Source organism: Lytechinus pictus, chromosome 5, assembly GCF_037042905.1.
Source record: "Lytechinus pictus isolate F3 Inbred chromosome 5, Lp3.0, whole genome shotgun sequence".
Taxonomy (NCBI): domain Eukaryota; kingdom Metazoa; phylum Echinodermata; class Echinoidea; order Temnopleuroida; family Toxopneustidae; genus Lytechinus; species Lytechinus pictus.
Window position 1 is genome coordinate 45337371 of NC_087249.1, and position 72089 is coordinate 45409459.

At 37.5% G+C, this 72089-nt stretch overlaps 2 protein-coding genes across 2 annotated transcripts; both read right to left on the reverse strand.

Moving 5' to 3' along the window:
- Positions 1–233: 233 nt before the first annotated feature.
- Positions 234–22444, reverse strand: LOC129261422 (uncharacterized). The gene is made up of 7 exons (XM_054899488.2): positions 20476–22444; positions 11015–11210; positions 9087–9307; positions 6642–6794; positions 5639–5802; positions 4941–5221; positions 234–4529 (listed from the first exon to the last, which is right to left on the reverse strand). The coding sequence occupies exons 1-7, from the start codon at positions 20599–20601 to the stop codon at positions 4078–4080; spliced, it is 1593 nt and encodes a 530-aa protein (XP_054755463.2). The 5' UTR covers positions 20602–22444; the 3' UTR covers positions 234–4077.
- Positions 22445–28581: 6137 nt separating this feature from the next.
- Positions 28582–46170, reverse strand: LOC129261419 (uncharacterized). The gene is made up of 4 exons (XM_054899485.2): positions 45998–46170; positions 34893–35119; positions 33941–34230; positions 28582–33188 (listed from the first exon to the last, which is right to left on the reverse strand). Exons 1-4 carry the CDS (start codon positions 46140–46142, stop codon positions 33098–33100), a joined length of 753 nt encoding a protein of 250 aa, XP_054755460.2. The 5' UTR covers positions 46143–46170; the 3' UTR covers positions 28582–33097.
- Positions 46171–72089: the final 25919 nt, after the last annotated feature.

Sequence of the window (72089 nt, forward strand, 5' to 3'; positions counted from 1 at the left end):
GCACAAAAAGGGTAAAGGTTGTGCTTACTAAGTGTTGAAATTTCAATTTGGGTGGCAAAATTGTTACAAAATGCTTGAATGTATCCGTTTTATTATTGACTAAAGTGCAAGGGAAATGTATGAGAAATGTTTCGCAGGGTAAGTTTGATTTCGCCCTTTCCCTTTGACACAGCGTGAAAACGAGCATTTCTGCGCAAACAGATTTCGGCGAGCTTTACAAAAATGGACAGTGCTCACTCAGGTGTATCATTCTGTCAAAACTTTTACTTTCATTGGATAGATGAGACCCAAACCCAAGATTATATGTGAAAAAAATACCCACATGTTGTATATTTTTAATTCCCAGGGCTTTTTCAAAGTGTAAACTTTTTTTGATACGCACTGTATATCTAGGGTGATGTCACATGTGAACAACTTTTCTGTATATTTCATATAAACCATGTAAACTGCCTCTTTTATCTCATCTATCAGTAGATCATGTATTCTTTCTATAGGAGGGCATGTAATGCAGATTTTCAAAAATATTACGGTCAAGTCCACCCCAGAAAAATGTTGATTTGAATAAATAGAAAAAAATCAAACTAGCATAACACGGACAATTTTATCAAAATCGGATGTAAAATAAGAAAGTTATGGTATTTTTTAAAGTTTCGCTATTTTTCACAAAACAGTGATATGCACAACTCAGTGACATGCAAATGACAGAGTCGATGATGTCCATCACTCACAATTTCTTTTGTTTTTTATTGTTTGAATTATACAATATTTCATTTTTTTTAGATTTGACAATGAGGAGAAACTTGACTGAACCATATAGGATTAAAACAATGCTAATTTCACATGTTCAGGGAGGAATTAATCATTGTTTCACTTGACAATGAGGAGAAAATTAGAATATTTCATATATCATATAGTGAAATACAAAAGAAATAGTGAGTGGATGACGTCATCAGTCTCCTCATTTGCATACCCACCAGGATGTGCATATAACTGTTTTGTGAAATTAGGCGAAACTTTAAAATGTCATAACTTTCTTATTTTAGATCCGATTTTGATAAAATTTTCAGTGTTGTGCTTGTTGGATTTTTCTCTTTTAATTCAAACCAACTTTTTGTTTGGGTGGACTTGTCCTTTAAGAAAGAGCAAAATTTCTCGGGGTATTTTATAGTCCATCAATGGAAAAGTTGTTTACATGTGACATCACAAATATTTGTTCCATTGCTAATGGGAGGATCTCCATATAGCATTAGTAATCGCAATATTCAAATGCTCATAACTTTCTTATTATTTGTCCGATTTTCCTCAAACTTGCTTTGATCTTATTCTTTAATTTTTCTGTTTTTACAAAAGCCAACTTGTTCCAAAGGATTCATTCCCCTAACTTAAGGACGTTCCACAGTTATGTTTGTGCGCATTATGATCTGCGCATATTTAACACTCCGTGCGCTGACGTCACAATGGATGAACAGGTGATTAATTAGCTGTGGGTATGAGCTGATTTTTCTCATCATCTGCATCCTAACTGCACATCCGATGCGTTATTTTATGAAGCTAAAAAAATGGAATTATTCCATGGACCATTTAAAAAAATATCTCTACAATTTCAAAATACTTTACTCTGCAGTACTGCCAAGAATCACGAATATGACCCCGAGTTTGAATAAATGGTAGAGTGGTTTTGATTTTTCTTCACATAGATACAAAGCATTTGGCGCATTTTTGGTGTTTTAAAAAGCACGTTTGCACATATAAAAATGCTAATAGTTTGAAAACAAGCACATGAACCCCTATTTTTTAATGTTTGTACCTCTTAAGTATAGATCCCTCTACAACTTTGCAAATTTAGGTGAAAATGACATGGATTTTGAATAAAGTGCAGCATTTATTGTACTTTTGTAGTCTGTTATTGAAATTTCACATTTTTGAGATTGGGTTTTTGTTATCTTTTACGCCATTTTTAAGAACTGACTGTGCTGTTAGACTTAAAGTTGCAAAAAAATAGCACAATAATTAGATTCTCTATTCTAACGATACAATTATTAACTCTCTTGCGAAATTTGAAGACTTTTTCATGTATTTTGACTGAGTAATAGAGGTTTAAACTCATTGTAGTATTCTTGCGAGGTCTAAAAATGCCAAATTCTTTTGAATGCGCAATTCTTAAGAACATCAATTTGGGTGAACTTTGAAGCTCTATAGCAAAAAATTAAGCACATGGACCTATGTTAATTTTTGCATATTTCGAATATTAAGGTTCTAAAGTATCTAAGTGCAAAGTTTGGTGAAAATGACATGGATTTCACTTTAACTGTGGAACGTCCTTAAGAGGCAGTAAAATTCATGATTCAAACTCAAAATATTTTTTTTTTAACTAGTGTAGTCATGCATGGTTGGAGTAAAAAAAAAATGCAAATCTTTAGATCGGGCAAGAATCCGCTGGGCTCTATAGATTATTACAACGACCGTTCATAATCGTAATTATAAAGAAATTTAAGATAGAAAGCATACTAGCATGATAAAGTACTATTGTGCAAGCACAGCCCCTTGGTTTTCGTAATTCGCATAGTGCATCATGCAGAGTCTGAAGTAGTGAGACTATAGATTCACTATATGTACTGTGGCTTGCTCTTGACACAGAGTCTTTGGCGTCTAGTCTTCACTCTAGACCTGTTATTGCTCAAAGTGTCAAATATAAGCCTGTGCTTGTCATTTTTCACGTTAAAATACATAATTCAAATTCCAACATATCTTGAACAAAAAATAAAGAAAAAAACAAACAAACAAAAAACGGAATATCGCCTTCCCTCTCCCCGAAATCGTCAAATTCACCTTTTCAAAGTACATCAGATCCTTAAATTTGAATGAATTCATATTCCAAATACAACAAAGTAACAAGTCTGTAATCAACAAACCTGTTTCGCTCCCTACTTCTATAAGTACATGGACATAATTATCAGTGACGTACAGATTTGGGAAGGGGGGCATTAAAAAAAAATCACGAAAAAAAAAACAGAGAAAAGGAAAACAAGGACAGAGAGAAGGGTGAAATATCTACTTATATCTTCGGAATATTTCTATTGTCAAAATCTATCACAAAATTTGATTTTTTGTTTTAAAAATATCGAAAAATTTGCGCAATGCGCCATATCTAGCCCCCTCAAAATTTTGGCTCATTGAGCCACTGATTATTATGTGCGATATTATACAAAACTTATTCTGTTTGCCCCGATGAAACAAAAAGAATCATGCGTATATCCTTGTTACAATGAATTATTCTCGAAATAATATTCAAACAATATCAGAAGTATTATATGAATGAACAAACGTATATAATGAATGGATGAATAAAAGAAAGAATGAAAGAAAAAAAAGAAGAATGAAAAAAGAAAAAAGAAAAAAAAAGAAAGAAAGAGTTAATTCATTGATCGATTAATAATATTAATGGGGTGAATGCCCGGGGGTAATGAATGACCAGGCGAATGAAAAAAAAAGAACGAGTTAATAAATGTATTTATCGCCACCCAATAAAATCAACAGTAAATGTATTTTTAAAGGGGTTAAGAAATAGCATAAATGTCAACGGGGGATAAAATATTACTTTATTCAATATCATTCAATGTTGATCAATAATGATCAACAGTAGTCTGGGGCTGTGTGTCACTTACAACGAATATGTAGTTATGCGAAATTACATTAAAAACGAAAACCAACAAAAAATAATTGCAGTATTACAACAATCATGCAGCAGCCTATATTAAAGGTATCATACAAATTAACAGTCTAGTTTCCACGTCTCACAAAAATAAACAATACTATGAAATATAATAACTATGCAGCAATGTTCATTGAATGGATTTACAAAGATGCCTGCATTTAGTTCCTCAAGAATACCATTCGTTTTGCTTGTTTTCGCGTCCACTCTCGTAAAAGTCACCTTTTCGAACATTCTCGAAATGTCAATGTCTGCAACAGCTCACAAATAGTTTTCAAATTACCATGAACTTCATAATGTGATTTGGAGGTCCAGCTTTTAGCATAAATCGGTTCTTGGCCGCAGAGTGATTTTCAGGTCCTACTTTAATCATCATCATCCATTGGTACCGACCCACTTCCAACTTCTCCTAGTTCGGTTACGACCTCATCCTCATCATCCTCTAAACCAACGCGTCCAAGAAACCGCCCTCGACGATGTGCATACGAGTCCTGACGCGTCGTCGTCGTCGTCGCCGACGTCGCCGTCTCGGTTGTGTCATTAACCGATGTCGTGTCCTCGGGATCCTGTCCGATGCGAATTCCTCGCCTGGATGATTCCTCAAAGACAGTACTTCCTCTGGAGGCACTTGTATGGTTGTATGATCTTGATCCAATTGTCCTTGTTTCATGCTGCACCTGATGTTGGTATTGACGTCCACCGGCGTATCTTTGTTCTGGAGCAACTGGAACTCGAACCAAAGGGTCGTATGGGTCGGGGTCCTCTGTCAAAATTTCGTCAGTGGACGAAGACGATGATGAACCTCTTTCAGTTGTGCCTGATAAAGAGAGAGAGAGAGAGAGCAAGAACGATTATGAATCGTTTCGACCTATTCAATAAAGATTATACACCATGTAATTCGCCATAGGCCTTCTCAATAAGCAGTGGCGAATTGGGTGGAAAATTTTAAGGGGATAGAACTTGAGGTATGTGAGAAATTTTCTAAATAATTACGAAAGCGAATCTAGCGATCAAAATAAGATTTCTTAAAGATTTTAAATGTATAATCTATTTACCCTTTTCTCTTTTACTTCTTCCTTTTTTTTTCTTGGTCGTGAAACCTTTTTTTCGAGGGGCAACTTTCCGTAATCCCCTATCTGTGCGTCAATGTTAATGAAATATGGTTTATCCCATTAATGCTCCCAATCTCCACAAAATGTATAAAGTATATAAACCCTCATATTAATACCTTCATCTTCTTCTTCGTCATTATCGTCGCCTTCTTCTAGAATTAGAGGTGTGACGATGGTTGTTGTTTCGGCAGACGTGAGAGGCGGCGTCATTCCTGAAGCATATTCGTTGGTTGGTTCTTCGTTGGTCTGGGTCTCGACGGGTACGGGAACCTCGTTGTTGATCTTGTACATCCGAGCCCAGACGGTAGGTGGCGCTCTTTCTTCACACCTGCAACTAGCGATTGAGAAACCCCAGTGTCGTCTGCATTTCGGTTTCTCGCAGCCATGCCCAACACAGCTATTGAGTGATTAAACGATATGTTTGTGTTAAAACGATTACAATTTTCAGTAAACATAACCATCTTTCAATATTGCTTGTACTCAAACCAAGCTATCATTAGAGAGAAAAATAAAACACTACACTGACAATTAATGAAATGATAATAAGATTGGTAATTAGAAGGTCATGGGTTCGAATCCAGGCCTCTCTTGATGATTTAAGAAAGACATGTCCTTTCATAAAATGTAAGTTAATTAGTGTATTAGTCAGAGTGTCAGACAGTAAGTTATTGTCATGATTGTGGTCATCAACACCTGCTGGCAGTCAAAGAAAAAACTATTACTTAAATACAGAAGGAAAGAGAAATCATTATCGTTCGCGGGACACCCCCCCCCCCCCCCGGTGATAGTCATTACAAGAAATGTCATTACTCACAGGCAATCAGCCGCAGGTAACGCTCTTTTCCCTCGCATGACTTTAAGACATTGCTTGTCTCCAGGTCGACAGTCGCATTGACAAGTGTCTGGATCCTGGATGTAAGGGCCCGGACAATCCTTGAGACACTTGCACCCACAGGTAGCCACACTAAAGCCTTGGTTCTACAAAGAAAATAATTAATAGCATGTAAATGTAATCAAGAGGAGCCTAGAATAGGGGGTGGGGAGGAGGGGATAGGTGAGATGAAAGGAAAGATATAAAAGAGATAGAGACAGAGGGGGGGGGGGGGGTGGAGGGGAAGGGGCGGTAAGGGGGAGTCACGATTCAGATACTCATCTCTATTAATATAGAATTAAATGTATTCACGCTGTGTTACAACATGAAAATACAACACAAAATATATAGTTTTTAAACCCATAGTTGTTAGAAAATATAAATAATAACAATAATCATAATAATGATAATAATAATAATGATGATAATATTAATAATAATAATAGTAATCATAATAATAATATGAAATAAATAAATAGATAGATAAATAAATAAATAGATAAATAAATAAATAAAATAAATAAATAAATAAAAAATAAATAAATGAATAAATAAATGCATAAATAAATGAATAAATGAATAACTAAATAAATAAATAAATAAATAAATAAATAGACCGGAATAGCATTTTCTTTGATACCTTCTCCTGTATCACGGAATATATCAAACAGGTGCATCATGAACGGTGATCTCCCGATATAGATGATGACGTGGGGAGAACAGGGAAGGAAGAGAAGAAGAGGAAGTTGCAGAGGAAGACGGAAAGAAGAAGGAGGAGGGGGAGAAGAAAAAGAAAAAGAAGGAGAAGAAGAAGAAGAAGAGGAAGAAGAAGACGAAGAAGAAGAAGAAGAAGAAGAAGGAGAAAGAAAGAAGGCAAACGAGAACGGAGGTAGGGGTGGAGGAGAGGAAGAAGACGATGAAAACCTCAATTATGTCGGCTACTTACCGATGGGCAAGTGACGTGTGAGCATGGGAGTTCCCCTTCAGGCCGGTTTTTACAAGCACAGGCCGTGTCTTCATAGAGGGTATAATTCAGAAATTGACTTTCGGTAGTAACTTGTAATCCTTCATCAAAACCATTTTCTGCTATCATTACAAACTGTAGAAAGAAAACAAAAACTTAGCAACCTGACAGACAAAGGAGTGTAACTACATATAGGTCAAGTCTACTCAACAAAAAGTTATTTTTTTTTATTATTATTTTGCAAGTTATTTTATTTCGTGGTGTATACAAGTACATCGTATAAACAGTTCGTATATGTTGGCACCGAATCGGTTCGGTGTACTCGCCAACGGTCCATCTATCGGACATGGTGGCTCAGTGGTAGAGCGTCCGCCTCATGAACTCGTGGTCGTGGGTTCGACCACCGGCAGAGTCATACCCAAATAATTTAAAATGGGACCTTCTGCCTCCGTGCCAGGCGCTCGACGTTTAAAAATAGAGAAGGGTATTAATAACATTGGGACCACTGGGAGACCAGTTCGTGAACAGCTGAAGTGGCTGCCTTAGGGAAAAGGTAAATAAGAATTATCATTCTCATTATTACAAAAGGAAGTGCTTAATATGAGCAAATTGCTCAAATTTTTCTTCCAAAATAAATCACAGAGTCAGGTTTCCGTGCTTCCCGTGCATGGGAAAGGAAATTTTGTTTAAAGATTGCATCATCCCTTTCACATTTTGAGTTCCTTGTTCTTCGTAATCGAGTTATATAATCTAAGAAATATCCAAATTAGAGCAGGTTAATTTCAGAGAAATTTCGAAATTTCGTGGGAAGGAATATCATATGTTCTCTGTTTTGCGAGTGTACTGGCTAAATCCTTTACTCTCAAATCTGATCTGAGCAAGGAAGGCATTTTATACAACCTCTGTTTTAAATTTTCATTAAAAATATTTAGCTTCCACGCTTCGGGCGGAAAGGGGAATAAATTCCTTAATCTTATCCCATATTTAAAGGGGAATCCAACCCAAATAAAAACTTGTTTTTATAAGAAAGAGAAAAATCAGACGAGTTGATAGGTGAAAGTTTGAACAATATTGGACAAATAACAAGAAAGTTATGAATTTTTAAAAGTTGTAAATATTGGTAATCACTATACCCATGGAGACTTCAAATTGGCCGCATATGGGATGTCATAGTGATGTAAGGCAAGGACTACTTTTCTATGTACTCCAATACATATTATGGCTAAAATGTCATTTTTCCCAACAGTTTTATTTCAAATTATATTTTTCTTTCATGAGGACATAAAACAATATTCTACCTGGGTTATATTTAGATTACTGCCCCAGGGGAATGGGTACTTAGGAGAAAACCACACATCCCTGATAATAAAGTACATGGCCTATGGGAAAGTTGTCCTTGCCCCTTGTCATAATTTACTTACCCAGTTGCCAATTTGAAATCTACATACTATTAGTGATCTCAATTTTAAAGCAGCCATAACTTTTTTATTGCTTGTCCGATTTCTGTCAAACTTTCACAATTCTGTTTAATTTATTTTTCTCCTTCCCAACACAACATTTTATGGCCAAGGCTGGATTCCCCTTTAAGGTGCTCATAAATTCTTTCAAAAACATTTTTTTCAAATTTCAGCACTCCAATTAAATTCGGGTCATAGAGACACAATAGACGTCTTCTTTTCATTTGAATTTGATGAGACATCGAAAACTTCGCGCTTCGCGCGAGAGGGGGTGAGGACTTCCCCTCCCTGCACCCTCGCCTCTAGGGAGCGCGCTTCGAGCGCTTTATAAAGCCTATCTCACACTTTGCGATTCGTTGCGATCCGAATTTCGAAGAAATTGTTAAAACATTTGATATGGACATTCCAACTAATAAAATCTTCCGGATCAGACTTCAGAATAGTGGTAGGACTACTGAAATCGAAATTCAGTCCAGTTCGAGCCTCCCTGAATGAATAAAAACAAATTCAATTCCAAATCGTAATGACGTCATCATCGGCTGCGACTTGAGGCCGATTTGGACCACAGGGCTTGCCGCAAAGTAAAAATATGATTTCAGTATTCCTAACATCATGCCAAACTTTAAATAAAATAATTTTGCTTCTTGGAACTTTTATATATAATGCAAAATGTGATTTCTTTAAAAATCGCGTCACATCGGATCGCATAGTGTAGTCGGGCTTTAGTATTGGCACGCTTCGCATGCACTTACCGCCCCTCCAAAAATAAATCCTGGCTACGCGGTGGGGGGGGGGGTCTCTTTTAAAGGTAATTTTTGTTATGTTCGGATAGTTCCGTAAGCTCCTTTCACAAGAATTGGTGGTGCGGCTTCTTACAACCATTGCGATTGTGTGCAACATGATTATGATCATACTAGTAAACGATTCCACGAATAATTTTTGTGAAAGCTCCTGCAGAACACGTTCTTACCGGCTTTGTTACGTTGGTTCTCGTCCCGGGAACGCTTGCGCACTCCTGTAAATCGCTGGTACAGCACCCGCTACCTCCACAACGTCTCACCCAGGTACAGCTCGGGTAGATGTACGTCCCTATTCCGCGAGATATTCCAAGTTCTTCAAACATGTCCAACATCTGAGGCTGAGGCTCGAAACAACCTACCGAATCACCGTGCCTTATCCAAGCTTCCATGGCTAGTAGGAAAAAAAATAATGACAAGCAAAAACACGATGTTTTGTAATCATACAGTCTCAGATTAGTTTTAATCAACCCCAAAGTTGGTTAAAATATGAAACACTATCTGTCGGTTTAAAAAAATCCCAATTCATCTTGCATGCGATTTCTTTTAATCAACCGATGGTATAGGTTCATTATTAGAAAAAAAACTTCAGATCATATTATTATACATGAATTATGATCATCCATGATAACAAAGTCAAAGTAGGCCGACAGCAGTTTTAAAAGCATTTTTAAAGATCAAGTCCACCCCAGGAAAATGCTGACTTAAATAAATAGAGAAAAATCAAACTAGCATAGTGCTGAAAATTTCATCAAAATCGGATGTAAAATAAGAAAGTTATGACATTTTAAAATTTCGCTTATTTTTCACAAAACAGTGATATGCACAACTAAGTGAGTGAGTCATCACTCACTATTTCTTCTGTTTGTTATTGTTTGAATTATACAATATTGCCCTTTTTTATAGACTTGACAATAAGGACCAACTTGACTAAACCATATATTATTACAAAATGCTAATTCCACATGTTCAGGGAGGAATTAATGGTTGTATATCACTTGACAATGATGAGAAAATTATAATATTTTATATTTCATATAATAAAATACAAAAGAAATAGTGATTGGATGACGTCATAGTCTCCTCATTTGCATACCAGCCAGGATGTGCATATAACTGTTTTGTGAAATTAAGCGAAACTTTAAAATGTCATAACTTTCTTATTTTACATCTAATTTTGTTGAAATTTTCAGTGTTATGCATGTTGGATTTTTCTCCTTTTATTCAAATCAACTTTTTGTTGGGGTGGACTTGTCCGTTAAGTTTCAGAGCTGACGAAAAATGGCAGACAAAAACATGTCCTTTGTCCATAATCAAGGAGCAAAATGCTGTTTTGTTTCACTAATTTTCGACAAAGACTTATTCGTTGTACTTTTTGTAATTTGACAGCCATTTCATTTTGAAAAAGTTTTTTACTCTACTCTGTTCATGAACTGAGCGAAAACTGCAATTGTCTTTTGCCAGGATAGCGGACAGGCAGTACTGGCAAAAAGGTGCTTGCGCATGCTCTGTGGTTTGCAGCGGTAACTCCTGAACACAAATAAGACTATGATAAGGCCTACGTCGCATTCTACTGATGAGCATGCAAATCGAAAAGTTCCTATTTTGATACTATCACTCAGACTAGTCTTTCTTGAAACAAACGGTAAGTGATTTTCACTGACTAATTTGCTCTCAGCCAATCATATTTGCAAGGATTTCGGTAGCTTATTACGGACTATCTATTCCATGAAATGCTCCCCTGATTCGACCCCCTCGGCCCTCGACAGAATTCTGAAGTAAGGTGTAACTTAGACCATGGTTTAACTCTTTGCTAAAATTATGGGAAGCCAAAAGTGTCAATAATTTAATTAAGTTGTATGTTTCTTATGTTTACTGTGTTCTTTCCTGATTCATCGATGGTGAAGACAATCATCTATTTATACTTCCTAGACAATTATGAACATGATGAATGATTTGAGAGCCAAATGAGCTGAAACTGGTATCTCTACTGTTAGTGATTTATGTAACAATTGGCTATCCAAACTTAATTAAATCACAACTTTAAACCTGAGTTTAAGTTAAACCCGACTTCAGAATACGGGCCCCTCCCTATAATTACCTTGATTGCTGATTTCTTCATTAAAATGGATAGCAACGCCTTGCGCGAAGAACCTTCCTTTCTTCTTCTTCTGAACCGTCTTGTTGACCATGGAAACGAACGTCGGCTCGATCTCGTTGTTGGCCACGAAGATGCGGAGGAAGTCCCGGCTCGATTCAATTGTCGTTAGTTTCCGCGCGACCTGCATCCGGTACTCCTGACAAAAAAAGAGAAAGATAATTTCAAAAAAGAAGGAAAACAATAAAAACAGGGACAGGCCTGTCTGGAGGTAAATTTGAAATGTTATTACACTGTTGCATTCTGGGTAAAGAAACGGGGACGGTTCTCTACGGTCGACGGTCCAGGTGGGTGTTTCATAAAGCTCTTCGTAAGTTAAGAGCGAATTTAAGAACGACTGGTGATCCTTTCTTGTGGTAAATGATAGATTCATTGGCGATGGTTTAGCGCGTAAGAAAGGATCACCAATCGTTCTTAAAGTCGCTCTTAACTTACAAACAGCTTTATGAAACGCCCCCCTGTGAACCTCATCTTACACAGAGTTATAATTAAAACCATCATTTGATTGTGGCAAATTAATAGATTTAAATCAAACTCAAATTACGATAGATCTGAATTTCATGTATTTTAACCACATTTTTATCCAGTTCAATCGTGATTTGAGCTTGATTTGAATCGATTGTATCTCTTAAGTGAGACGGGTCCAGAAAATACAATAAAAGTACAATAGAACCATAAAAACAGAGAATACAATAAAAACATCCTTAAACAAGTGAGACGGGTTCAGGAATATGCTACTCAATGTGGCTATACGTAACCTTTTGCCTTCAAAGCCATTTTTTCTGCTTGTCAATTTTTTCCTCGAGAAATGTGCCCCCCCCCCCTTTAAAAAAACTCTGCATCCGCCCCTGGTGTTGACTGTGGGAAATTTGGCATTATTAATTTGGTTCATGAAACGAAATATTTGTATCGTGTTTCAAGCCATTTTTTTTTTCTTATAGGTTTTTATTATTTGTTACTGATTCTTTTTCATTGTCATTATCGTCATTACTACTACTATCATCATCAAAGTTTTTTCTGGGGGGGGGGGTCGGGTGTGGTATAGGGGGCGGTAGCAAACGATAATGACATCAACTCTGCTTGAAAGTCACATGAATGTCAGCCTCACTTGATGCCAATAAAAAAAAATCAACAATTCGTTTCCAAAGCGGCGTCGAAAATGACCTTTATATATAATCAAAGTTGTAATAGATCCATCTTATTTAAACATCATTGCTGTGGATATAGGAAGTTTGATTGTAAACAGATCATCATTCCTTCCGAAACATCGCAATCGACATTGATAATGCTTCCCAGGCATGAATTTCCCTTTTATGAATATGAATTTATCAAAGATGACTTTATTCCCCCCTCTCTCCTTCTCTTTTATGCTACAAAAATTTTGAATATGCACCTTCATTAAAGGGTTTATGCACAAATTTGATTATTTGGGCTTCTCAGTTCAAATTATTCTAAATGCACAGGACAACACCGATAGATATGAATATTTAAGCATTTAAGATGTTAGCAAGATTTTCGGGTGTAAAGTTCTGTAACCCATAACGAAAACCATTTTCATTTAGGGTGCAAAATTACACCCCGCAAGGTGCTGCCATCGTGTCATTTAGGGTGCAAACTTGAACTCCTAAAGCCTATCTTTAGCTTTTGTAATAATGATAATACAAAAATCTCCAAAGTGCATGTTAGTATTCCATAATTATTACTAGAACATATTAATGCATGGAATAGGCTTTGAACTCCAAGAAAGTAGCTTTCCAAGTCACTGGCGGATCTAGGGGGGGGGGGGGGGCAAAGCCGGCCCGTGCCCCCCTTTGAGAGGCACAATTAAAATTCGTAATGTAAAAATGCCGTTTAAAAAGAAGTGTACCGTCCCCCCCCCCCCCCTTTGAAAGTAAAAAACTTTTTTTTTTGCTTTTTAAGTTTTTTCGTTGACGAAATGTCCTTTTTTCGGTTGAAAACCTTCTTTTTTTTTTTTTTTGCTTGTCAAATTATTCCTCGGGAAAATGTGCTCCCCCTTTGGAAAATCCTGGATCTGCCCCTGTTCTAAGTGCTCAAACACCAATTTTGATTAAAAATAAAAATGCCGAGAGAGGGCGCTAAATCCTAAAGGGCCGAAAATGGCCATTTCAAATTCTATGAGCAAAAATTACATTCAATGACTATTAGCTTTTGTGACATTGCAATGCTCGATGATGCTCGATTATAGTTCTCATTTCTGATCCTTTAACCAAACATTAAGACAGGCTTTATGTACCTACACACTAAGAAATTTTCGAACACTAAATGGAACACTTGTACTAACCTTTTGGGGTGTATTCTTGTACCCTAAGTGTAAGAAGGTGCAAAAATGCACATATTTAAAAACATTTTTGCACCAATAAACGCTCGTTTGCACCCTTAAAGATGCATCTTTTTCACCTTTTAAGGTTCATAATACTTGACGTTTCAAATTTCAAAATTACACCTTTTTGGCTTTGTTACATGGTTCAACTTTGCACCTATAACGGTGCTTAATATAGCTATACTACACCAAATGTGCACAAAAGAGAACATTGCACATTGTATGGTCTTGTACCAACCCTAGAGTTCAAATTTGAGCCCCTATTTCTTAATGTGTATCAAAATAATAATAGTAATTTCCAGCAAATATCCTTTGCGTGTCAAAATAGTACGCAATTTCTAAAACGACTCCCTCAAAACTTCTGTCATATTATGAATAATGGTCAAAGACACACCCCCTATGTAATTCGACCATGATAAAATATGTGAATTCACAACGACCAATAATGAGAGCGATATGCCTACCGCGTACTATACATGTATATCATTCAATCAAGAAAGATAAAAACCCATTATAATTATGGTATCACTGAACGACTATTACTAAAAACTGCTACATAGTTTTTTTTTTCGCGTGCACATTCTGAGCTGGCATAATGCATAATTATTTAGCAAAGATAAAGCATTATCAGACAAACACATCACTGACAAATTCATCCAAATCTGACAGGAAATTACAAAGTTATGACATTTTAAAAGTTTGTATTATTTCGGTGGAACAGGGTATATAATATTATATAGTATCGCTATTGTGCCATGTATGTGTTAACGAATACGCGATACATGCATGCACTTACTATTTCGAATTTTATAAATGATATCAATTCACATTATGTCCACTAAAACTGAAAAAAAAATCACTACAAGGGTAACATATTACTTGTATAAAAATATGAAATAATTGTGATTTCATGTACCGCACCTATTGCAGATCCATGACGGCAGGTATTGCTAAACTTTAAAATTCAATGTCATCAGACCTTGATGAAATGTTCAGCGATTTGCTCGATGAATTTTACTCTAGTAATTAACGATACTCCTTTAGCCTATTATAAAATAAGGGAATTTTGCATAATACAAGTAACTAACTGTTACTCCTAAGAGACAAATATCTTAAAGAACTGTGCAAATTCTAACATTCAAAAGTCAATATCTAGAATACTTATGAGGACTACATCAGAATAGATTTGAATATGTATATGCAGAAAAGTTAAACAAACTATGTATTCATTTCTGGTAAAAATACACATTGCCGTAAACATGGTAAAGTTACAACCTTGAAGTTTTGAAAAAAGCCCTCGTTTCGATCACCCGGGTGGGGGGGGGGGTGGGCAAGCAGGATTATTTCTCAAGTTATATTCTAATAAGAAATGCTTCGCTGCATTAAGCGATGTTCATCTATAAATTGTCCTTCGGTGGTTTGGGTGGTCGTGGTGTACAAAAAGGCTTTCTAAGAACAGAGACAATATTGAAATATGACTATTTGGGAGGCGTATCGGTACATTCGATATGCCTCCCAAAATATATAGTCATATTCAATCGAATACTATTACCGACCGCTTGATTTGAAAATCAACTTATGTGATTTCCAGGCCTTAATCGGTAGTCTATCAACTCATCAAAGAATTTTTCTTTTATTTCTAGTGTCCGCTTGTCCCTTACTCCAATTTTAATTATACTTTTTTTACTGTTACATTGTTATTCACTTAAAAAAAATAATACTTCTGGACAGACTTGCTATTTAATTTCTAATAAGTGTATTTTTACATTTCTATTGCTTTGTTTCTTACCAGCAAAACGCTGTCCTGCCAAGTTCCTACGGGAGTTACCATTAACAGAAACAGAAACAAATTTATACATTTAGTAGCCACACCTAAAACATTATCAACCCAATTTACTTTATTTCAATTTCAATCTACGTTATTTATTTGTATAATGTTTAATAAACATAATACATTATATATGATTCATTAGCTCTATGTATTTTGTGTAGGAAATTTCTAAGTTATCTCGTGCGAACAAAGTGAATCGTCATATGCATCAAGGACGACAAGAGTAAAAATTGGAGTCTCTCCGACTCCGAATATTGAGCTAAACTCTCATCGACACATTTTTTTTCTACACTCTAAAAATATGGGGTAAAAGTGTTCCATGAGGGTAATTATGTGTCCAACCAACATTGGTCATTTCTTTTGGGCATTTTTATTCATCCAGTGTGATGAAAATTTTGCCCATTATGTAAGTAATTGCTGCTTATTTTTAACCTTACTGGACAATATGCTTCCCGCATTGGGTAAAATACTGCCCCAAATTGGTTAGACACATAATTACCCTCGTGCTGGTCAAAATTTTACCCCAATTTTTTTACAGTGTATTGCAGCAATGTCCATCTTGACACACAAAATCCAACCTCCAATTTTCCTTCCTCTCGCGTTCTATCTTTCTCTTTCTCTCTCTCTCTCTCTTTCCGTAATAATGAACATAATTCTGAAATCAATTCGATGTCACACATGCACTTTTGTAAATGTTCCATATAATTTCCTTCCCGTTGTTCTCATATTCCTACAAAAAAAGAAGAAAATAATAAATCACTTCCGATATTGGAGAGGGATGTAGAAAATTTATAAAAATGAATGTGTTTTCATTCATAGACATCTGGTGTATATTTCAAATCATTCGTCTAATAATTTATCGGTTAGAGTGCGACTGCGACATGAAGGTTCTCTTTTGTCTTTTTTTATTCGCATTATCGAGTAATACATGCAGACATCATTTAAGAAAAATTTGATGTGAATATATACCGTCGCGGAGAATATCAATATTTTCACTAATGTATCCGCTTTCGTTTCGATTGTTAATATTGTGTAATCATTGATGTTAATCACGATAAGACATAAAGATATCAATTCATATTTGACCCAAAACACTTTGGCATAAATCCTCAAGTTTCTGTAAAACTATATACTTGGACAGTCCAACTAACGACTGCAATTAATTTCTATACTATAAAAAAAACACCAGCAGGCTTATATCACCACCTCAGGTTCTCAACCAATCAAATCTGGTCAGGACCCTTACCCATAATGCACCATTCTGAGCAGTATAGTCTTGTAATAAATAGGCCCACCTGACTAATTCATGCCTCAATACAACAATAATCATGGTAACTATCTTATCAAGTCGCAAAACGTGTTTTTTTTTCCTGTCAAAATATGAAGGTTTCTCTATACAGATGAAATTATACATACTCGGTATAATGTTATAGTTAAATCTCAAAGGGTATATGTTAAGACTAGCTCCCTATAACACACATTCATCGAGAGACCACAAGCAGTGCTGGTCTGTTCGCCCCACCCCCTTTGAAAATTCACATAATGAAAAGCATCTTCATTAAATAAAACATTTACTGGGTCAAAAAATATGAAAATGAATATTTAATTTCCAACATAAATGGGGCACGACTTGACCATGAGAAAATCAATATTCGTTAACTCGACAATTCCAGCAATACCAAAAAAGCTGGTTAAAATTGTTCCAACGATGGTGCACGGTGACCATGGTAGAGAGGTGGTTTCACAATCTGGTGATCCGGGCTAGATTCCAAGTCGGTGAACCCTCTGGCAAGGCAATAATCATCGTTACCGGGTCCATCAGAGGTGACCTTTATCTCTAAATACAAAAGAGCTTATCTAGTCCCTAATCTTACTCCTCTTGGAGTAATGTTATAGGGACCAATCCCTTTGAAGTGAAAAGTTAATCAGTATAGAGTGCATGATAAAGCTCCTTCTTGAGTGAAATGTGCAACCTTTTTTAAAGACACCTTCACGCCAAAAAAAAAGAGTTAAAATCTCTAAAAAGAATGCAGATCTAACTCCAAAAGGACTGGTCCCTCGTTTCAATCCGAGAGGGGTACATTCTGGAGAAAATTAATCTTTTGCATTTATAATGTATTAAGCTGTCGGTCCTCGTGAAACTTACTTAAACCGGAAGTTCACCCTGTAAAGGGTTGTTGTAAAAATTAATTTAAAAAAATTTGGTGAAGGTTTGAGTAAGGAAAATCCATCAACGATTAAGAAAGATATTAGAATTTAAAGTTTTGGATTTGTGACGTCATAAACGAGCAGCTGCCCCATATGTTATGTAATATAAAATGCATAAATTTCAATTGTTAATGGTTCGTGATGACTTATTCTTATTTTCTTTTAAGGAACGGGTGTGAAATAATTTGCCTATTGATATACTGAAGGTACAGTAAAAAAAAAGTTTTCAATTTTCCGAGAAAATGACATTTCATTGATTTCTTTTTACCGAACGATATGTAGGAAAGGTTCTCGCATATTACATCACAAATCAAATAAATAAAATTCTAATAACTTTTTATACTTAGATGGATTTTCTCAAACCTTCGGCAATATTTTTTTTAAAGATATTTTTACAATATTAACTTTTTGCCAGGGTGAACTTCCCCTTTAAAAGAATTCATGCTTTCTCATCAATCAGGAAAAATTAAATCATTGTCACCCATCCACCCAAAACACATCAACAGCAAACCGTCTATTCATCCAATTCAACCACATTCTATTCCAATTAGCCATGAACTATTAGCCATTACTCCATGCTATCTTTTTTGTTTGTTTTCATCTCGCCATAGGTTAACCATCAGTCCTGTTTGATTTGTATATACTCTGATCTATATCCTTTCAACTTAATACGGGAACTTCCGTAGTTATAGCACGCAATTACCTCTTCCGTCAATTTTTTTTAAAGGCAAATCCCTCCAATGTGATATTGACCCATGTCGTTCATGCAATAAAAGCATATCTTATTACTCGCACATTAATGCGATATGTTATTTCTTACTGCTACCTGAAATAATTGTGTGATAGGCCTTACTTATAGAGTAAAGATTTGATATTTTATCAAATTACAATTTCATCGAAATCGGATGAGAAAAAAAGATGTAATCACAGCACCAGAAATCAGAGATAGAAGTTAATTTGTTTTCCTTTCCTCGCTCGCTTCACTCTGTCTCAACATTTAAAAGAGTTCTTTTTTTATATAGTGTCGTATACGGAGAACCCCTTCTGCTGGCCAAAATACCAAAGGACAATATACCACCAGCCCCTCAAACCCCCGCTGGCCCCTTCGGACTACAACCGAGACCCCAAGGTAACAGTCCCTTAGGCATGTTAGGAGAATCACCTTCTATCAATCTTGGACAAGAACCCAAGGGCAAGTCCTTTGGCAAGTGCAAGCAACATCCTAGGCTTACTTTCCTCAGGGAAAATACCCCGGACAACTACTACTTAATGATAACAATAATGCTAACAAAATTTAATAATACTAATGATAATTGTAACTTAAGTTAGCTGAGGTGTGATAATTAATCGTGGAGGGGTTGACAGGGGCTGTACAGACGTGTTCAGGGGTATTTTTTCATAGAGGGTTTAGGGTTTTAGGATTTTAGGATTTTTCAGGGAGTTGAAATACTATGAAAACCAGAAATATTAGGCCTAGTTCTTTGGGTCAAAGTTCGATCCCTGTATTATTCTCAACATGAGGGAAGACGCGCAAAATTTGTGTTGATTTGTTCTTTTGAAATTCATCTACATCCATTTTGTAAATTTCAACTGTTTAAGTATTACTTCAGAATATGAAATTCATGTTTGGAATCCATAATAAATAAAAATCCTCGCAATATATTTCATGTCAATTAGTTTTTAGTTATGAAGGAGAACGTTACGATGATTGTTTGTTATTGATTAAATCAATTGATTTTATAGATACCATTATATCCCCACATAAGATAACACCTAATACCTGTTCTCAATATAGAATATGCAATCCTTTATAATCTCGCTCGGGGAAACCCCCTTTCGAAGTAACCTTTTTTCAGTCTGGACCGATTGGTTTAAAGGGCAAGATTACTCTGACATCAAAATTTTTGTTTTAGATAAAAACAGAAAAACTGAGAAGTGTTTAAGGTTTGACAAACATTAATTAAATAACAACAGAGCTATGGAATTTGAAAGTTTGTGTATTTCATTTAAATGTGTTTTCTTGGTGACGTCACATGAGAACTGCTACCCAATATGCCATGCCATATAATGAATTCTATAAATCCAATTTTTGTTATGGTTTTTGATGACTAAAATCTGTTTCTTATTGAAGAATGTAAGAAACAATGTTTTTGATAACGAATTGAATCATTTTTTTAAGGATGAATTGAATCTTTTTCAAATTTCTGAGCAATGAACATTTCATAGAATATAATCACATGGCAACCGGTAGCTCCCAACATGTGACGTCACCAAATTGACATAATTAAAATAAAATCCGTAAGTCTGTCATTCTTTGATGGAATTTTGCCAATTATCATGATTATTCTTCAATATGGTTTTCTTATTTTCCTGCTCTTATTAAAACACACATGGCATCAAGATGAACTTCCCCTTTAAGAGAATGGGAAAAACATGTGCATAGCACAATCCGATCGTGAGGTACATGATGGCCCATGAAGTTCATCGACTTATACGTATTAATTCGAAAGCAGTAACATGTGGATCTTCCTTTGACTTAAATTGACCCAGGCCCGAGCTACATGAAGCCATCATTTGTTTTCGTAAAAGTTGAATGAATCATACGACCATATGGTTTCTTACAATAGGGGTATAGTGTTGTGACAAAAAAGAGTTGAAAAAAATATTGGCGTAATATAACATTATAATAATGATCCGTTATCACCGATAACGTGCAGTCGGTACGATTATAGTTTAACAGACCTCAATAAATTCGGCGGTCATAATGACCCGTATTCTGAACACTCAAATCATTTTTAATTGAGTGATAATAATAACTAAAATATTTTTTTACCAGTAAAATATGATGAAATAACACATTCATCATGAGAAATATACAATGTAAACAATATTTCAACACTTTTGGCTTCCCATAATTTAAGCACAGAGTTAGACCGTGGCCTAATTAGTAAGATTTGGCTTTGGAATACAGATCTATGACTCTGTATGGCGTACAACATAACGACGTTGCGATGGTAGACTTACCTGAAGCAAGGTTTCTTCCACTCGGGTCAAAGTCCTTTTGCTGTTGAACACAGCTCCTACACACCACAAGCGGTATAACAGGATCACAATGAAAGTAACAGAATACGTTATGGCGAAGCAAGCCATGTTGGTTACAGCTTCTGCACCAATCGAACAACTCCACAGCCCCAAAACGAAAACGAGAGCAGTAACTGGAAGATGAAAAGAACTAAGAAAATATCCTTTTTAAGGATGAAACTCTCCTTTGTAAGCAGTACAATACATTAAGCATCTTTGCAAAGAGGTAGTGGTGTTGAAGGTGCGCGTTAACTCAAGACAATGGGAGCAGACCCGAGTGTCGTCGAATGAAAGATGAGGAGTCTTTTCAAGCAGCTATAAACGGAGATGAAATACTCATCCTCCTCCACCATTAGTATAATATTCTTTCGTATGTCCAAACTCCAAGGTACGCGCTATATTCCAACCTCTTAAGATGATTATCTCCACGATTACATCCAAGATGAAACAATGTTTCAAAGTCGTGCTGTCATCCTCAAGTGATGGGAATATTTCTTGTCAATGAGCAATGAAAACAGAGATAAGACTGTAAGATGGCACCCTCCTTGGTTCTGTCTCCTACCCCTGTACGGGGGTGATAAACTTTGGCCCGGACTCGGCAGGAACGGACCAGACCTTATCAGTAGGACACTGGCGTCAAGGCTACAAATGTGAAATTATATCAATATCTGTCTGCATATTAAATCAACGAATTGAGCTCGCATTCCACCCTCGGCAAGCGATCGTCCTAGTTTAGTTCACTTCAAAAAGAAACTTTCCCATGCCGAATGGATGCGATGCAATATCTTTGTTGTTGCGGGCACTTCAGATGGAGTTTGAGTGATGGTCGAGCGTAAAAAAGATGAGCCGATTGATGATAATACGGCTTCTTGGTGTGAGTGATGATCATAGATATTGACGTTTGGTTAAGCCTCCACCTACGCAGGACGGGGTAGAAACTGGCTACGTTAACAATCATAGAGCCAGCGCATGACGATGTTGTGTCAATGCATGCAAGAAGATCGAATTCTTGCTTGCAAAAGTCGACAATATTGCTTTGTAGAAAAGGCAAAAGCATTCCGATAAGAAAAGGTGATGCGAACAAAGAAATAGTTGAGGTTTTAAATCCACGTTTTCAAATCTGAAGATTGAATTGCCGAACGGTTAACAATACAAGTATACTACCGAACTGGCGAGGTTTCTTCTGATCCAATCGACCGTATCAATTCATACATTACTCACTGTTAAATAATGATGATACTTAGCCATATGAGATCATTGTAAACATATTTATAAAAGTAGGAAAAACGAAGAAAACGAGGTATCTTCCTCGGCAAATTGCGCGGGAGAGTTCTGATCGGTGCTTCTTTCAAACTCTTCCTCTCATCAAGTTGACGGATCGATCACAATCTGTCACTGCAGTACATGACTCCAACATTCATTCGTCGACAGCTTCAACTATTTTGGGAATTTCGGGGTTGTCGGAAATTATAAACCCTGTTTGCTATCTCTTTTTCGCAGTAACAACAAACACTGCTGCTTCCAGACTGCTTCCCAGTATTTGCGCCATGTTTGGCACCATCACAATAGACAAAAAAAAAATCCTTTACATTCTCTTCTATTCGTTGACTGAACTTGTGTTGTGAGTTGAGCGAGCCCGATCCGGCTTGGTTCAACTGCTGCAAGTCAGGAAAGCGACTGTTTTTTTTTGTATGATTCCAGGGGAATATCTTTTTTTTTCTTTTTTTTTTGCTCGAGTCATCAGCTGGTAGGAACCCATTCAAGATCAGCAGGTCAATCAATTTGATTAGCTGATTTTATACGGTGTCAGCCGACCTTCTTCCCTAATTCATCGACCTTCCGGGTATTCCGTTTCCCGTCAAGTTCAAGTTCGACAGGCCCTCAACAACGTGGCCTTTGTACTCTTCCGAAAGGGAGAAAAAGGCGAAGAAAAGGTTCAGGGGGAAGGAGGGGGAAGGGGGGGGGGCAGGGGATAATCGAGCCCCAGAGGGAGCAACCTAAGCGATACGTACCCTTCTTCAGTGCAGCCCAAAAATGCAATCGTAAAAAATGGGGACAGTTTTTAACATTAGTTTTGTACTCTTGGAGAAAGAAAAGACAAAGAATTGCAGAGGGTGGGGGGAGGCCATAGGCGTACTCAAGTGCCAGCCCCTGTTTTTTTTTTGGGGGGGTGTACCTTAGGCCCTACCCCTAGCGAGCGCAAAAAGCAAATGTACAAATAAATGGGAACATTTTTTAACATGACCTTTGTTCGCTTGGAACGAGAGAAAAGGCAAAGAAAAAGTTACGGAGGAGAGGGGGGATGGGCGTAATCGAGGACCGGAGGTGTACCCTAGGCGACACTTCCAGCGAGCGTATAAGGGCAAACGTAAAAAAAGGGAACGACATTTTTGTTGTTTAAATTTATGCTGATATATGACTGATGAAGTCATTGGTGCCACTACAAAATTGTAAGGGGCGAATTCTTAGTGAAACCCCCATGGATGCAGTGTCGGATTTCGTGAGGGGTGTATTGGGGTGCTTGGTGTGATAATTTGGGGGAGGGAACGGTGCTGCAGATTATTAGCAAGTTGGCGTCCAATCGGGGGAAAGTTATTAAATTTGGCAGGAATTGGATCATCCACATTGAATGTAATGCAGTATTTGACAATCTCTTACAATTTGAATTCTTATGATAAAGGGATGTTGGAATACAGATGGGAGAAACATGGAGAAGGGGAGGGAAAATTTGAACGAAAATGATTAGTGAAATATAAATCTGTCAATATTTCTCTATCTATCTATCTATCTATCTATCTATCTATCTATCTATCTATCTATCTATCTGTCTGTCTGTCTGTCTGTCTGTCTGTCTATCTATCTATCTATCTGTCTGTCTGTCTGTCTGTCTGTCTGTCTGTCTGTCTGTCTGCATGTCTGTCTATCTATATATCTATCTATCTTGTTGTATCCATTCATTACATTCTATTCTTTACATTTGGAAAATATATGTTTGTGGTGGGGGAGTATTTGAGGATGTTATTCAAGCGGGATAGACTAATCACATCGGAATAAAAACATGGGTAGCCCAGATATATCATTTCCATTTTTAATTTTCTGAAGTTGAATAATCATTGAAAGGCAAGTAAGGAATCTATTGGGGTGATCGTGCCATTGAAACGATTGATCGAGTCCATCTGACTGAGTATCCCGTTGACAGTTTCTGAGGAAACATAATAGGAATTAGTATTACTCATGGGGATTTCTCGAAACATCATGGCCTTTAGGATGTTCATGACATCATCCACACGACCCAGTAGCAGAATAGGATGGTGTAGGGTCGTTGCCCTTCTTGCAAAATGTTTCATCATCATCAGCGTTCACTGTGTCGTATAGTCATGAGCAGAATACACTGAGTATATTATGTGCCCCCAAATCACATGGAAACAACAAAAATAATAAAATAAAATAATAATAAAAATAGTGAGATTTCACTGCATATTCTTCCATTATGATAAATATGTTTTTCCAACATATTCTTGCATTTTAATTCATAATTAGACCATAACTTGCGATAAACCGTTCGCCACCCCCTCCTATCTTTAGCCCCCTTTCCCACTTCTCACAACACTTTTCCTTTTTTTTAAGCCCGCCTATTCCTCTCCTTTTTTCATAACCAGAATAAAATAGGCCATATGTCTATATCTCTCCATTATACTCTTATGTGCACACGTTTGCTTACAATAAATAAAAACCGTTTTAACATCTTCGTCTACTGTTGACGTTTCAAAATGACCCCCACATTTTCGTTGGTATTTGTTTTATTCAACGCAACTGGTGTCGATATTGTCAAAGTCCTTAAAACACTCGGCCACAATGGTCTCGGTCCTTGCCACATTTAGTATATATTATGTATATATATATATATATATATATAAAACATAATGCATAATGCATAATGTTTTTTTTTTCACGTCGAATCTGTGCAAGTGTTATCAGACTGCTGTGACACACACGATGTAGACATTAAATGTTGGCAATGTTTCAATTATCTATCTAATAAGAGGGCTGGAAATTTAATTAACAGCATGACTATTAGTAGACGGGGGAGATGTCTTCCTATTCACATCATTCACCCCCATTCTGTTTAATGGTACAGTCAGATCAACGAAACTTATATACTTATTTATTTAGCGCTTAATACATCGGAACAACGTCTCTAAGCGCTTTACAGACATATTATTACCCCGGTCATCGGATCCTTGCCTGCCCGGATACAATGTATGCACCTTCTCCACTCCCTGGGGAGCATAAGAGTTCCAAGACTCAATTGCTAAGCATACTACATATAGGCTTTCACATCCTACCGGGTACCCATTTAACACCTGGGTGGAGAGTGGCAAAGTGTGGATTAACGCCTTGTCAAAGGACGCTAGGCCATGGTGGGATTCGAACACACGACCCTCTGATTACAAGGCGAGAGTCAGAACCGCTACACCACGACGCTTCCACATAGAGTTACGATTGATTGGATCAATCGTAACTCTTTGTATAAGACGGGGCCCAGACCGTACAAAGCTATTACCGTTTACTCGAATGACATACTATCGGCATGATCGGTCGGTTTGGAGTCGGTTTAGTCAGTGCGACTGTAGCACCATATATTGAATACAGCAGCATGCCTCTCAGAGTTTCTTGGAAAGAAACGACTTCAAAAATCACTTTGCAGTAAGTTTACATTCAACATATTAACATGTTCTGAGACAAAATTTGCTTCCTTCCAGTTTCATTCAGGAGCGTCACCAGTGTATTTTGAAAGAAGATGGGGGGGGGGGGCGAAAACACATTTTTTTCAAAAGATTTACAGGGGTTACATAGAGGTGTTGTGTCTCAGTGGACAAGTCTCCGGACTTTGAACCACAAGGTCCTGGGTTCGAATCCCACCATGGCATTCGCGTCTTTTCGCAAGGCGTTTAATAGAGAAGTGCATATTTTGCCTCTCACCACTCAGGTGTACTTAACGAGTACCTTGTGGGAAGGAATTCCTTGAATTCTCGAGCCTCTGATCAGGGTAGCCGGGTTAAGAGTATACAACACTTAGAAACATAGTATTAAGAGCTGAATTGTTGCTTAAAATTTTGATATTTTAAATGGCATGTTAAGGCTTCCTCGGAGTCCACTGGGAATCAAGTCAATCTTACGATATCTACGTAAAATCGTGTAGGCAAGGTACTGCAATCAGGCAAAAAATGTTCGAGGCTGAGTTCTGGATATGTTATACTATTACTTAAATGTGCGATCGAGCAAGCGAGCGAGCTCAGAAATGCGGTTCCATCCCAATGCCAGAGAAAATGACATGTGCATTACATAATGTAGTATCTTGTGCCCCATTTCTTCGTATGGCGCAGTGCCCTAAGTCTATGCGAAGTGGCCCTTGTCTGCGCAAACGCGTATAGATTAAAAAAATACCCCCCCCCAAAAAAAAAATGATAATAATAATAAATATATCTCCAATCGACAGATATTTGATTTTAAAAGTCCAAGCCAAAATGATGAATAATACTGAATTTCAGGCTTGTCAGATACATGGCCCTGGAAAGAGGGTGTGCTGGGAGGCTAAAGCAACCCCAAAAAAAATTTCCATAGGGGTGCTGTGTGTTTAATTCTCCTTAGGCAGCACCCCCAGGTATTCTGGTAAAATGTTTTAAAAATGTAACCAAAATGACCTTCGTTTAGTAGTGAAATCCTTTTTGTTAACTTTTTTTTTGCTCTTCATATTTACATCAACACCTCCAGCAAAATATGATCGTTCCCAGGGCCCTGGTCAGATAGCTCTAACAACGGCCTCAAAAAGCAAACTGTCTCATCGAAATACCCGAATCTTATATTATAAAATGAAAGGATGCACAGACAAGGGGCACCATTATTGTTGTTGTTGTTTTTAATCTTAAAACGACTGGCCACGGGGGTGGGGAGAGAAAAAGTCGCTCAATTTTGACACAAAATATTAAAGAAATTCACTTTAATCTGGATATCAATTTTTAGGTGTGCATACGTGCCCCTCCCCTCTTCATACAAACTTCACCTCGTTGGTATCGTGCATTTTGAATGGCCGAAAGGAAAATAATGTCCGATATTGCTCAAATTCTGTTTACGTGCTCTTTACAAATTCCATAAACAACTCCATCAAAAAAACGATAGCATCTTCGCTCTATTCATTCCATCAATAGACTGGTCACCCATTAAAAGTTTGCAAGAATAATTAACAATAAAGTCAAGGGCAAATGTCTGGCGGATTCATCATTTTTGTATTTATTTTACACGAATTGTGGACACACGCTTTTTACGATAATAAAACGGATATAATGGGTCAAATCAAAGCCGGCCACCTAAGGCTAGATATACCAGAGGCCTATATATTTATCTAGGTTACAATTATTGCTATCGAATACTGTTCGAAAATACAGGGGCGGAAATCTTTCCCAAAAGGTAGGGGGACAAGGGGCTGGAAAATTTAACAAGCAACAATAAAAAAAAAGGTTATCATCCCAAATGCAAGGTCATTTCGACCAAAATAAATTTGACAAGCAAAAAAAAAAAAGGTTATCACCCAAAAAGTAAGGTCATCTCGTCCAAAATACATGTTTTATTTCGATTTTGAATGGTGTATTTCTTTCCATCATAAAAGACCAAAAATAGTAGGGGGACATTTTATATTGTGTCCCCCCTACTATTTTCAGTAGGGGGACGCGTCCCCCCCTGTCCCCCTGGGATTTCCGCCCATGCGAAAATGGTACAGATTGAAACCTTTACTGGTCTTACATTTTGAAACGTTTGCTTGTCCCATATTTTGGGAACTCAATAGGGAGAACCGATATTTATTAAGACTACTAAGTCTACAAGGTCACTGGTATATTCCCGATTGGTCGACCCCAGCTTCGTGGGCTTTCTGTTTAATACTATGATCTAATCCTACTTCACCTACAACATTGCAATTCTTCAACTAACATGTGGTATAATTGCCATTTGGCGTAATTACAATTTTGTATAATATCTACTTGGTCTATCACCTCTCATGATAAGATCACCTTTTTATGAATCAAATTTTCATTTGACAAAGTGAATATGATAAGTAGAGGTTAACATGGTTAAGGAAATCATACAAGTTGAGCAAAACTTTAACCAATACTGCACGGGTAACATACTGTCCACATAATACGTGAAAACCTGCCCAACTATTGATATTTGTGTGCGTGTGTGAGGGTGTGAGGGTGTGTGTGTGTGTGCGTCTGTTCGTGTTGGGTGAAAACTAAACATTGTTAGTTTAAAACTAGCCAGATTTGGATAAAGTTTTAAGCATTTTTTGTGTGGACAGTATGATGCCCAATATTTTTAATCGTGTACCGACTGGGCAGTATGATAAAAGGGACCCCGGAAAGGACCAAGTGTGTTGGAGAACCCTAACGCTAACCCTTGCGGAGGTGCCGTGGCCGAGTGCTCTATAAGGCGCCTGAGTATACATAGAAAGTCCAGGGTTCGACCCCCGGCCGCGGCACCTAACCCTTGCCCAGATTCGTGCTTATACGTTATATCATTCTATACACACCCTCGTCTTTTCATCAGACTCCGCTCCAGTTCACACCCCCCCCCCTCTCTCTCTCTACTCCCCAAACTTCTCTTCTCCCCTTTCTATCATGTTCTATCTATATACACCTCTCTCCATTTATCCCCTCTTGTTTGATTCATGTTTATTACATCTTATTAATGTTTTCTAATTTTATTACTATCTCTCAATCTTTCTCTCCACCCCTTCCCTCTTTCACCTCCTTCTCCCCCTCCCCCTCTCTCACAGAATCGTGCTTTCCTGATGTCTCGAGGTAACCTTTCACATATTCTACTTTAAAATAATTCAGATTTCATACCATACGCTCAAAATGTCTGAAAGAAGAAACATGAGGTGCATTGATTCTGAATTATTTTAAAGTAAAATGCGAGAAAAGTCACATTATTGTATCAACATCTACAGGGAAACCGAAGTTCCAAACAAAACAAACATCCTGAAAAACAGTATACTGACTTAAAATATTTAATTTTACCACGAAGCGCACCTTTGGACTGTGACATTCAATAATTATTGTTTACACGCAATGCATGATGGGATCATTAAGGAATACAGACCAGCATATATTTTAATGATTTTATAATGAATGAACGATGAAATAAGACTACGGGACATAACCCCAATAAAATCCTTTTTAAAACAAACGTTTGATATGAATTTTGGATTGTTATCACAGGTACGCATAAGCTGGGACACCTTACCTACCATAAATCATTTATTTTTCGCAGCCTGGGTCTATATGCACTGAGAGGACTAACACAATACATCCTTTTCCAATTAAATACACGATTAGATATGAGATCAACATCATTTTATGATGTTTTGTAATGAACATACTTGACATAAGAATACACTAAAACAATCTACATATTGAATAAACATGCAAACAGTACTGATAATCGGTTTACTTTACGCATCGGAAGATAAAAAGTTGACCTACAATCACGATTTCAAAATTAGTAAGGACACTCCTTCCTTGAAAAAAAATATTTCCCACATTTTCACAGTGGCAGGACACTAAAACAATGACACGGTTACCTATATAATTAAAAAATGATCACATAATCGTATTTTGAGGGAAATATTTTCGGGTGCAAGTAAACGTTTGACCGATTTGGGGCCTAGAAATAAAAAAATACAAAATTTATCAATCAATTTCCATTGCCTGTGTCTGATTCACGCATGTATTAACAAATGCAGCATAAGCATTTCGCGTTTCGGATGAAATATGATTGTATCCAAACGTTTCAACTGTGTTTATTTAGATGGAAATATAAATATGATGGTGATATTGATAGCACATTTCACGAGAAAATGTTTAACTACCAACAAAAAAAGGAAAAGGAAAGAGAGAAGGGTAAAATATGATAATATTGTCTGAATATTATGTTAAATCTATCACAAAATTGGATTCCTGTATTAAAAATGTCAAAATGTTTGCTCACGCGCAACTTTTTTACGACACGACATGTCTAGCCCCTCAACATTTTTCCTCATTACACCACTGTATAGGAGGTGTAATGGCCCATCTAATAGTCTTGAGACTAGATATACAATGTGATAAAGATTCAAGTTGTTCGTTTATGGGCAATTTTCTTGTGGAAGGATTGGCAGTTGGTGTAAACCAACTTTGTCCAATGTTTGTTCGGTTTCATCCACTTGGTCTAATCTTATTACCTCAATATTAAACCATGCAGTTCATCTATTTTATCTGCTACCCACATCTTTTTATCATTTCGAATAATTCCCATTTACGCATTCAATATGATTTCCAATTGGCCTTATGTAATGTCTTAACACCCTTATGTAATGTCTATCTCATTAGACCAAATGGCCATTAGGCAAAACTGGAAATATGATAGAGGAAATTGCAATTATAATTCGATTATTAGACAAAATGACAATTGCTTAAAGTGGGTTTTAGACCAATAGGATGAGATCAAATAGCGTTAGGCTTTCTTGGAATAAAGCCATCAGGGGTTCACAAAAGCAAAGTAGTAGCAAGTCACAGAAAAACTTATATTGACCAATCAAAATCGTTGTTGCATTGGGAATTCATTCAAAAGACTGACCAGTAACCAATCAGAAATAGTGTTTCAAATGAGCGCAAACGTTTGCGTTACGAAGCCCTGGACTGCTCTTATCCGTTTTATTGCCACTCGCTACTGAGAGTGGTATCTTACTTTAGGAATGTTGGGAATTTAGGTGAAGGAGTGTAAGTATCTGCGAGGTGCTTTTGAAATATTAAAATAATATTGATGTCGGATCGCTTTGATGACCAAAGAAAAGGCTCCGACATGAATAGACATCCGAAATGATCGGAGTCGAAGAATAGATTCAAACCTTCTTGGTTAAATTGCTTTAAGAAATAAGCGCTATTAGAATAAAGATGAAGAAAGAAATATGACCAGTCATTGTTCATTGACAGACGATGCTCGTACGCGGCACAACTGCTGAGATTTACCCACTATAATTATAACCACATGCTTGACAGCGCATGGTTTGAAATGGATACAAATAAATCTTTCTTATGAATCTGAATATCAGAAGGGTCCTTTAAATTATCACAAGTTCTCTAATCTGATATTACATGGTTAATTACGTAATCGTGTAAAGTACTCTGCTGATATTCTCATTCTCAGAACCCCGACGAAACAGAAAGTAGTAAAATGTACTTGATATTAATCTAGAACAACAGGGGATTATAAGCATACAAAAATAAAATGGCTATTTCGATACAGGTGCAGTTTTCAAAGTACTAAATACAATCTCGTTCATCATACACAATTTATATTCAAAAGACCAATATGCATAGTGATTACTGATAATATACGCACAAATACGTTATGAATATTCAGATCATAATATCCATAAAGATGTTTTTTATTTTGAACATCAATAAATTCATGCACTAATAATAATAGTCTGCAGCATTTTAATGCCAACAGTACTCTTACAGTATGCTGATATTTTTTATTATTTATCTAGTTAAAACTTTGTAAATTTAATGAATATAGTAAATGCTCGTCGATGCATCTATTATTATCTTCTATACGAAGCACTTTTAAATCATCGTTTTTAATATCTAAAGCAATGCCCGGGCATGGCCAATTGTGAGTTTTCTTCAAACCGTTCAAATTATTGCAAACAAACACTCCACAAAGGTGTTCTAGAATTTCTATAGTTGTGATTTTTCTATTATTTAATAGCATATAAATCAACCTTCGACTGAATCAATTTCTTCATCTATTTCATATTTCACATTTATGTATCGGCTATAGAATGTAGATAAAAACGAAAATATCATAAATAGACCCATAATATACATGATAAGGATAAAACTGGTAGTGTTTATATACATATTATATAGCACCCATAATTTAGACACGATTATCAATCAAGTTTTGGTGTTGACTTATCATTTTATCATGTTTATATACTAATAATAAGAGCCCATAGAAACGAGCCACTTGCCTCCAATTTTGGTGGAAAATGTGTCAAAAATGACAGCAAGACTCAAACATGAGCATTCATTATATAATATGCTGTAACGAAAATCATTTCTATTGTGACCTTCCTTATTTTTTACTGAATAACTGCAGGGTCGATTTTAAAATAGTATAGCCATCCTGCGACCAACTGCGATATGAAACCGATACATGTTATCAATTCTATAGATAAGGCTTCTTGTTCTAATTTAGATCAGTATCCATATCTATTATAAATAATGAATTGAATAAGGTCATTTGATTTTAAGAGATTTCAAATTTGATTTAAAAATACCATTTGTTCCAAAAAAATCTGACCGCAGTTGGATCGCATTCAGGTGGTATTCAAATCGCAATCGGATCGTGTGTGGTGCGCGGCGGATTCAATACGTATACATGAACTTTCCAACTGTAAAAAGTGACTAGTGTCGTCTTAGCTCGATAGTCGATACAGTAGTTTTAAAATCCATATACAAATATTTTTTTATAAATGTCTGGAAAAAAATAGTCGTTTATTTCAGTCTGTCATTGCCATTTTTTAGAGGACATGGATTTTGGTCAGCAACTTCACAATCTAACGATATGGATTGTATCATTAATATAACAAAATTTCAAATAATCTAATATTACTTTATCGCAAACAATGTGGACATTTATTCATTATTTGAATTTTTTCTGATTTCATTAACTTCTTCTTCTTATGTTGGTTTGAGTGGCGATTAGTCATATTTGACTATTGTCGCCATAACATTTCATTTACATATCAAGGACTATGGTGTTCTCTACAACAACAAAAATAAATCGAAATTGAATTGTGACTCACTTCACTGCTAATACGTGAAGTTATACATTGTATATCATTAGATACGTTGCTATGCGCTCAATAAAAGGTGATTAAATAGTTATATTTAATATATGATACATTTACCATAATATATACATCATTTTGTTTTCCATATATGTAAAAAACAACTACATACACCAGATTGTTTAACGTTTAATACACGGCAGCGAATCAAAAATGATTTTGAATACAGTAATATAAAAACAAAACTCATGATTTAAATATATAGGTTGATCAAGAAATGTTTATTTGGTATGACACTCCGTCCATCGACAATCTCCGAAGTCCGAACATACGATACAACGTTGGCGTTGAAATTCTTGTGACGTCGAAAAGATCTCAATCCAATTTCTGAAAGTCTTCCCTCTCCGTCCTTAGTTTAGCAAGCACGCCACTTACGGCCAAATACAGGACATTTCAGAAGCAAGACTAACCGCCGCCGCGGCTCTGCGTGCGGTACTTGTCAATTTTCTTGAGTAGGCGAACTTCGTTGTGTTGCATTATTTCAAGATTTGCAGACACTTTCACCTTTTTTACACCCACGTTTCAGCATAAATATTAAGAGTCTTGTCTCTCTAAACTTGAAGTGAACTGTTCTAATCGGTTGATATCCAGGAACTCGAGGAACTCCTCTCAGCTATTTGAATTAATGCATTTACAGTCGGATATTGAGAATGCTCCGTTGATACATGGTGGCTTGCCGCACAGACCTTTCCGAACACAACTAGAAAGAGAGAGAAAGAGAGAGAGAGAAACAAAACAAAAAACAAATAGGATCTAGAATTATGAATCTTAAAGTAAAGAATCATTCAAAATCATTCTACTGAATTATTCTATTATAAGGCCAATTTACACTCGCATAAACATTCTCTTGAAATATAAAAATAATGTATAAAGAACAAAAATTTTCAGGCCACACACCCTACCCTTTCCAAATCAGTGTGCCCCCTCCCCCAATTGGCCAAAGTAATTCTAACAAAACTGCACATGCTCTGCGTTTATTCTCGGTGTCAAAAGGTATATTGGTAAAGACTACATTACAGTGCATGAACCTATTACATGCCTTCACCGTGGGACTGACATCCTAAGAAATCAATCTCCCTTTAAAGCAGATACGAACCAATAGCGCCATTTCGAGTCCTCACTACTCATAACTAGCCAGTTTCCTGACCCATAATACTAGTGTAGTTTAGTAATATAGACCCGCTTGAATGATAATGATGTTAATTAACAACCTAATACATTTATACCGCAATAATTATGTTACCAAGTAGCAAACAATTACTTTTCCTCTCAAAACATTTTAGTATCTCTGTACAAGTACAATTGTAGGTCAATCTATTCTCTGTAGTATTAGTAGATATTTAAAAACGTATATTTTAAGACTATGTATTTATAACACACAGCCAATGAGAGACCACACACAGTTCACTACCCCTTTAAAAAAATCATGCTTTCAAAGTAGGCAACACTTACTCGCATTCTTCCTGCGACAGTTTCCCGTTCCGCCTTCCCTTGTAGATGTTCTTGCAATGTCGGTCCTGGCTCAGGCAATCGCAGCCGCAGGTGTCCTCGTCCTGCAAGAACGGCTTGGGACACCTGTTGCGGCACTTGCAGGTGCATTCGCTGTAGGACCACACCTTGTCATCGGGGCAGTCGACGACCGGTTCGGGGCAGAAGGATGGCTTGTCCTGGCACTCGCACTCCAGGTCGTGTACGGTTTCGTGGACGATCTCGATGGGGATCTGCTGTCTCACTTGTAAGAACTGTTGGAGAGACAATAGAGGGTGTGATTGTTACAGGATGGCCTAGACTGCCTGGCTATGTTTTACCATCAAACCTACAAGTTTTAAGTCCTTTATGACAGGTGCCCCTGATCTTTCTTGTGCCTATGATGTTCACTCTCAGCAAAAGATCAATAAAACCAATTTTGATACATTCAAACCTCCAATGTATGACAGGATCATTTTGAGAGATTATTTACCCATTATAAAAACCCCTGTAAGAATAAAATAAAAACGCATTAAACAATACCAATCATTGCTACTGGATTCTGGAAATGTAGGGTTTTAAAAATTCGATGGCTTCATCGTTGGAAAGTTATCAAAGTTTGCCAGTTTGCCATTTGAAGTAAAATGACCATCTGACCATGATAACCAATGCACACCAGACAAGGTACAAATTCCAGGAACGGATCCCGACCGGTATGCGCAGCAGAAAAGGGGATGGGAATAAGAAATGTTTTCAACTTTGTCTAGAGGGGTCGTATACACCAAACACGCACCGCGTCGTGGTAACCAAACGGTAAACTGCGACCGGAACTGTTTTATGGGACCGCGTTATGGATGATTTAGGTTTGGGCGCTGTTACACCCGGACCACACTCAGTGTAATGACTAATGAGGCCTTTAACCGGGTAGATTACTTACATTCATGGTGACATTTGTCGTCCTTGACGGCACGCATTCTTGGTCGTCCCCGCAGCATCCTCCTTGCTTGCAACGACGGACCACAATGCACTCCGGTAACAGGAAGTCGCCATACCCTCTGGGGATGCCTAACTCTTCGTAAGAGTCCACCACACGGTCGCGAGGTTGGCACTGAACCCGTGCCCTCTCATCCTCGATCTTCGCCATGAAAGCATTGTTTATCCTCGCTGCAAAAGTAAAAAAAAAGAAAGAATAGAAACGAGAAATTAATGCCCGAGTATTTACTGAAGTCTAACAAAACAGAGCGACGAATTCAATAGCAGCTTTATGTGGGATTTTTGGCTATTATCAGATTACAGCATGTGTAGGGAATGAATCTCTGAATGTGAAAGTTGAGAAAAGAAAGAAAAAACATTGGAATTGCATCTTTAATATGTGTAGTTTATACCAATTTATTCAGATCGGACTGATTTAGACAGTAAGTTTTTCCCTTACATGACGGAGCAGACGATAATTTGAGGAAAGAGGGGGCGCTCTACACATTCGTCAATCTGAGAACCTACATTTTGATAATCTGCAGTTTAATCAAATGTCGTATACTAAAGATGCGAAACTGCGTAAACATTTTTGATAATTCATGGTGGACTTTCTTCACTATTTGTTATTTTCTTGTTCGTTTGTTTGTTCCTTTTGTTTTTCCTAGGATTTTGATGTTGGCAAGTTTTGTCGAGTGATAAGTATGTTGATATTGATAAATGAAGTGCACTGTATGGTGATGGCAAAAATGCCGAGAGAGTATTTCGGCATATTGATGATATTGGGAGATCTAACGTCACCAAAAATGACGGCACCGTCGAAGTGAAATACATTGGCTAGGAATGTATTTTGTGGAGTTGGATTGAACACACATGAACCGTTTCCTCAGCTGATTTGCTTTCTATAGTGTATATCAATTTATTTTTGTCAACAAATAATTGTATAAGGACTGTCGCATTATCGCGCCTTTACGTCCGACGTACGTTAGGTCCTATCCAGACGACACAATTTAGCGCAGAGAATGTGCTCTCCAAGCGTTATCTAACACTCATTACGATGTAGTGAGAGGCTGACAATGGTAAAAGGGGGTCTTATTAAACCCTTAATGGATATTGGCTGGCCTGCGGGTGTCATGGCGTTTTTAGTGGCAGATTATGTCCCGTTTTCAACACCGTCAAAACAACTCTCTTTTCGAAAATCATCATGATCAATCATCGGACGAAAATACCACAATGGAACTTCTTTGTGTCGTGGACTCTGCATCGCCCACATACTGATCATATTCGAATGATTCTGTCTGAAGCAGGGAGGTCTGGAATCTTGCGACGTGGGCCTGCCTGCGAACAGAAGCCATAGTTCCGCACCCTTCTCGTTATCCACCCATTGTCAGAGAACATTCTGCGCCGGCACCTACCACAATGCCCCAGATCCACTCCCAGAGCATCCTCATTTTCACCCCTTCAACAACATTCATCCGACACAATTTGCACCCCCATTGAAAAGCTCCCTTCCTACCTCAAACAATTTTATAGCATTATCTCCAAACAATGATTTCAACAAACAGAATCATAAACTACCGACCCCCAGCACGCTATTCCAGCCATCACTCATCCAGGAGTTGGGCATATCAAAATCGTCTAAATTTCGGCAGGGACTTGGTGAGACCCAAGGGTGCCAGATAGCAATATCCAATTTGTCAAATGTGTCATTGACATTGTTCTCTCTTTCACCCATTCCAGGACTTCTCTCTTCCCCCTCGTCTCAAAAACTCTCGCAAGAATACCGGTTCTTTGCTCAACAAATCAGACTCGAAATTTCATAGATGGAAAATAGATTTTCATCGCAGATAAGCCCTGTCATGGCGAGATGGGAGTATTCAGCGAAAAGTCACTTTGGAAGAAACGCATCAACGCCACTAAACTATGGACCTTTGATATGTGAAGGGAAAGACTGGCGCGTCAAAAGATGGACATCAAGAAAAGAAAACCCCAAAGTAATGACAAAAACCAACAACAGCTAATGATCCATATATTCCATGCCTAGAGCGAGAGGCGACAAGAAATCAGATGTACCTTCGAGAACAACAATTTCTGATTTTCCCTAAACTGATGCGGGGATAGAATGCACATGAAATGAACGTTTTAAGGTTGTATTTTTTTTTTGCTACTGATATTGATAGGAAAAAATGTGTCATTTCATTTTATGATTGTCAATAAATTTCTACTGGAATAAATTTGGCTCAGCATTCATGGCATTGGTCAAAATATTACGTATGCGTGATAATGGGCATTACGTCAGTTGTCTGCCTGGCGGGAATCCATTAAAATTTTATCACTGTTAGTTAACCATTATTGAAAAGTTACTTCGTTCAGGTATTTCCAATTAATTATTATATAAGTGTAACTATAATGGTTAATGATTATTTTCATTGGGCGATATTTGATCTAAGAATGAACATGTGACAGTGTAATGTCGAACTGCAGTGTCGGTCGTCTCGACTCTGCCTGCCTATATAGCTGCAAAAAATATTACCCTTTGCATGCTGCGCAACGTTGGAAAAAAGATTGCCATCGACATGTTATAAAACTGAAAGGGTTGACTAAATCTTTATCTAATATTGGTTAAAAGAGAGCATGCATGTTCCATGTGTTAATACTCACACAGCATTGATCTTCAAAGATTTTTGGGTGATATCACCCACTTTCGGAGGATTTTTTTGTTTGCTTGTTTTTTTCTCAGTGTTTTGTTTTTCTCCAGTGTCAGTAGACTTTGGATATTCCTATACTCTTGTTGGTTTGGTTTGATTTTACTCCAAAAACCCAATTTATTTAACCAATCTCGAATCCGATCAAACCATCCTTGCCCTTATTTTTATATATTTCTAAAAACAAGTCATTTTCCCCCAACTATCTTCTCTTCAGTCGCGCTATCTATGTGTGTGTCCATTACCACCCCGTGACCCTACACCAGAGTCTCCAAATTCATCAAGATTTCTCTCTCTTTTTTTTCAAACATAATTTCTTCTCAGCAAAAGAAGTTGAGAAGAAGCTCCTAGACCTTACCCATCCGTCCAGGTTAGCCTACCAATTTCCTCCCGCTTGATCTGCTTTCGATTGCCCGCTTCCTATCCCCAGACACGAGAATTCTCAGCGCTTTAATAGTATCAAGTTCGACAAAAAGTCATGCACTTTTCTTTCTCTCCCCTAACATCATAGCACTGCTGCTCTACCCATGCAGACGACCTTTGGTAAACTTTCCTCGGTTTGTCCTGTCCAATATACATACACATTTCTGGAAACCTTGATCATTTTTTTAAGTGTAGGTGTACGCGAACATGTATATATCCCAAGTTAAATTTAATTTACATGTGTTAGTATATATAACCAAACGTCTTTTGAACGTTTTTAATTCTGTCTCATATTTTTACTAGCTCGTTATGGTACCAGCTTAGGTCGCATAAGTTGTAAGTATTAACAGCGTATAATTTTAAATAATATCGAAAAGGTAAATAAATGGAAAAATGAAACTAACAGAATGGACTAGTCTGAATGGAGAAACTGAAGTGACAGTTAGTTGTTGAAATATTTAAAACTCATGGCATTCGTTTATTTCACAATTTTAAGCTTTAATAAAATCTATATAGAGCGGGCAATTTCAACTCTAAAAGTACAGTTTCCATTCATTTGCTTTGCTCCCTTGTTTGTATGATTATTTACTTAATATTGTTTCTTACACAGGTAATTGCATAATCGTGATTATTGGGACAGGGTGAGGAAAGATGAATAAGGTGGTTTTTTCAGAATGATAGATGCGAACTTTCGAATCAACTTATACCTCTTCTGCTACAAGTGATGGGAAATGCAAAACTAATATTTTAAAGCAATTTGACGCACCTTTTAACATTACATTGCCTGAAACGTTTTCTAAAGTATAATATACTGGAAAACTGTGCCTGTTTTAAGTCATCTCAGTAGAATTGATTGAAAAAAAAAAGCCAAGTGATCGAGTGTACTGATACAGGCAATAAAAAGCAGACGAATAATTGGATGAATATCATCATGATCAGACAACTCTTCAAACGGTTATCTATATAGTTTGTTAAGAGGCGGTGTTTGTACCTCCTAAATCTACCTCTTGTATAAAATCTTAACATAACTTATAAACAAATCCAGGTAAGATTAATATGGATTCTAAAATGGGAACATCTATCTCTGCATGCTATCTCAAAATGTATTATCTATTATTCTAAAAGTGTCTTGAGCATGAGAAAAAGAAGGAAACTGGTAAAAAAAAGTGTAGCCGTTGTTCCAGAGACTCGAATGGGGGGAAAGGGGCTAAATGTAGCTCGTGGTGTCCCCGGAGGCTCCGGCGCAGAACATCGCGGATGCTGGGGATAATACTAGAGGATGCTGAGGTTTACAAATACTGGGTTAGAGGAAAACGTATCACACGCAAAGCAATTTTAAAAGGGGGTTGGGAAGAGACTTGAAATGTTCACCTTTTCTCATTTTCTTACTTTTGTTTCTTCTTTCTCTTTCTTTTCTCGTCCTTGTTCTTCTTGTTCTGTTTTTTTTTGTTCCTCTTGTTTTGTTGTTGTTGTTTTCTTCTATTCCTTTTTCTTTTTCCCCCTCCCCTTCTCCTCCTTCTTCAGGCTTCTTCTTCTTCTTCTTAATTCTTTTTTCTTTTTCTTTTTCTTCTTCTTCTTCTTCTTCTCCTTCTTCTTCTTCTTCTCCTCCTCCTCCTCATTCTTCTTCTTCTTCATATTCTTCTTCTCCTCCTTCTTCTCCTCCTCCTCTTCTTCTTCTTTGTTTCTTTCTTCTTTATTACTCTTCTCCTACTTTTTCTTGAATCAAAGGAAGCAATAAAGTAAAAATAATCCTGATTCGTTCACTGTTATATCAAGGATATGTAGCAGTGGTTTGTGTAATTTAGTGAAACAGTGCTTTTATTCTTTCTTTAACGCACCAGATACTTCGATGGTCATCCTGAATGACGTCATAGTAAATTTGTTGTTACATCAGCAGTAGTAATTCCATGGCATGGAACTACATGTATTATTATACGGTACGCCCACGCGCATGCGTGTTTACGTGCGTTCCATTTATTAACTATAATTCAACTAATTCGCCCCAAAATAGACCCATGGGTTATGCCACATCAACACAATGATAAGCCTAATTGTGGTACATTATTGTAACACGCTATTTTCCCTTTTGACGGTTATTTTAGTTCCTACTACAGGGTGACGAATAAGTTTGTTTTCATGACAAATGAAAATAAACAACGAAAACAAATTGTTAAAGTGCATCGGGAATGTAGGCCTACGCTCTAAAAACACTGAAAAACAAAGACAAAGAGGGAAGAAGCATAATGATTGAAAAAAATCACGACAGCAAAAAGTATCAGTGTTACGCAATGCTAAAAACATCGTATGAAAATACGTATTTAACAGTGTATAACTAATATAATACACAGCAGACATAATATCATGTTTCATTTTAAATCAATATAGGTAAATTATTGTTCAGATATTTTTTTTAAAGAATGTATAGACCTAAATGTTATGTTTGAATACACGAGTGTGGAAAGTGATTTATTATTTCGTTATAATAGTAAACGAAATACCGATCAGAAGAAAATGGCATGGCAACTCTTGGAGGGAAATAAGACTTTCTAACGACAATAATAATTGATGGTTATAAATCTATACCAACACCGTATCATATCATTCATAACGCTTCTACCAGCATTGCCTGCGGAAGTGATTTCCATAAATTTTTAATGAAGTTCGGTTCTCCAGACGTCGTTCGTAAACAACAATTTCAGAATAGATTGGTGTTGCGAATCGTTAGAAAAGAGTACATTTTACCGTCTAGATTTTTAAAAGAGTGAACTTTGCACGAAATTATCTATTGTGGAGATTTTATCCCCTTTTTTTAGAAGTATATATAGCTCCCATTCGTCTGGTGAGCGAATGCAATCTAACGCGTTTGGGCTGAATACTGCCTGGATTACTGAAACAATGTCACATCCAAATTGTCGATACAAAACGCACAAAGAAGCAATCAAAATTCCATGCGTTCCTCTACATCCCATATTATATTCCACATAAGGAAGTTAATAGAGGCCTCAACACAAAATTGCCCTTCCCCGTAATACACCAACGGATATTTTGAATTTCGTACACAACTATACTTCGGTTTCAGGAAATGGTTAAAGCTTGTAATGCGTTTTCTTTATGAGTGACATTTCTACAATTTGGTAACCTGTAATACATACACAAACAAGTGGAAATTACCAGGTGTCTTCCCTTGAAAATCCCCATTTCTCGTTCAAACATAAAATGTTGAGGAGTGTAACGTCATCGCAACTTCTTCGGTTTTTTCTTGGGGGGGGGGGGGTGGGTGGAAATAATATTTTTCCTGTCGTGACGTTAACGTAATAGCTAGCTTGCAAACAATAATGGGGATGTTTTCCCCTTTTCAACAAATTCTGGAGCATCAGTATATTTTGTGATTTTTTTTTCTCTCTCTCTCTCCTCACTCCCATTACGCGGGCGCCTGAGGAAACAATCGAAATCGTGTTAACATTTAACTTTTCTTATAAAGAGAGAAAAAAAGTATGATTGAAAATAGGCGTCAGAGTCAGACATTAGGGTGATTAAAATTCCAGGTTTATTAAAAATACTGATGGGGTTTTACTGAATAGGGCATGGGTTACGAACTCTCTGGGTTAAACCAAAGACAAGGAAATAGCAATGCAAGCCCGTTATACAGTCAGTGAAAAGCCCTCGTCAATTTTAATTTTTTGTTGTTGTTAAAAATTCCCGGCGATCGATGTGACGAAGATGAATTGGTAATTATTTGCGGGAACAAATATTTAAATTCCGATGTTTACAATCGGCACAATGCGGCAAAATACTGCTTGTGTTCATAATTCCATTAAAAAGTCAGGGTTTCCCAAAACGGTTTTATATCAGTTTAGGTGGTGTATGATTTGTTGATTCATGTCAAGTTAAATGCCTTTATTCTGTTAATTTTGAAGGAAATGCACCGTGAATTCTATTTGATGAATATGTTAATGCTTGTATGAATAACAGCGGCGTTGGATTAGGTTCGAGAGGCGAGGGGAGAGTAATAGGCATTAAAGTTATATAGGAATCGTTTTCATGGTTTTGGATGAAATTGTTGTGGCGACTTCAAGCGCGAAATGTCCTTCATAGGTAAATGGTAAAGAATAAAAGACTGAATGATAGGGTGGTGCTAGCACCCCGTTGGGAGTGAACTTGATTAGAAAAAAGGGGTAAAGATCTACATTTTACAGAGGAGCGCCCGATATAGCGCCAATCGCCGTTTTCGACTTCTTCTCGATAGATTGCCTTACACAAGAGATCAAATCATCCACAAAATTCAATAGCCTGAAATCTCCTAAATGTTCAAATGTAACTAAAGATTATTGCACTGTATCACATGACTGGTAAAGGACCTAGCCTTGTAACGTCAGTTAAGGAACGCGATGTATCAAGACTCAATTAGCAATTAAGGGCCATTGATTTTAATGACCATTCCTCTATTTGATTCGTCACGGATCGTTCCAGATGCAAAATGAAAAGAAAATATTGGTGAGATATAGCGAAGCCTTGGACTCAATACGTGATTGAACATTATGGTATTTTTTGTTTGTGTGTATGCCACGTCCATTTTGATATGCATGTACTACTAATTTACATGGCTATACAGTCAGAATAATTGCACTGCCTGTCATAAATAGATATGTCAAATGTATTTGCACAGTCAGCTCGATCATTACAGTCTATTACGACGAAGAGAAAAGGATGATTTTGGGGAGAAAGAGCATATCTATAAAAGAGAGGGATGGAAAGTTCAAGCGAATCTCGTTAATTTACTCCCATGAAAAGAATGGCCAGAAAAAAAGGCATCGCATTGTTCAAAAATTCCTCCGTCCTTATTTATTTTTTGGCTCGCTTTGAGAGTTCTGTGTGAGGATCAAGCGATGCGACACCGATTATCTTTGTCTCTTCGGATCACAAGCGTTCCATTATACAGAGGTCTCATTTTCGTCGACAGATAACAACTAAAACTGGAATGCGAATTGATGAATAAATGAAAGAAATATAAAATATGGCAACCCGCCCATCTACGAATATACGACACATTGTGTTTGAATCGCAGTCTATTTTGTGTGTGTGTATCAATTCTCTTTTCATAACTCTAATCATCTTGCTATTTGTTTGCAGTTGATTGTAAAATGTTTTGAGAGCTGGAAGAATACTCGTCTCTTTTGACCCTAAATTGACTCGGGCTATTTTAGACGATTATTGGGAAAATATTTTAAATTAGAAAGAATGGGAACGGGAGGTAGAAAGAAGGATAAACATATTTGAGGGGGTCTTTTGATAACTGCAATTTTTTCATCCCTTTTTTATGCACCGGGGAAGTAAATTTTACAAAAGTGCATGTTCTCATAAATGGCTAATTTCATATTTCTGCATATAGATCCATGTCACCTACGTTTATATTAAGTGTCAATTATAATCATACATTATGAGTATTTGAGAGAAACTGGAACTTTATTGATTAACATTCACAAATTCGTAAATGAATTCATATCACGTTCATCTTGAGCCTGTCTAAAAAATATAAAGTAAGACACAAAACTTCGATTATTTTCAAAAAGGGAAATCAAAAAAATGATACGTATTTTTTTCTGATAAGGTTTATAAGAAATGGCACTATACGCTCACTAGTAAATTTTCACCAATATACCGCAGATGAATACAGAGTATGTCAACCGTATTAGGAAGGGCTGTGAAATCGGGCCAATGTAAAGTGTACTTTCAAGAATTGTCGCTTTTCCCTGCACATGCATGATGTAAAATCGGAATGTCATCAATCAAAACTTTACGATAATCGTGAGACATTTTACAATACATTGCATTAATGTCAGTGATAATATTATCATCGTTCGTTATCTAAATCGGGGTCGAATGTCAAACAAACATCACACATCGCCTATCCAAAAATAATTAAGTTTATTTCAAAGATACCTTAGGTGTGTAATTACGAACATAGATGATGGGGGTTGATAAGATTTTCTCTCTGACGGAACGAAAATGACACGAATTTATATTCAAAGGCATTTCAAGATGACAACCCAATGCAATATCAGATTAAGATCAGTGGAGTGCATTTAATATGGGTCCCGTGACATAAAGCTTAGCGATTGGTCGTGGGGATTGTGTTTACGACTGATCATACATCATAATCAATGCAATCATTGTAGAAGTCAATCTTAATACAATCAATCATTAAGCTTCATGTAACCGGGCCCGGAAAGATATTCCGTAACTTGAAAACTGTTCGCAGGCGTTTTGTAAAATCGCGAGCTCGTTCTATAATACCAGGTTATGAATAATGACTAACATTCCTTATTATTTTTGATAGAAATGCAAGACTTCCATCTTTTTGCAGAGTGATAACGAATTAAAGAAATGGACTGGGAATTTCTTTCAGAATTGTATTAATGAATCAATAATATACCAACGCAACAATATGAAATGGTGATTTGCAGAAATCCTGTATAACAACACATTGAACATAATTTTTTTTAAATGGCAAATGCATATGATAAATAATTATAAATAAAATTGCTAATTAACATCTACATTGCAATAACGTTATTAATAGAGGTTATTAGATGGGTAGGGATGTCGTTACATTTTAAAAACCAGAGAGATTTAGCCAATAAAGCCACATTTATCATACAGAACAGTTTGTCAACCTTGTGAAAATCATCAGCTATGAAGCTACGATGATAACAAATCGCCCACCATTACCATGATAACCACATAATGCTATATCTTCCATTAAAATTCACAACTAATAGTGAGAAATGGCGTTGTTTGTCTGTGCAAGCCCGGGTCAAGAATCGCCAAAGAAAAAAAAAACCTAAAAGACTTCTCCTCCTTCGATTCTGTAATGAATTGGTAACAGAAATATAATTCAAGCTTATTATCCTCTTTTATCTCTCCTTTTTTGGGAGTCGGCCTTGCCATAAGTGCAAATGAAATTTACTGAAAAGAAAAGTCATTACGTCGCAAAATCAATAAAAATAATGGAAACCCGCAATGATTGACTTGCAAAGGGAAAGGCAACCGTGCGGAAATCCTTATTCTTTTTGCGGTCAGTTTCAAGTACAAAAACTGAAGTGTTTCTTTTTTAAGTCCCTTTCGCTAGATTTATCCCTCTAATTTATTTGTTCTTACAGCTTCTTTTCATTATGGTGATTCAATACACTTTGTAAGATTGAATGGATTTGTTTAGGAGGAGATTACCATCTCGTTACCGCATGTAGATGGTGTTCAAAACAACAACTTTTTTTCTCTCTTGCAAATGTAAAAAACACCTTTTTCCTTTATATCTGTGATCATCTTTCTCATTGCTATCTCGTTAGTCATGTCTTTTTGAGTAGTAAATTTAACCTGTTTTCCATAAAAGTAATTCGACTTACAACTATATTTATACAGAATTCCACTGTAAATGAAAAAATACAAAACCTTTCTTTTTTTCTTCATTTCATTGAAGTCAGATCTATTTTGCATTATATCAAATCTATATTTTTTGTATAATTTTTGTATATTTTTTTGTATTAATGCTGTATAATTTTTGTATAATTTTTTTGGTATAAATCCTTCAATATTTATGCCATGTCGCCATCTACGACCGAGTCTTTTTATGTCCATCAATGGTGAATCGCAAACACTGATCCCTCATCTCGAGGAGAGATCAGTGATCGCAAACGGGACTGCAAAATTTTATACGGACGGTCGGTAGGTAGGTAGATAGAAGGATGGATGGATAAATATATAGAATGCTAGATTGATAGACGGACAGACAGATATATCTAAACATTGATGAATAGAAAGAATTGACGATAAAACATAGGCGAAACAGAAAGAGAGTTAATGGATGACGGCTATGTAGGGGGGTGGGGTGCAAACATGAGTGTGGTAGGGGCAAAGAAGAAGTACATGGGCGTGGTCTACTTACATCCACTATATGATCCAGCCCTTCCTAGTCTTCTATAACTCCTCTTGTTAAGTGCTGATGGACTCCTATTAACAAAGTATCTCGATCTCGGCGTGTTTGTACCATTCAAACTCAGAGCATTCAAATAGTCTTCCAAAGCGTTCATATTATTCGTTCGCTGGTCCACTCGCCGGGATAACTGTTGAAAGAAGGAATGTGAAAGGGAGAGCATCGAAATTAAAATTTTGATCCACGGATATCATCAATAAAAGTAAGAAGTAATAACGTGAGAAGGTGCAATGCGTTGTCAAAATTGCGCTTCGAGCATGGTTGGTGTTATATTAATATAATTATGAAACAGCAGGCCTATCACAATCATGTTTCAAATAATAGTCCAAATAGGCCTATTAAGTATTGTTGTTAAAAAATCAAGAAAATGCATCATCCAAACTAATACTGGGATTTTAAGTACTTTATGATTTCTACTGATGGACACTCTAAAAAATAAAGTGCTAATTTAGCACTTAATGTCCTTGTATAGTGACTGCACTTCGAGTGCTGATTTTCTACTAGCACTTCAATTTTTTTAGAGTGTAACTGGTTATATCATACCCATACCTACACATGCACGTGCGCGCATGATAATTCGAAGGTGCTGCATTTTTGGCCACCAATCTTGGCCACATGCTGGGTAATCCATTTAGGATAATTATATTCAACAGTTAGACCTCTAAATAGATTACAGACAGCTCATTAGATGTACTTTACTTTCATTATCCAAATACCCGCTTTGTAATAGTTCATTACAAGATTACCACGATACTGAAATTAGCGACTAAATATGTCGTTTAGGGTATCTTGTATGGTAACGTCGTTGTTCAGCCTGTCATCCGAAGAATAGCACTAATGAGTTGAGAAATCGCATGAATTGAGTTTTAGAATAAACCTCTATATTCTCTGTTGTGAAACAATAAAGTAATGAATGTAAAGTACGTTCGGTTTAAGAAATACTTTTACTATAAGAATCACTTTGGCTCTTTATAATAATCTCGTTTTTCAACAAACCCATTTTTTCCACGAGCCATGCTCCTGTCTATAATACGGGGCCATTTCAGACAATACTAAGCATTATCCTAATCAATTGGCTCTCTAACAAAGGCCATGTGCATTGGACCAACGTATTTTAAAAGAGGCCTGTCCTTTAAGGCGAAGGTAATTACTGGTTTTTAACATAAAGGAAGTGCTCTCTTTTGTTCGAATGTACACATTCATTTGTCAAGCAAAAGAAAGAATCGAAATAACGGCCCTAATTCCTATAAAAGTCCAGCCAGAAGTCAAAGAACATAATGATAAACGGTCCCAACTCGGTACTTAAACTACTCTCAAGGGTGTGTTTAGATAACATGATTCAGAATAAATCCATCTTCGTTAATAGGCCTTATAAGAACACATTTACATAACTCCGTTTCTCTCTCTATTTTTTTACATAGCCATTCGACTGTATTGACTAGAGTCGAATATAACCCCCTCATGTTACACAGTAAAAACACTGTTCAAAACGTTGATACAACGCTCTTTAATATTTTAAACTTACAGTAGTCGCCTAAACGGTTTAAACAAGCATTTTAAATCTTAAACAATAATGTTTAATTTTTTAAATATATAATTCTCATTTATTTAATCCGTTAAAAAACTACTGTAAGATTCATATAATAAAAAGCGTTGCATAAAATTTTAAACAATGTTTTTACTGTGTAGATTCAAGTAATGTTACCCTGTGAAATCTCCATGTTATCTAATCTGTCAGTTTGCACCATCTTTGCAAAATAAAATCTGATCCACTTTGCAATTTATTCGGAAGAGAGCCACCTGATACCGAATTTTCTGATACAAAATACTCTCCAAAAATCAGAGCGACCTTGAAAATCCGAACGCTACAGAAAGTGACACGGATAACTTTTAACAAAGTAGTTTCTTTCGAGGGTGTATAGGCATACGATCACGACGATGATGATTATAGATGGAAGGGGGTTTATAAGAAAGTGTGTGAGTGAGAAGGGGTTGGATGGAGGAGGTCGAGTTAGGAAAGAAAGAAAGAAAGAAAGAGAGAGGGTGTGTGTGTGTGTGTGTGTGAGGGTGTGTGTGTATGTGAGAGAGAGAGAGAGAGAGAGAGAGGGTGAAGGGGTGGGGTCACGTAAAAAAAGGGAAAAGATGAATTTGAAACCCCGGCTGGGTGGGTGGCTTAACCCCAAAGAATTGAAGCAGAGGTACGGGAGAGGAACGGCTAATGAAAACCACATTATCCGATAGTCACGAACGACCGCAGTAAGCGCCAGAGTGTACATGAACTAGCTACCCCCAACACGTAGTTCAACTGTTTTAAAACCCATTTCACTGGAATGGCCTGACTTCAGTCTTGGTTCTTTGGGACAGTCTCATTGGCTAAACCGACTCCAGACCGACCAAAATCTACAACGTTAGTATCAATGACAGACCCTTGGTCGGTTTTGAGTCAGATTTCGTAGTATGACATTCGCATTAGGGTCTAAACTCCTTTCAACCTATGCACGTTCGAGGAGATTCTGTTCGTGCGCCCAATACCCGGCTGAAATTAGTATGGCATTATGAATAAAGTTTTTTTTAATTGGATGCTTCACGTCATTAGAAATCTTCTTCATTACCATATCCCTCGGAGAGGACCTTAAGCTGTCGGTCCTCTGATTGCTTGCTTACAAGCATTCATGCTTTCTTAGCAATCAGGTTAAAAAAATACCATCGCTACCATCACCCCCATCAGAACTTAAAAGCAACCCGTACGAATATGAATGCCAGACGAACTTGGGAAGCATTTCAATGTTATGTTGCCATCTGTTACTATGAACCTTGGGTATAAGATGTTCGTGGAATAATTAAACGTGACGTTTTTTTCTGTGATTATAACTGTGTAATATATTTTGTATTATTTTCTGCTTGAAAATAATTAATATGAATTCGATTACGAATGGTGGTCACCATCAATCATCATCCTCGTCACTGTCGTCACCATCAATCATCATCATCACCGTCGTCGTCGCCACTTCGATGCCGTCATCAACATTATCATCGTCATTATTATCATCATCATCAACAACAACAGCAGAAACATAATCGTCAATGCGCATAAATCCATTTTTTGTGTTTGCATGTATGTTTTTTTTTTCTTTGGGGGGGGGGTCATTTCTACCTGGTGGAGGCATTTCAAAAATTCGCACAAGTTGACTTGAAACTTAATGTTTAACTCGAAGCTAACTTACACACAAAAACATCCCTTCTCTTCACTACACTCATGCACGGACATCCACAGGAAACATTATTTCTGACCACAACTACACACAAAAAACTTCCTTATTCCCCTCAAATTGAGTCTCGGAAGTCATTCAAACATTTTGTCAGCCAGCCCCTCGGATCAAACGAAAACCTAAAAGCTCCTCACCCTTTCAAGACAACCACTTCGCAAATGCGCCACTTCTCCGGATTCACCAATTTGGTGAAATCTCTTCACTATTGCAAATTGCATGTCAATGAAAACTGCTCCAAAGTAAAGCGACTGCAGTTGAAGGGATCACACTGTCACAAGCACGGAGCAACCATATGCTCTTGGCTCACCTGAATCATGAACAAGGTTCTAAGTAACGAATTTTGTCAAAAAAGGTAGACAAAAAGGGCATATTACTCTTCGGTAAATAGGGAAAAATTTCATGATTCTTTTCAGATGAAAAATAATGAAGGTGGAACAATATTGAAGTTTATCACCAGAAAAAATAAAGAAAAATAAATGGCATAGGCTTACAATTGTAAAAAAATGGTTATAAGACTAAACTTCCGGTGTACATACAGTACCACAACAGTTCATGTTGCAGTTTAACATTATTTGGTGTTATGTCTAATCTTAAGTGGATAACACCTTAGGGTGTTATCGTACATTAACACCAAATGGTGTAGATATAAAAGGATGTAAATTATATAGGTTAATGTGTTAAGATGTGCCTGCAAAACTTGCAAAACGTTACCCTAACCAAATGTATTCAATCCATCTCTTCATTTTCTCGTCTATTTCTTTCCCCATGAGGAGTTCCAAGTAGTTCCAGCAGGTATATAGCCCTAGAAACATAATGTTGCCTATATAGCAAACAGACCGATGAGTTCTCGACAACTTTCCAAAAGAGGATTTGAAAATGTTCCGATGTCGGATTAGACCGATCTCTTTTCTTCCAAATTATGTTGCGACCTCGACTGATGGGGGAATGCTTTCGGGAAGAAAGAAACCCTCTTTACCTTCCTTTACCCTTGTGTAAATCCTCCATTTGAAGCTATTAAGATATGACAATGTGTTTTGGGATTATGTTTCGTCGATAAGCAGACAAAGGATGGTGGGACTTTCAGCTCTTCAATTGGGTTTGTCTGGTAAACATAAAATGACCTATCTATGGTCGCCAAAAGGGTCAAGAAGCGATTCAAACCGAGAGATCCAAATTCCCATATCTCATCTTGGGGACAAATCAGATACCAGCCGAGCTGATGGTGTAGAATGTAGTTAAAGATTTCACCCATGAGAGACGACAACTTTTAAAAAGGGTAACGAAAAATCATGAAAATAGGATTCACGTGCTTTTATAAATATCAGAATCCATATCTTGAATGTTAGTCATGGTACCACGACGTGTAGGGTCCCACAAACAGACGAGGGACCTATTTCTACAAACCCCAAATCTGTTATTTTACAAAAATGGTCCTTTGTTGCGTTTCACCCCTTATTACATCCATTCACAAAGAAGTTAGAGTAACGACAATAATTCTATAAGAAATGGCAGTCAACCACGGGGTAGTTATCACATCTGACGGGTTCCGCAGGAGGCAAACGTCAAGCCAATGTACACTCGACGGAACTATGAATGAAAACCCCGCTGCGAAAACGGCGTCATCCACCGTCTTCTCGGCATGTTTGCGGTTCTTTTTTTAATCCCGAATATTTGGTTATTATTTTAATAGACCTGCTGGGTTAGTAATACTACCGTGCATTCCACCTTTCCTTCCGCACTTTGGCCGTGTTGTGACCACTTTTGCTTGGGAACATTTCAATTATTGACAATTCTTCTCCTACCGCGATATCTGATAGCATCAGATCGGTAAATCACGTGACTACAACAGAGATACGTTCGTTGGCGCCAATGGAACCGGCGATCATGATTTCATATCGTCTGCCGAAGGCTAAACTCGCAGAACATTAATTAGATAGAAGAAATTATTTTCTGCCCCCGAAAGAAGATGGTATCTTAAACTGAGAGCTTTGAATACATCACTAGCGTCTATCAATTGCCATTTATAAAACATGATAAGTACTTTATTAACGGGACGATTGGAAATCCTCAGAACTGCAGAATTGGTATCAAAATAGCATAAGCTTTTGGCAATATAATAATGAAAGCATTAACTACTAACAAACGTTTCATTACGAAATAATAATTCAAATTAGCTCCTTTTATGAAAAGAGTTTGATATCTGATATCAGCCTCTACTGCATTTGACCAAAAAAAATGGGGGAAATATGGGTGGATCATGAGGAAATATCAGACGTGAACTCGTTCTTATTCTCACTCCACGAAACGTGTGGTTCTCACTAATCGTGGGATAACATTCAACCTGCAGACAAGTCGCTATGGCGCAGCCTACCAAAACGATTTATTAAGCATGTTAAGACAGAAAAGGAAATCCAAGTTTTAGAAGATGAAGATTAAAAGGGCGCCAGTTTATGCGAAAGCTCCATTTTCTGGAGGCACGCTTTATAGCGGTCATTGAATCTTAAAACACTAAACTTTGCCCAAAACGTTCTATTTTTTCTATTTAATTTTTGATGGTATCTTCAACGTATCTTCAAAGTTCTTTTGTGCGTGTGTGTTATTATTTTTACACAATATTATTGCATCTCTACACATGCTAAAGCTCACCTTTGCCTTCCATTATACAGTCCCCCTGTCTTTGGTCAATATCCTCACAAATTCTTGCGATCGCCGCGTAATCTCCAAGTCCGTTTCTGCACTGGTTATCTCTTACACTTCGACCTAAATTCAAGATCCCTAACAAATAGGTCGCACAAGGTTTTAGTATCTGGGACTTAGGCTTGAAATACTCTAAGAACGTTTGCTTGAATGGCCTGACCTCTCCTAGTTATTAATACAAAGGACCAATACTAACCACATCTATTGGCCATGTTGGCAGAGCTACCGTGGTGAAAAGCTACAATGGATGAATGTATTATAACACAGTGATTTTTCATTTCGTTGGGAACGTAAATTAAATATTAACCGAACAATTAGTTTTCTCCCAATCTCATGAATGTATAATCACGTGACCATCATGTGATGACGTCATCAACTTAGGATGTTGGTGTCCCACATTAACAAACAGTGATGATTGCGTAATCATCGTCCTAGCTATGTCGGGCAATCAAACAAGGGACAGAAGGCTAAACGTCCTCACCTAAAGGCAGGATTGATATACTTCAGTAAATTAAGTGACATGAAGTTTAATTTTCAGTCAAGGGCGGCCAGTTATTAACACACAACACCGAGTACTTTTTTTAGCAGACACTATTTGCTATCAACTTCGTTTTTATCAGGTATAGACGAGCAAAATAATAATGCCAACTGTTAATAAGCCAGGCTTTGATCTCATCTAGATTCCATCCAGCTAAGCTAAATTTCAATTACAAATTTGTGTTGAATTATGTGCAATTATCACATTTCAGACCCGGGGCATACCTTCACAAGCCGCCTACTTGAAAGGGTAAAGGGCGCACACAGCCACCCACATCACCCAATAAATCAAACTGATATGTTATTTATCTTCAATGTACAACCAAATTTGTTTTGACAGATTATTTGCCGCTACTTATCTCTTATGTTATGATGTTGCTATGTAAATGAATTGTTATAACTGTTGTGTTATGCTATGTACACTGTCACAGGGCCCCATGTGAGACCAACACATTGTTGAATGGGCTTCCCTGTTTTTAAATAAATAAATAAATAAAAAATAAATAAAAAAAAATTATTTGGAAAAACAAGAAGATTAAGGGTGATTCGAGGAACATTTAATGAGATGAACTGTGTATCTACCAGTGTTATTTTACCCTTCCATTCAACAATGGATGGGGGAAAATCATTCTCTTGTTGAAAATGGCTAGAGATGGCAAGGTCGAAATTGGCTAGACCCTTTATCCAAACCAACAAAACTAGCAATTTACACCTGTGTTTACAGCGGTGATACAGTTGTTGTTGGTTTCGTTGCCTTTGCGAATTATTAAAAGGGCACTTAAGGCTTACGCTATACAAACTATCTAAATGAGATATCAACGAAGTGGGGGATGTCATCTCGCGGACACCGTAGATGAATAGTCTGACTGAATCAGACCCACTGCAAATACTTTTTTTTTTTAAACTTATGTAAGTACTTTCTAAAGTTTACGTATCCCTTAAAATAACGTAGATGTGAAAAACGTTTTGACAGTACGAATAGGTGCTTCATGGATAACTGTTTTTTTTTCTTCTGATTTTGTTTTCGGAGACTAGATATATAACTACTATGTCTTAAGGCCACGATTACACTACAAGGATAGGTATGAATAGGGGCCTACACGGTGATAACTTTTGGACAATTAAAGAAACATGATAGTGCTTGTTTTTATTATAAACATTCTTAATTCACAAAAAAATTCATTCGATGAACTTGCCAAGGTAATCAACCTTAATATGATTTGAAATATGACAATTACATGAAACCGTATATCAATTACCATTTAAGCCACAAAAACAACAAAAGCAAAATATATAATTATTCATGACGATATTCGACCTCAGATTACTTGGTACATCATGCCGCTATGAAAGCCACTGCCTTTGAGTTTCATGCTAAACGTATTTCGAAAAATAAAAAGTCATTCGGGCAAAGACCGCAAAATCAACAAAGTTGACGGTTCGCAAGCTAGATTACCATATTTTAAGGAACCAACCTGCTCGCTGGGTCCTTATAAGTCCGTGACGCTCGACGTTGGAGCGAGCACGTCGTTAAGAGTTCGTCAAGCGCGCGTCGGTGGTGGGAGGGTTAACGTGAAAATAGGCAGGGGAAATAGAGAGTGGGGGTGTGAGAAAACTTTGTGTTACTTGCTACTGTGGACATGTATTCTTGACTTGTCACACCCGATGGGGTACTCACGGGTTGTGACACACAATCAGCAAAATAAGGCATGATGAAATTGGCGGATAATTTGCCAGGTTTTAAGGGATCATTTGGCAAGGTTCATCCGGAGTTCATCCCATAATGGTGATCATTACCATGTACATACAAATAATGGATTTGGTGTGCTTAGCATTGTAATTAAATAAATATCGAAAATGAGAAACAGGAGCCAGGCTTGAGAAAAAAAAGAAATATGTTCGGTAAAGAGACCTTTTGTTGTACATTTAGAATATAATTCTGATCGTTTAGCGCCTATTGCCAATCTACATGTCTGTGCCTAATCAATTAATGTAAGAAATTTTCTCTCCTTTTCGACTACTCAATGTACATCAATTATGTTGATTTATTGCCGACATACGGCCCTTGCAAGCCTTTGATCATGTTTATCAAAATGAAATCGTCCCTCCAATTCCATTAACGATTTCGAAAAAAAAATTCCCTTTCTCCTCTTGGAGTTAATGTGTTGTGATTCGGAACATGGCAAGAGTACAAAATGTTAAATATTTATTTTTTCATCCAATATTGCTGGGTAAAAAAGATAAACAGGTATGCTTTTAAGTAAAACAACATGCAGGCCAAAAACAAAAGAAAAAGCATACGTGTAAATTACCACACAACGTTGCGTAAACTTGCAATCAACACATGGCTTTATTTTAACCAATAATAAACATCCATGTTACATCTTAACCAATATTGGACAAACCCTCATTGTCAGAGAGTGTGTAAAAATCAAGCCGCTCGAAGACATGGTTGAACAATGTTTGAACAATAGGTGGAAATGTCGAAAAGTAGCCGAGCCATCCAAAGTGCAGACAAATCAAATATAGTCAGCACAGAAATCTGCCTGACTTTTTCATGACATCCAACTGAAGAATAAAAAACTCATGAATGTTATTTGTCCATTTAATTCAGTCTACTCTCTGTCAGTGAAGTGAATGGTTTGTAATTTTTATATGGTTTGGCACGCGAAGGTCTTTGGGGATCCTTCCATTAAGTAAATGTCCCCATTCATTAGGACCACCACAGTCCCACAATATCTTTTGAGAATTAAAGTTGATCAATTAACCCCGCAGGACGTTGCGTTGAGTCAAAATAAGTATTAATCAACAAGATGCTGAAAAAACACACATATTCGGATTTTTGTACCACCTTATAATTATAAAGTTAAACATGAATATATAGGCTATCACCTTTCTATAAATCATGAAAAATATAAATGTGGGTAAAAAGATGTGGGCCAGGATATATAGCATTTCACAAATGGATCTACAGATGAATCAAGATTCAAGATTGAAGATATATTAAAACAGATTGTAGCAGCTGAATTTGCCAATGTTTTACAAACAAAGTTGATATTGAAATCTTGAGATACATACCCATATATCTCACCCTATGCATCATTATAAATATCATTTTAAGCAAAAGTAAGATCGTTAAAGATTCGGTTTGTCCATATATTTTTAATGATTATATAAATATAATTAATATAATTTGTAATCTAATCTTTTCCTATATTACGTATTTCCCACACAGTGCGCAGCAGCATATAGAACGCGATTTCTGTATTCATTTTGCAAGCGAACATATCTTTATGCCAAAATAATTTCAAAGTAGGGGAAGACTGCTTAAAAAAAAGGACCATAAACTAAGTTCGTGCTACAGTTACAATACTCACACACATACAGAAACCACCATTGTACACAATAGGGGGCATAAATCTTTTTTAAACAATTTTTGTTATTGCCTTCACAACGCGCTTTATAGGGAAGCACACAAAAGCCGGCCTTCTTTTAACGATTTATGAAGAAATGATTGGATGGTTAATAAAAAGAGAAGTCAAAAGTTATTTCAGGGCCTGGGGCAACTAATCATTTTTCTCGTCTCGTTTCAGCAGAGTTTCGGGTAGACCCATGGTTTCAAAATAGTTTCCCAACTGCCAAACAGAAACTACGCTCAACCGCACTGTGCTAGATTCGATACAAGTATAGCAACTATGAATCAGGAAAAAAGGGAACAAAATGAAATATTGATATTATTTTCATAATGCAAAATAATTCTTTTCGGGTCACTGTGTTTAAGTTAAGATACGCTGAAACGGATAGATTATTATTTTCAGAGCAATTTTACGGGTTTTGCTATCACCTGTAAACAAGATTGGGAGTAGTCGAGAACTTTTGAATGTTTCGTATGAAATAAACTTATGAAATTTAACAAATAACTATAAGGAAACGTGTTAATTCATAGTGATAAATCGTCTTCAAACAATTCCAGGTTGTGTCGCTTTTTAACAGGCAAAGCACACATTTATATATCTGTAATCACGGTAATGCAAGCATTCATTTTTAGAGCAATTTGAAACATCTTACCTTATAATTGGATGGGCCTGTCATTGGTTATACCCATTAACATGTACAGAGTTACAAAAACTCAGTCATGAAAAATGCGTGAAAAGCACATAATTATAATTTGCCAACATAACGCTGATATTCTTACCAATTTGTGAAATGGTTATGATCAACGATCCTTGTAATTAAATTCTTATTTACAGAACTTTTGAGCCGAATCCGAGATTATTGTAGGCCAAGAGATTTGATTAGCGATTACCATGATCATTGGTTAACCAAATTGTTGTTTTCCTTAAACAAAAGCGAAGGCGAGTATAAATCGGAGTGGGGCTAGGGTGGGGTTTGGGCGATGGGGAGGGGAGGGGGGGGGGGGCTATATAGGACGGGATGGAGAAATCCCCGGGGTGTGCAAAGGTGAACCAAAATACAGTGGCATATTTCGCTGGGGAGAACTGAACACAATCTTCTATTATCTTTCGCACAAAGAGCGTGGAATGTAAGCAGTTGATTGCTGCTGAAAGTCACGGGCCATTTGCGGCCAATAGATTCGCTTCTAAAACGGTTTTATCCGATCTGAAATCTCCACAATCATACCTCGAAAGCAAAGTTGTTGTATAAAGTATACGCAGTATAGGGGGAACACTCTGCTAAATTGCCAACACTTAAGCGTGTATTCGTTTAAATGACAGGGATTGTGAAAAAAGCAGGTATAACAGGAAGGGAGGGGGGGGGGGGACTAAACACAACTTGACACGCGAACGTTAAGGAGGGGGGGGGGGTGTAAGGGATAAGCAACAAGAGTAAGGGGGAGCGAAGGGAAATAGAAAGGAGAAATGTTCGAAATCGGTATCTATACAAAAGCACATTAACTTTAATTTTCCCGGAATACGTGCCAGCTTTGCCACGTAATACTCCGATGGAAATTTGCGATGTTTTGTTAGCTACTAAACATGCTAAAAGAGTATAATATTATATCGAGGATGCGAACATGTCTACACTGATAAGGGAAGTCTTATTTATTAGCTGAAAGAAATAACTGGCTGAAAATACAATACAGATACAAAACAGGCGTTCTTAATACACGTATGTTATTACAATGATAAAAGGCGATTACATATTTTCTACTCTATACTGGCAAAGTGGGTGTGGGTGTGTGTTTCTCCTGACTTAAACATACCACGAATTCCGACAGGATCATAATCTCTGAGCAAAATTCCAAATATTTCTCAATTTCGGGCGATATAAAAACAAGGTAAAAAAAGAACTTATTGACAGCTGTAACTGTGCAAACGTTTTGGTCTAGTTGCCCCATAATCCCAGCACTATCGGTGAATACAGGACCGTTGCTTTGACCCCCGACATAATAGTAAAATATTCTCTAAATCCTATGTGTCCATCTCACGTTATCTATAATATTCCCTTCGTCGGGTTTAATCATTTTCCTATTTCATTTCTCACTAGAATGCAAAAAGAAAGAACTTTACGACCCCGAAGAGAACTAATTGTAAAAGAAATACGACATTAGAACCATCCCCCGGGTTATGCACTACACAAAGGGCTCGACCCGGTTATATTGCCCTAACACACGCGATTTGGCCTATGCTTAAATCAAAGAATGTGGGCGAAGAAATAAGTCAAAATAAGAAAGGAATGAAAAAAAAATCACGCATCGAGACAGAGGACGTAAACAACCATCGAAAGTTGATGCCCTAGTTATATTCCGAGTTACCTGTCCTCTTTAAAATGTACACCAACTCCAAACTATTAATTAGAATTAAGCATACATAGAACATTCCAGACAAGGGAACGTCAATCTACGGAAGATCTTGAAACACCGCCCATAAGAAGACGACATCCTCGTATCGTGTGTACTATCTGACATATATAGCTCAATAATGCACGTATCTGAATAAATCTCAACAGAATGACATTCTGGGAATAAACCGGTGAAAATAGTACATTACAAGCAAATCTTTTCATTCTGCGATGTGGGGATGAAGGATAAAAATGAATCGCACATATAGTCATTCACCCTAGTATATCCCGTCAATGCAATTTTCCAGGGAAATCCCTTCTTATTGATGGCAGACATATGGATTTATCAATTCAGGTATGTATATTCCCCATCCTCATTAGATAAGTTTTTTTTTAATTAATCATACACAATATTCACGCTTTGTAAGACAAATTTCCCGGCAGGAATGTTTAATTAATGGTTCAGATCGTGTCTGAAGTTGTATACATGAATGCATCGGGTGTATCGATAATAAAAACCCAATTTTACACCAAAATGAGCTGGTTTATGAGTTCTTAACAACACCATTAATCACAGATCAGACAGGTAACTACAAACATCGAATTGAATCACAAGAATGAGATTATTCTTCTCTAAATCATTAATCACCTCACCTTAAATCACATCACCCTCATTACTCGTCTCCCTTACACAACGACCCTCTTTCAAAATACGCGCCATTTGTCATGTTCGGCAATGTTAATGATTGTTTCGTTAATCAATGTCTAGATACCTTTTTAATGTTTAGCGCCTTTCTTTATACCCTTCTCTCTTTCACTTTTGATATCTTTCTCCCTTCGTATTTCCATAACCCTTTATTTTCATTCATCCTTTATTCCTTCTTTATGACCCACTTTTCTCCGAACACGAATGGACCCGGGTAGTTTGTAGGTTGGGTGGGCTGGCGAATGATTTTTATATAATTGTTTGTTAGCATATAGCAAGGTATACACAGACAAAATCTGTGTGTTCATTCTGAATTCCTCCACGTTCAGCAGTCTCATATTATATTCTATAAACATGATTACCGACACATAATTCATCCAGAGCATTTGACTGGAATGTTTTTTAATGCGATACGGTCGTTAAGCAGCCTCATTTTCACGAAAGCTCACACAACATGCACAATGCAGTGATTTCTTTTTTTTTGTATTAAGGATGGGGCAAGACACGCGGGAGTGGGTGCCAAAGTATCTGAAGGTAGACATAATTGCACAAAAGCTCTTGGATATTAGTCATAAACAAGGCAAAGCTAAAATACCATTATTGCACGCCAATGTAATCAATTAAACAAAAAGAAACTGGCGCTCCTAATATTGTCGAAATTAGTTGAATGTTGAAACATATCAACATAATGAAATTGGCATAGGCATACGCATATACTTGCAATGTCTGCGAGAGGTACAAGGTTTTTCAGCCTTCCAATGATCCTATTTGTTAGCGTGGCAGCCCATCTTGACATTAAACTCTCGTTAGACAAAAACGTGAACTACGATTAACCAAAAAGAAGGGGAAAGCGTCGATACGAACAAATATGTGCTTGTACTGTTAAATACATCATGATCATGATGATTGTGTTGACGGCTACCTCTGCATGCAATCTGGTAAAATGCTGTTAATTCGCATTCCATCTATTAGTTAAAGTTAATGCTAATTGAGAAGGCGCTGAAAAACAGTCAAGGTTACACGGGCCTAGCAGAGACTCAACTATATACAGCAGTAAAATACTTGCATCTTCAGGATTAAGTGTAGCGGGACTGGTGTCCAATGCAGCCAGAACCTCCGGCTTTATCAACATTCGGATCCCGTATTATTGGGGTACCTTACAGTAATGGCTATACAGATTGTCCACTAATTATCGCGAGGGGAGCCTTTCACTAACGGTTTCATCACGGATTTCCACAAACTGCTGTCGAAATCCTTGCCGCTGATTGGCATAGAGCAAATCAGTACATGAAAATGTGATTTTTTAACGCTTCTCAAGTCTGCATGGTCGAGGCTTTTGCTCTAAGACCACGCACTTTTATAACGTTTATCAACATCATTGTCCCTGCTACAAATTGAAGACCAGTTAAACACCCCTTTAGAAAACCATTAACCAAACTTTTATTTCCTTCTCTAGCTACCAGACCACACTTGAAATACCAATAAAGACATTGTCAGGTTACTTCCTTTGAGGGGTTTCCCTGTTTTTTACAATGTTTTCAGATAACCGGTGAGGCATATCGAGAATACAAGATCACAGAAGTCTGTGGCGTACCTCTCAAAGATTTCAAACAAGATGGACATGACGGGACTGTTTTTTCCTAGTCGTAGAATGACGAAGTTTAAGGGGATTCTACTTTTTTTTCTATAGATCTCTTCGTCACTCATTACACTTAGTCTGCAGGCATAGACCCTGATTAGAACTATGATCAACAAATGTGCCTCCACGCAAAGACTAGCACATACAAAACTTGCTGTTCCAATACAGCGAGAGAGCCTTCAGAACACAAGGCATGAGTAGGCTGCACATTCAGAACCTTAACTCGAGTGAAGGGTTTGCCCAGCAGACTACATTACACTTCTGATAAAATCACGATCTTGTTGGCCAAGTTAACCGGTCAAGCTAAAGTGATGAACAACCAGTCAATTTCTCACCAGTGAGGTAATGATCTCACTAACAATCTCCCTTCTTGAACCAACTCAAACTTGCATGCACGCTCCCGTTTGCTTTGGTCAGGCAACATGCACCATGACATTGGAAAAACTTTAAGCAGTCTTCTTTCTGAAAAAGAATAAAACAATAATAATCTTGAACCAAACAAATGGGTTGAATTCAATCAACATAATAATGCAAACAAATGATAAGAAACATCAAGGTAATCAGACATTTACCATGCTTACTATCGCGTTGGATCGGGGTTGGATCTCTCGAGGGTGGTGTTTCATGAAAGCTGTCAGCTTTGACTAAATTGCCAGCTCAAACGGTTACTTTAGTTACAACCAGTGACCAGTGCATGCTTATTAGCCAATCAAATCAAAGGATTTCACTGAAAATATCAGCGCTGCCAATCAAGCTAGTGCTCACAACCATCACGAACCACCCCTGTTACCCACTTTCCCCATACTCATTCTAAATTCAGGGAGAAATAACAGACAAAAGGGAGTTACTTCTCACTTTTACTTAAACGCAGCCTTACCCACTTAAGTTCCAAGTTGATATTTATACCAAACTTGGCACCCATTGGAATGGAGGACAGGTGTATTTGAACCCCATATTCTTGGTGAAATGGGGGTAACAATCCCACCCTAATCCACGCCATGACATCCACCTGATCGGCCATTTCCGAGAGTCTTAACCTTTCTCCCGTGCAGTGTTCAACTTCGAGGTGTCACTGAGCCGGACGCGATATAGAATTCGATGCTGGGTTACAGTCGCCCTAAATAACGTTTAGTTTACAAAGTTGTTTAAGTTGGTGAAAGAAAATCAACAACGGGGCCGGACTGGAAATGAAATTGTTTAAGGGCTTCGATGACACTGGACCACCGCCATGACTCGACCAGGCAGCCATCGGTGACAATGAAGCAACATGGACTCTAACATTTACTCTGGGAGCGAATTTGTCTCTGATTGGTTGGCTGGCGATAGTTGATTTAGTTCTTGTTACATTCTTACACATAGGCCTATATAATAATAAAATGTGATCATCGAAATCATTCGCAGTGCACTTTTACTTCCATGCAGTTTATTGGTGAACAAAATTTGATTAAAGCCAAAGCGGACTGTCTGGGAGTGTAAACATGGGCAAACTTCAGTATAGGTCTGCCGATCGCATCAGATAGCGGGGAATAAAATGTGTTTGAACTTGGTAACAAATTCATGACTTCCTCCCCGGGGTGCTGAAATGAGTCAATGCGAGACTTTGGTTAAATGTCGTTATGTGATGTGACAGGGTGATGTGTTCCAATCATGTCTTAATACGAACACTCATCCATTTGGTTTTAGATGGACAGCTTTTCAAGTCGTGCCCGATATGGTATCGGCATTGCTGAGGTGGGTGTTGATGGTGGTGATGTTGGTATTGTTGATTATAATGCTGCTGCTGTTGTATTTGCTGGTGGTGGTTCCATTTTTTGTTGATAATAATGTTGCTGCTGGTTGTATTTGCTGGAGGTGATGTAGGTGCTGCTTTTCTCGGAAGCAAGGGCAATGGTGGCGGTGTCATTGGTGTTGGTGTTATTGTTGCTGATAATAATGTTGCTTGTGGTGATCGTGGTAGTGATGGTGCTATTGTCTCTGACTAAAATGTTGCTGATGTTGTATTTGCTGGTGGTGATGTTGCTTTTGCTGATTATAATGCTGCTGTTGTTGTATTTGCTGGTGGTGATGGTGTTGGTGGTGGTGATATTGTTTGTTGATTAGCCTATATGCTGCTGATGCTGTATTTTCTGGTAAAATTTGGTATTGTTGATGGTGCTATTGTTATCCATTATAATGTTGCTGTTGTTGATTTGCTGGTACGTAGTGGTGATGGTGATGGTAAAATATAATAAAGTTAATATGTTCCTGATGAAGACAATGATAGACAGGAGAGGGGGTTGATGTTAAGACAGGGGTTGGGATACCACGTCCGTGTTGACTGCTATGCCGAGAGGGGTAGTGTCCGCTTCGTCAAATGGTAACTATGGGCATGGTCGGTCCAATACACCCCATCAGTATGGTTTCTATGTTCCGCTTGGTGCAAATGGATTCTGTTCTTTGGCAAATTTCATCCATTCTGAAGAGGATGTTTATATATATCTTCTGGGGATTGCGTGTAAAACGTTGTTTGTGTCGATTTTTATAATGGGTATTTGATGAGTTCCGCACTCGTCTGCTTTTTAGGTCTGTGACGTAGTGCACGCCAAGTGCGTGCCATGTACAAATACAATAAAGATATTTTTTTTTAAGAGATGAGAGAGAAAAAAAGGGGGATAGAGAACAAGAGAGTGGAAAGAGAGAGAGAGAGAGGGGGGGGGGGGGAGAATGAAAGGAACTATATCCTGAATATGCATTAGGTCTTGACCTACAAAATGTGGAAAACTTGACTCGACTGGCTGACACATGGCTATTGGATTGACCTATGCGCTTGTAAACAATATGTCTTGATAGATTAAGATACAGGAAAGAATCAATTTTGGTATACGCGTTTTCTTTCCATATTGCTCCATTTTTTAATGAACCGTCTCGCAGAGTTCACGAGGAAACAAGTCCTGTGACTCTCTTTGAATAAAAATGGAAAACGTATCATCAGATGAGACAGGCAAGCTTCGAAGAAGTAAAAAAAGGACAAGCCGAAATTTAATTTACAAATTACTTGAAGCAGTTTTACAAGGGTCAACAACGATGCTTCTTCTTTCTTGAACAAAAAAGCTATATAGGGCCTATGATGGGAGGTTGGAATACTTGATATGACATTGTAAATATACAGTCATCGAAAATGCTCAGTTGCGAAAATCACCAAACCCTAAAGTTAAAACCAACAACTACGTGAAAACATAATCAAATTATTAACAGATCGTCGATACTCTTCAGAGACCTAACGGAAAGACACACCAAATGAAGATATGTCGAAAAACGACTTAGGTATTAACATCTTATTCAAACACAATCTTCGCCATTCTCGACGATTATCTCTTGAAAAACATCAACTCCCATTTGAGCGCCGAAGAAAGAGAGACTCCGCTTGCACATTGCATACTATGTAGTCGGAGAACATGACTGTCAGAAAACAAGCACAACTATTGGGAAAATATTTAGCCCCTGTTGGGACTGGCATTAATTGATCGTTGTTTTTGAGTAGAAAGCATGAGTGTGTGACGATGTGGTATACAACCACGCTGATTACCAACCATATTAATCATCGGCCCACACCTCCGCAAACTGACTCCAACTCAACCGTGATGTTTAGATGAAAAAGTTATCAGCGATGATGTTTCTAACAGATTCCATAGCTATCCCATGATGTCGCAGAGACAATATACCACACTGGTGTGTGCTTGCTATGGGAGGTGCTGAAGCAAGTTTGTGATTTTCAGTTTTACTTTCAATAATTAGTCTTCTTTTCATCACATAGTGTGTTTGTGCCGTTCCCGACAACAGTTTTTTTTTACTGGAGAGTATGATTAAAACAAAGTGCACATGTATTTTCTTATTCGTAGAAAAGCCTATAACTTAATTCACATACACGAACCTTTTTTTCTAGATTTACTAAATAAACAATGCTGTAACATGAAATCAAACAACTGGTAAAGATTCGTGAGTAACTAAGACAGTACAGCTTCAAATAAACAATACCATTTTATCAAAAAGTAATATACATATATATTGGTAAGTGAATGTACGTTATTTTTAATGATTCGTATGCATGTTAACGAAGTGTGACAAATGTCATATTTACACGGAAACGTCAAAAATTTTGACCTCATTCATATTGAACTGCAATATACATTTTTTCAATGTTACTCATGACTTTGTGTGCTAATAATATTGTTTAGCTATTTAAGCCTATGTACAGGAATCAGTGCTCATCGAGTAAATAGAATGAGATAATGTCTATCATTTTTTTTAAATACATGTATTTAAAACTATGCTAGTTGCAGCTGGTATGAATGTTGTGTATGCACAGTTCCAATTCAAATGGCGCCACGCTATATGGACAACCAATCGAAAAGTTAAGGGAGTATTATGCGTTTCGGTTGGGATGGCACGTCATTCACTGAGCTGTCAAATAGATGTCACTCAGTGGAGGTTTGAATTTTGGACGGGTTGAGATCACTATCACACGATGAGCAATCGGTCTTGGTCGGAACTAATCAACATTTCTTCCCACCCAAGTCCCCTTTTATTCTTCTCCCTCCTTCCAGAAAGGGAATAAACTGAAGAAAATCGCTGCTAAAAAGTCCTTGGGAGAAGCGATCTTATGAAGATATGAATTCTATACGAACTTTGACCTTGTTTGGTTTTGTTTCAAATCGTCACGTTTCCTTGAACGATTCATAGATTGCGTTTCAAAAGAAATCCTTTGAATCGAAATGACAGCATGGATGTTCTTGTAATGAATGTTAATCGCACGACATGATATGAATACATATAATCTTGGTCTCCTCTTTCACACCATTTTCTCAAATTAATATCGGCCCACACGGTTTTGTTCACACAATCATGATGACATTTTGTTTTTCATTTTCCTTCTTAAGTACCACTTATATCATCATGATCATATATATTGTAAATCGATATAAGTTCATGTCTTCTCATTTAAGAAATGGTCGCGAGATTTATGAAGTTGTTCGAAAGGTTACAACAGTTAAAGGAAAAATATTAGATCACTCAACAAGGATCGGTGGCATGGCTCCGTAACCCCCACCCCTCCTCACACCCTCGACCCTCCCTAGCCCCTCTCGCAGGAGATTTGCGGTATGGTGTCAGTTATTGTTACCCCCAAGCAGCCAAACTTACAAGCATTTCAATTTCACAAGTGGGTTTCGGCCAATTCTTGTTCACCACCTCCCCATAACAATCACCAAAAGCCACAGGCGTCTATCCCGGGATTTGTCCACACCAAACGCTGGGGGCTCTTTAAGGAACGACTAATTCATCCTTAAACGCTACGCAACTTCTCCACACTTCTCCTTAACCATGACAATTCCTCTCCGAGTATTCCTGGGAGTTGTATCGAAGCATTTCACTTGTCGATCACTCGCCACTTTCCCACATACGTGTGGCAAGCCAGGGGTTGACAAGGGTCGGCATCGCTGCCAGGGCCTTGCGCTCTCCAGTGAATCTCCTCGGAGCTTGTGTAGCCTTGGAGAAAAAAAGTAGGACTCTCCTCAATAATTTGTTAGAATTTCGAAAAGGCAATCATACGACATGTATAAGGGGCTGGTGGCACATGGGAACGGCACAGGGGTGAAAGGGGAAGAAAACGATTTGAATCAGAAGACAGAGGAGGGGCGAGATGTGGAATGACTTTACAGAGAAATAAAGAAAACAAGGACCGAAAGCCAAGAAATTGACAGTAAAAAAAATCAACGCAGAACACGTGTGGTAGCGCAAAAAAAACGAAATAATATGTGAAGTAGGAGTGGGGCGGCGGGGAGGGGTTAGGGGGTAATAGTGATAGAGAGGGAGGGGTGAGGGCGGGGCATGGATGGTAGGCCCCTATATTCGAGAGAGTGACGAAACGAACTTTAAAAGAGAGAAATGGGAATCATGAGATAGTTACTGGGTGAGCGAATCATCTCCCTTAACTGGGAGATCCTTTGATAGCAATCAAATATCATTTAATAGAGAAATTAAATGCAGAGAGGTTTATTTTTTAGAAGGGGGGGGGGAGGGGGATTCAAAAATGATAGTGCAACCCTCAGACTAACTCTATCACGGAAGTGTTAGTTTTCAATCGCTTTCCGATTGGACTAGTGTTGATGTTTCTGTCTGCGCTGAGCCATTTGATTCGGCTTCACTGATGCTTCGGGGTCTATCAGCTCAGCCAAGGAGCTTCGCGGTGAAGGTTGCGACATCTTCGCGACGAAAGGTCCCCCGCCTGTTGCAGAGGTCCCGCAATGTTATTCCACCTCTCAAAATGGCGGGTATGGAATCCCGTCATGATCCCAACATCAAATCCCGATGTCATGATGATTTTTAGTCGATTTTCATGAGCTCGCTTTGACCCCGAGCTGTCTATCCTCCTACCCCTCCCCCTGAACAATCTCTCTTTAAAGAGTGCCGATCACGGCGCTGAAAGAAGACTTAATCTCCTTCGAATTCACCGTGGAACGGCGCATGCGCGTTCGATTTTCCACCAAATGACATCCATGGGTTCACCTCTTCTTGGTTCTTTTAAATGTCCTACATTTTCCATTATTTCTTTTTTTTTAAATCGTAAGAAACCCATGATTGAAAAGACCTTGGCGGGCTCGGCAAATCGCACCTCCTTTGGGAGTTCTTTAAGTCCCTACCAATAAGCAATACCGACTTCTCGGGCGAGTATGATAATTGAAGGATCCATCGAAAGTGCTCCTCAAAAATGGAATCAAAACGTCTCGAATCATGAGAATAGAACAATGTCTGGGTACTCTGGTACCTAATCGTCAATACATTGATTTCGATGGCTTTTCTATCGCGTTAAGACGATATAATGGGCTATAAGTAAAGAGATGGAGATACGAGAGACAACATAATGTAATGAGTTGAGATGGGGGTGAAAGGAATAGCAGACGTCTGCTCTAAGGAATCAGGTCAACCGTACAACTTCTGACTAACGTGAATAAAAGAGGTGTTTCCGAGACAGACATGGACAGTCCATGAAGCTATCTCTTAATAGCTTCATGGACAGTCGAAGAAGGTGTGAATATTCACATCTTGTCATTAGAGCACCATTTAAAACACGATTAGGCGGGAATGCCCGGGCGGTGAATAAGACTCAATTAGATAGAGACGTGTCCCTTTTGTAACCAAACAAACATAACCAAAATAGGCCCTTGTCATTTTGGGCTATAAGATGCCCACCTCCGCCATCGAGCGTTAGAACACCTTTAACATAAAACATGATACCTCCCAACAGATATCAATTCGATTTATGAAAAGTCTTCTTAAATATTTCACTTAGTCTTGTTAATGCATGGAAGGGAGAAGAGTTGATACCCCGTTTTATGTACATTTCAGCTTTACCAAATTGTCATTTTCTAACCCCAAAATAAGTATTAAATATGTTGGTTTCTCATCCTTGAAGGCACGAACGATTCCACTAATCCCGAATTAACTCTCCTGCCAGTAATTTTACCCAGAACTAAGTGTAAAGGTTGTTTCGGTATTCATACATCCTACGAATCATTTGTAAGGAACCAATAGGTCTATTTAAAGAGGCAAGGTATGCACCCCTTTATGGATAATCCCACCGGGGCAGGGGTGCTTAAATACACCCTCTTTGATACCTTACAGGGACATCTATTGATTTCTTAAGGAAAGGCATTTTTATCGGTACGTAGATCACAGATTTAAGCGCCCATCACAAGCTGTTGCCCATTTATACAAGGTTAATTTTCGATGAGAAAAAGTAAAAGCAGCAAAGGGGTGAAAACAAGAGGCCATCAAACTAACTGAATTAGAATACATTATACAATATCATAATAGTCAAATGCATAATGTTTATTTTGCGTAATACATGTAAATGTATAATGTGCTTTCATGTTATGCAAAATAGTGTCTCAATTACCGATGGGGATACCCTGCTGAAAAAAATAACCAAATAAATAAATAATCGTATATATTTCAATCTATATTCATTTATCAATGACATTTAATCACTCAACTACCAGGAGGGCAATTTATTTTGTTTTCATCTGTATTCATTTCTACGTAACATTATATTCAATGCGTGATGCGAGCGATCAAAGAGAGGCAGAAGAAAGATGGATAGAGAAAGAGAGGGTACAGAGGGAGGGGTTGAGGATAAATAAAAGAGAAGCAATCGGATTGATGACTGGTTGAAATAAAAAAAGAATTATTAGCATTGATTAAAATTGTCAGTATACTTGAGATGTTATACGAGATCAACTCTGTCAGCATCACAAAGGCATGGCAAAGTGAATTAAAAATGAATGCTTATTCATCTTTAACTTATTTTACGGAGGATAAAATCAATGTTTGGGTCTTACTAATCACACAGTCTGAATAAGAATAACAAAAAGTTGTTTTTGATTTAAAAGTTGATTTTTATTTAATGACTTATGGCGTATACCAATGATCTGCAACATCCTTAATATTTGGTCAATTCAGGCTATTGGCTGCCCAGACTCGACCGGCAAAAGATGGTCAAGGTTTGGGTGCGTGGGCGTTGGCTGTCTTTGAACTTGAAAAAAAAAAGATAAATTGTTACTTTATTAAACAAAATCACACAACAACAGAGAAATACAAGGTCGTACCTCTACCACGTCACTGTTAGTCCATTGTTGGGAGGTGAAATAAAGAAGCGACCGTAACCCTGAAAAATTACCATACTATTTTATGAAAAGTATACGATCCCGGACTAGACAACAGAAAAATAACCGTGCCATGTTATCTGTCGCTCTCGTTTTGTCTCTCTCGCCATGTTTGTTTTCTCCAGCATTTTTCAACGATGAGAAATCAGAATTCAATTTTTAGTACATGCGAGTTCATTTTGGCACTCAGTGAAATCAGTTATACATTTAACAGTATACTGTAACACATGAGTTGTGAAGTCATTTAAAAATCGCGATTTTGTCATTTACATCGCGGAGTTTGGAAAACTATTGGATAGAAAGCGAAAACATTTAGAGTGCAAATAAGAAGTCACAAAAGGATTTCCGTCACATTAAAGTATGACGAGCCCCCTCACCAACCGTACCATCCCCCGAAAAAAAAATTGATAGGTAAAATGTTTAAAATGTGATGACAATTTGGGTAAATATTAGTACAAGAAGATCTTTAAATGTGAGAGAAGCAATGTACTTTTAACCGGTGCAGAGGTCTGGCTACCGTGCCCTTGAAGTCAAAAGGAGGACAAGGTGACACGTCTTGTGACCTAATTTGGCCTGTCAGGTAACAAAGTGGCGTAGCCTAACAGGAGCGGACCCAATAGTTTGATGACGAGATGCGATCATACAACTAAAAAGATAAGCATAATCATGGAAATATGAACATGATGAAACTGGAATAAAGGAAAAGCTTATATATTTGCAACTTCCCTCGACTTGATACATAGTTATTAATGTTTTCTCTTCTTTCCCTACCCCTTTTCTTGATAGTACCCACTCAAATCGTCTCCTTTCCCCCTTGTAGACCAATGTGATGAAGCTCCAAGCGAACAAAAAGAAGTTGATGCCTGGTCGATCGATAGTTTACATCATGTTCGTGTGACACGATCGCTGAAAGTTGACACACAGACACACAAGCGGTTTGTCCCGAATAAAAAAAAGGCGGAATTGATATTAACAAAATTTGACAGCTTAAGGGATTGCAAAGTGTGCATTGCCCTTTTCAGGTAAAATTGGAAACTTGCCCTATATCCATAAGTATAAGAACGATAACAGTGAATTATGTCTTCATATTCACACATATAATTATAATTCTAATTGACAAAATACTTCTAGCAAGTACTGACAGACGTGACAGGTATGAAAAGAATGTGAAATTATGGCATTTCTATGAACTCCAAATGGATCAACGGATGTTTGACGATAACGTGAAATAAATCCTGGACAAAATTTGTTCATAAATGACATTCTGCAGGTATGTGGAATAGGCAATGCCCAGCAGATTGGCCTGAAACGGATGCGTAAAAGAGCACCATGAACAACAGAACTGCAGACGATGTACTTTTCTGAACTTTGCGGCATGCGTAGGCTATTTCCCCTAAAATGAATCTCACAAAGTATTATCATCATCTACTTTAAATGTCAGATGTACTGATATAGTGATTCTCAATGAAATTTCTATTCGTTATCAAACCTTTAAAATAAAAACAGACTGAGGTGTGGAAATAGAAGTTTAGAAGTAACGCAGCAGGACAGACATTGTAGCAACGCACAGGACGTTGCTTTTGACCAATGAAAAAAAAAATGTGTGAGTCGATGAGAAAGGGGTAATGAATATCGAAAGAAGACACTTGTCTGAAATCTGTCTGAGAATTCTACTCCACAGACAATCCAGGTCACGGTAAAACAACAACAACCGAAAACATCTAAACTAACGTCACACTTTGATGCGACGAAAGTTAGCCTGCAACAACAACGCCACGATGCAGAGGAAATCTTCGTATCATGTTCGTAACACCAAAGAACCACTAGGTAAATGATTCACGACGTCTTCGGGAGGTGGGAGGCTCCTAGTGCTTCAACCTTGGTAATGTTTCACAAAACTTTGTCATCACCAACAACAGCGAAATTTGCATGACAGATTCGCTACCAGCCAATCACATTTCATGCGGGTTCCGTGTAACTGATTATGGAAATGCTATACTATTACAAGTTTGACGAGACGGCTCCCCTCGCCCCTACCCCCTTTTGCCGTCTGCCCCCGCCGCAAAAGAATCCACCGAGGTTTGGGCTTGAAGTTTCTCCATCTGTCACGGAGCAATGAGGTGAGAGGGGGGTGCTCCGACAAACGACCCACATTCGATACACATTTAAATTAATGTTGCACTTGACACACACGCCCCGTAATGCACTGAACTTTGCCCCCTTTGATGGTGTCTTATCCCTCACTTTCAAGGTTCTCTTTCCAACGTCTTCCAATATTCTCTCCAGTTATTTGAACAACCCTCTCAAGAAGACCCGAATATTATCGACTTAGATATTATTTGATTTATTTTCGTATTTGACTATCCCCTCATTTTATTTTAATCTTTCCTTTTTGGTAACATTTACTTCATAATTTTATTCTCGTTCTCCTTTAGTTACTTCTTCTGTTCTTATCGCGCCCCTCTTGCCTCTTTGTACGGTTTTGCTTCTAAGTCGGCGTCTCTATCCCGACTATCAGGGGCAAGTTGAAAGCATGGTTAACATCCACTTTCCGCCATCTGACAACTCCCCTACCCGTCCTGGCTAAATTCGATTCAAATGGAGTCAATTTCATTTCCATCTCATCAAATACTGGGCGGTGTGTTGACTGAAATTGATATAAAGGCCTGTTTGGGAAGTCATTGAATTCCCTCCA

Coding starts and splice junctions, on each gene's coding strand:
- LOC129261422 (XM_054899488.2), bottom strand. CDS start 20,601: ATGGCTTGCTTCGCCATAACGTATTCTGTTACTTTCATTGTGATCCTG. Junction 11,211..20,475: donor TGGAAGAAACCTTGCTTCAG/GTAAGTCTACCA, acceptor TTTTTTTGTCAG/GAGTACCGGATGCAGGTCGC. Junction 9,308..11,014: donor TGAAGAAATCAGCAATCAAG/GTAATTATAGGG, acceptor TTTTCCTACTAG/CCATGGAAGCTTGGATAAGG.
- LOC129261419 (XM_054899485.2), bottom strand. CDS start 46,142: ATGAACGCTTTGGAAGACTATTTGAATGCTCTGAGTTTGAATGGTACA. Junction 35,120..45,997: donor GGCTGGATCATATAGTGGAT/GTAAGTAGACCA, acceptor TTACTTTTGCAG/CGAGGATAAACAATGCTTTC. Junction 34,231..34,892: donor CGACAAATGTCACCATGAAT/GTAAGTAATCTA, acceptor TCTCTCCAACAG/TTCTTACAAGTGAGACAGCA.